General features: G+C 37.0%; 4 protein-coding genes and 1 long non-coding RNA gene across 10 annotated transcripts; 2 read left to right on the top strand and 3 right to left on the bottom strand.

Annotated features, from left to right (window-relative positions):
- Positions 1-8305: 8305 nt before the first annotated feature.
- LOC104119934 (putative recombination initiation defects 3) lies at positions 8306-14171 on the bottom strand. 3 transcript variants are annotated; one of them, XM_070182378.1, is made up of 12 exons: positions 13913-14171; positions 13147-13363; positions 12103-12247; positions 11843-11977; positions 11579-11631; positions 11299-11497; positions 11142-11203; positions 10989-11035; positions 10226-10397; positions 9889-9970; positions 8743-8851; positions 8306-8585 (listed from the first exon to the last, which is right to left on the bottom strand). In XM_070182378.1, the coding sequence occupies exons 1-11, from the start codon at positions 13975-13977 to the stop codon at positions 8745-8747; spliced, it is 1284 nt and encodes a 427-aa protein (XP_070038479.1). In that variant the 5' UTR covers positions 13978-14171; the 3' UTR covers positions 8306-8585; positions 8743-8744. The 3 variants fall into 3 exon arrangements, with proteins under 3 accessions (XP_070038479.1, XP_070038478.1, XP_070038483.1); XM_070182377.1 differs by having other exon boundaries at positions 8582-8851; XM_070182382.1 differs by having other exon boundaries at positions 8582-8851; positions 10226-10370.
- A 17412-nt stretch (positions 14172-31583) lies between these two features.
- On the bottom strand, positions 31584-36131 carry LOC104119935 (uncharacterized). Its single transcript, XM_070195223.1, has 7 exons — positions 35557-36131; positions 35001-35458; positions 34486-34846; positions 33102-33356; positions 32269-32864; positions 32009-32087; positions 31584-31899 (listed from the first exon to the last, which is right to left on the bottom strand). Exons 1-7 carry the CDS (start codon positions 36129-36131, stop codon positions 31584-31586), a joined length of 2640 nt encoding a protein of 879 aa, XP_070051324.1.
- Positions 36132-38337: 2206 nt separating this feature from the next.
- LOC104119932 (U-box domain-containing protein 33) lies at positions 38338-46451 on the top strand. Of its 3 annotated transcripts, none has more exons than XM_009631548.4 (9): positions 38338-38970; positions 40134-40255; positions 40636-40757; positions 41802-41906; positions 42161-42566; positions 42721-42882; positions 43136-43666; positions 44475-45236; positions 46021-46451. In XM_009631548.4, exons 1-9 carry the CDS (start codon positions 38709-38711, stop codon positions 46201-46203), a joined length of 2655 nt encoding a protein of 884 aa, XP_009629843.1. In that variant the 5' UTR covers positions 38338-38708; the 3' UTR covers positions 46204-46451. The 3 variants fall into 3 exon arrangements, with proteins under 3 accessions (XP_009629843.1, XP_009629842.1, XP_018634466.2); XM_009631547.4 differs by having other exon boundaries at positions 42718-42882; XM_018778950.3 differs by lacking the exon at positions 38338-38970 and adding an exon at positions 39016-39311 and having other exon boundaries at positions 42718-42882.
- Positions 46452-50561: 4110 nt separating this feature from the next.
- On the bottom strand, positions 50562-54208 carry LOC138896871 (uncharacterized). Its single transcript, XR_011410365.1, has 2 exons — positions 53278-54208; positions 50562-51226 (listed from the first exon to the last, which is right to left on the bottom strand). It is a non-coding gene; the product is annotated as an uncharacterized lncRNA (long non-coding RNA).
- A 694-nt stretch (positions 54209-54902) lies between these two features.
- Positions 54903-70711, top strand: LOC104119931 (signal peptide peptidase-like 2). 2 transcript variants are annotated; one of them, XM_009631546.4, is made up of 14 exons: positions 54903-55195; positions 56361-56519; positions 56627-56738; positions 57021-57140; positions 57270-57421; positions 57564-57746; positions 58038-58072; positions 59564-59726; positions 60462-60515; positions 67865-67957; positions 68072-68214; positions 68705-68775; positions 69289-69372; positions 70155-70711. In XM_009631546.4, the coding sequence occupies exons 1-14, from the start codon at positions 55061-55063 to the stop codon at positions 70256-70258; spliced, it is 1608 nt and encodes a 535-aa protein (XP_009629841.1). In that variant the 5' UTR covers positions 54903-55060; the 3' UTR covers positions 70259-70711. The 2 variants fall into 2 exon arrangements, with proteins under 2 accessions (XP_009629841.1, XP_070038472.1); XM_070182371.1 differs by having other exon boundaries at positions 55061-55195; positions 56346-56519.
- The last annotated feature ends 631 nt before the right edge of the window (positions 70712-71342 follow it).

Below are 71342 nucleotides of genomic sequence, written 5' to 3'. Positions count from 1 at the left end.
AATACAAATTTCTATTTTTTTAAAAAATAAATATTTATTATCTAGAATAAGGTAAAAATGAAAAAGATAGATATTTTTGGAAAAAAAAAACTTAAATTCATAAACTCAATATCTTCAAACGATACACAAAGGTAAAATCAATACCTTATATTATGCAAACATCCTATTTGTTTGGAAAGTTCAAATTGATTTTCACATTCTATATGAACATATTTTTACTTCTGTCATAGAACCGATCCAATCATTGTGTTCCAGTTATTTTAAATTATTTTTAAACCAGTCATCACGCGTACTACATTAAAAATAATATTCTAAAGTATTTTGCTTTTTAGTTAAATATATATAAATTGATGTAAATCTTGAATTGGAGACAATTCATGGCACATGAGCATCTAATGAAAATAAACCAATCAACGAAAAATTTTGTCAGTCTTCAATATATAGGAGACTTGGACGTACTTGTTCTAGGAAACCTAATCTAACATCCGTCGATTTGTTTTGAGAAATTTGTAAAGGAATCAATTACTCATATTGAAGTACAAATAAATAACAAGTTAAAGAGCACAATCTCATATGTAATTAGAACCACTTTATTATTGTGTAAAAGAAAAATATTTATATAAACTTGCCCCTATATTTTTTTATCCTTTAAAATTAGATTTTATATTTTTAAAAAGTTATTATATAATTATTTTCTTTTTATTTTATATTTTAAAAATTAACTAAAAGTATGAAATTATGTAGTAACTCGTAATATTTAGGAACACAAAATATATCATAAAAGATACTAACTTAATTTAGTTTTAGCTTTATATGAACTAATACAAAGAATTTTTACTTTGTTCAAAATGTTATAAATGTTTTTAGAGCGTAGTACTAAATTTTTCCTTTAGTACGTGCCTTGTTATAAGGAATTGCAATTAGGAACACCAATTCTTTTTGAATGAAAATTATGGACGTACTTTTCTAGTTCAAGCATGATCAATGTTGTAGAGTCGGACATCTGTGTAGTTTAAATCAAAAAAATAATCTATTATATTAGGTAATTTACCATTAGATCCTTAAATTATACAAATATTTAAGGGCATAAAAGTCGATTAATATTTCAAGGATATTTTAGTCGTTCAACATTTAGGATAAATTATTCGTGTTTTTATAATAAATAATATAATAATATAATATAGATAGATATAGATAGATATGTAGTAATATTATATAATGTATATTATCTCGTTAACCAAAAAAAGAAAGAAAGAAAAAGTATATATATATCAACAAGATATTCGGTTGCGAAGACGACAAAATCGAACTCGTTGTATTAAGTGTTCAAACTCAATAACTTCCTCAGCACAACTACTTAGCGGAAGTTTCCTTCTTTACGTGTTCTTTATGTTTAAAGAAGAAACTTTTTTTTTAGAGAATCTGTTAGGAAAAAAGGAAATATGATTATTCTCAGCAGCGGAGATAGTTTTTTTTTTCTTGTTTTTTTTATCAAGCATTCAAAAAAAAAAAAAAAAAACAAGAAGAAGTTAAAGGATTCAACATATAATATGCATACGGAAATTTTTTTTAATCTTATATATACAATATAATTTTTTAATAAAGAGAATTCAGATGACTCGTCATCCGCCCTAACTTTGCCGTGGTTCTCTTGTCTTAGCTAGGGATTAACGTTTTAACTGAAAATTAGCTAATAAATCCTTGCCCGACACCATAGAGGGACCATCGACAAAGTTCAATGTCGACATTTTAAGTTAAATTACAAATTATCAATGAGTCTTTATTAGCATACATGTAGGGAACTAGAGACGGCCTGTGTTATTAATTATTCCATCCCTTTCCCCTTTTTGACTTAATTGTCACATCCCTGGCTAAGAAATTACCACCGATTGCTTGTCGATCTAAACTATAATATATATATTTTTTAAGTCTTTAGATGAATTTAATCCTGATCCTTACTGTTACTTAATTGTTTTTGAGATTCTAATCCATCCTGCCCATTTGACAACTTAAAAGGTGCGGTTAGACTTTAGAGGAGGCACAGGATAAAAACTTACCTGTATCACATATTTACACTCAACGATATTAATTTACTATGGTTATATAATAAACTAAAGCGAGCAGATTAATACTTAAATATACTCCATCCGTTTCAATTTATGTGAATCTATTTTCTTTTTAGTCCGTACGAAAAAGAATGACCCATTTCCTTATTTGTAAACAATTTACCTTTATGTAATGATTTATAGCCCCGCAATATATATATGTACCTCATTTTACATCACAAGTTCAAAAGTCTTCACTCTTTTCTTAAACTCTGTGCTCAATCAAATAAATTCACATAAATTGAAACGGATAAAGTATATGATTTAGGGATACCCATATTCGTGAAGACATATAACATATATAAATATCCCGTGCAAATAAGTATTTGGTTGAGAGTGCCTGGCGCCTGCCATATATGCCAAGATAGAATCAGATGTTGTGTGTTGCTTGGCCTAGAAGAGACTCAAAAATAATTAAAGTTAGGGGCAAATGGTGGAATTGAGAGAGGACCACAACAAAAACCACTCGTTCCTATTGACGTACCCATGTCCAATTCAATCATTCCACACCCAACTTTTTTCACCTACAAGCACACATGTTGAGCATTAGATGCTACATTTAAGTTTTGTGCTCGGATTATGTACTAAATTTATATAAATGACTTGTTCTAAATAATACATTTGACATGATAATCTAGAAAACAGAATAATAACATACTTCAATCAATAAAATTGCACCGACAATTAATGTAGAATTTCGTTATGTGTCAAAATGTACAACTTAAATCTAAGCTACTATTTACTAATAATGTATTTGTTAGTAATATATAGCTTGTTAATCCAAAAGTATATCATTATAACTTTCAAGGCTGAACTACTCTAAGACATTCTTTCAGTTGGTTGAGCAATTTCATCTCTAACCAATGCTTTGTTACAAGAAATGATTAATTTGGTGCAACTTCAATTTACCAAATGGGAGTCTAACAAGCCAGTTTTAATTGACTTAATGGTTTAGCTCACCAACATGTGATTGTAGAGGGATGGATAAGATCCCTCAATCTTTAACTACATGTCTCGGATTCAAGTCCTAGGTATGAAAAAAAATCTTGTTAGGGAACGTTTCCGATCCCTCCATAAATGGGCCTTACGCAACGCAAATTTAGATATAATCGAGCTCCAATGCGGATATCAAACACCCGGTGAGAACAAAAAAATGGTTTTGTTCAAGATGTGTATATCTAGGTTCGGATTTCTTTCGTATATATTTTCCTTACTAATGTTCCACTATCAAATTAAAGATACAAAATATTAGAGATACCGCACACAGGTCAATTCAGTGTACTAGTGTATATTGAAACACTTTATCTAAATGTCAAAAATTCTATTAAGTTTGTTTTGGCCAATATATAAAAAATTTAAGAGTTTGACATTTAGAAATAACGTGCATATGATTTTTGCGGTTATAAGAACTAAGTAATAATATATTTTATTTTAAATCTCAGTCATTCGTTTGAAGCGTCGTTATTAGACGATCACAATACAAGCTCTTTAAAATTTTGATTCCCCGCTTAAATATTTAGTATTGTGATAGCATTAGTTAATGGTTGATTACGAGCTAAATTGTCCCGAGGCTTACCAGATTAGGTGATATATATATTAATGCAGAAATATTTAATAAGAGAGGTACATTGTCAAGATCTGCAATCAACTTTTGGTTAGCTAGTTTCACGTTTTTTGACCTTATTATGATGCACTCTAATAATTTATGTAACCTAATTATTTATTGTGAGTAACGTTGCATCAGATTCTTCGTTGGGAAGCTGTTCAAATGATGTTATCAAGGATTGGCTTTGTGTTATTTCCCAACCAATTTTTTAATGGTTTTCCACGAAAAGAAACCATAATTTATGTTAATGGGAACTATCATAAATAACTTGGTGACGAAACCAAACTAGTGTGGGTGGGTGGGTGGCTAATTCTTCCAAGAGAAATGTTTTGGATTTTTTCATATCTTTAATATTTTGTCGGATATTCTCATTTAGTCGATTTTGTTAAGGTATTGGCCCTATCTGATATCATTGCATTTGGGACATTTTGTTAAAATACTTTTGAGGTGGGGTTGGTCCATGACCATGAACAACATAAGTGACTCCAAATATTTGAGATTAAGTTTTACTTGTCGTTATATGACAATAGTCCAATTAATGTTTACCATAGTTTTATTCTGCTTAAAGACTTGTTTATCAGTGAATAAGTGTGAGATTTAGAACATGAACGGACAGGTTATACATCTAGTGTTAGAGTGGAATAGGCCTTAAAGAATAAGATAAAAAAGATACATGTAATCTGCACGAACTACGTTAGAATTGAGATATAGTTAATCGATTAATTATTTGGAGGACATGGTCGCACTTATCACACTTAGTTGGGAAAAATGAGATTGCTCCGAGTGGTACAACAGTCAAAAATGGATAAAATGAGTACGATTTTTTTTTATTACATTGAGGGAGGAGGAGAGAGAAACGGGAAAGGAATGTTAAACGCTACCGATATGGTTTGATTCCTCCATCTTTATTGTGAAAGATTGAAATTTACAAACTGAGTTAGCCCTCAATCCCACTATTTCAAAAGTGTAATCTTGTTCAAAATAGTTTATGTAGATATTATGGGTTGGAAGTATAAAGATGCAATGGAATGATGATTTGTTATCTTATAAAATAAATCAACTTTGCCTAACAACTGCCACGCACAAAGTGTGGTCTTTGATTTTCGTCTCAAGATCATGAAAGGGCCAATCAGAATTAGATCAATGGGGCTATCCAATAGAAATTCTCTTATATTGTATTTTTACATTTTAGAGGGACTTGATTCCTCAAGGAATAACTTATAATCCATTTTTCTAAGCAACGGAATCCAATGTTAAAGTAGTGATCAAAGTGTGAGTTATTTGATAAATGAAAAAGACACATGGCTAAGGAACGTAATTAAACAATCAACAAAAACAAACATAGAGTTTTGGTTCTTTATCTATATAGGGTTTGATGATAATATTGTCAAATTACATTTTTAAATGACAAAAACTTGTGTGTGCCTAGTATAGTAGGACAGGGTGGTTGACATTCGAGGGAATTAAGGAAAACACCAGAATCAAATTCTTCTAATATAATCATTCATCCCGTAATTTTCATTGATTAAATGATTATAGTATCTACTTGGACTTAGAAATATACGAACTATAGCATTATTGAAAAAATCAAGCATCCATAACATTGAGTCAATAGACAAAATAGTACAAGAACTTAAATTTATTCCGTACATGATGTATTATGATTATTAGGTTTTTTCATTTTTAACTACATGTTGTGAGTTCGACTCTTAAATTATAGAATATCTTGGTGTGGAGTGTTTATCTTCATGCTAGTAAATTCACCGAATACAAATCTGAATTAATTAGGTCATAAGGTGATTTCAAATACAAGTAACAAGAATCCCTAAAGAGGGAAAAAAAAACATTTATCTCTAATTAAATGCCCTAATATACTTAAAGTGAGACATTGCATAACTCATCATTATCAAGATAAGCATAGGACAAACACAGGAACCCTTCACTCTCCAACCCCACATAATGGGCAGATAAATCTCAGAGCCAACAAAGTTATTCTTTTTTTCCACCTTTCTAGACCTAAATGAGTTTTATAGATCTAAAAAGGGTAAGATTAGTGTAATTGTCAAAAAACTTAGGCTTTGGTAAGAAAAAATGAAGATTAAAACGTGAATAGTTTAGACAAACTTATCATTTCACCACGCCACAAAAATTACACATGGGGAGCAAAGCATGTGCAGATTATATGCCAAAGTGCATGATGCAGTAGAACAGATCAAAAGCATTCAATTTAGAAAAGTGAAAGGATCAATCCTTTCTGGACCTAATAACCTTCTTTTGTAAAGGTGCTTCTTTTCTCCTTTTGATCCCTCTTTTTTTCCTCCACTATTATCTAACTCGACAAAAAAAATCATAAGTAGCGTATGGTATTCGAAAACATTTGTATAGAAATCTATAAACTTCAAATTATGAATATATCTTTATATAAATCCATCGCGTTCCAATACTACTAAAAGTCCCCATCTCTTCTACTTTCCCTTCCTCCACTATTTACGAGCTAACTCCAGCTGCTCCAAAATATTATATCAAGTATCAATAACAGTGTACAAAACATTTACGAGGGATTCCTTTTGGGAAAATGGGAAGTTTGTTCCGTGAATTGTTTCCTTTTCTATTACTCAATTATTATATGTCCTTAAGAAAACATTTGTTTAACCACGATAGTTTTAAGGTCCTCCGTCCATCATAAATTTCTTTTAATTTCAGTGCACGTGCAGAATGTAACCACGAGCCCGTGACAGGATGAATGCCCTCTTTTCCGAAACGTTGATGACAAGATATGGCTGATGAAATACCAATCTCCTTTACTCCCCCAAATAGTAAATAAAAAATTCTTAGCCATTTGGACGAAAAGTATAACTTTTTGTTTAATGTAACTATTCCGTTTAGTTTTGGACAGTTTGTTTTAAGAAAATTGTTTTCTGGGTTGAAGATTAAAAAGTCTGGTTTTAATGTGTAACAGATGTAAAACACTATCAAATCCTAGTCGTTCATCGTGCGTCTGCAATGAGAAGATGGATAATTAGGATTGACCAATTGGCAAAAATCCAATATTTCAACCTACAATGATTCAAGTGAAACTGGAGAATAATTAGAGACGGATAAAGGATAAGTTGGCAGGAGTCACGACTCCCCAGTATAACATGGGCTGGCTAACGAGGAAAGAATTCGGTAAGATGATTTAAAAGTCAACATTAATGTCTCGTCCAAAAAGGGAAGTAATCTAACTTAAAGTCCCCTGTTATGCCTAAGTCACAAGTCAGATAAAAGGGAGTAGAGAAAGTAAAATAAATAACCATATTAAAAGTAACTCCACTGTATTATGACACTAATTTTTGTTTTAGCATAGCTACAATTAATTGTGACGCTTAAAAGCTTCAATTGTTTCAATCAAAAAGTGGTGGCTGAGAAAATTTCAAAGCAGAAAGTGACTATTTTGAACGTAAGGAGTTCTCCAGCAATATAAGAAAGCATATAGTAGGTGACTGCAGGAAGGGAAATTCCCTTTGACAGCCTGCGAAACTTACTTCGGCCAATTGGAGTTTTGGATCATTATTCAAAAGGCCCGATGCACAAAGCATCCCGTATTTATGCAGGATCTGGAAAAGGGTCGCACTCCAAGGAGTGTAATGTAGATAGGCTACCCTAATGCAAGCTCGAACCGTGACTTATAGGTCACACGGAGACAACTTTACCTTTGCTCCAAGGCTCACATTCCTGTATCATATTCAAAAAGGAAAAGAAACCCAGCAATCCACGCATCCATCCCTTCTAGAGGATTTGTGCCGAAGAGCGAGCATGCTTCTTAATTCTTTACATAGAAAAATACACGACGAGTGCAATGCAATGTGGCAAGTAGTTGCCTGCTACTTCTACTAAGTTTATTTTTATTTTTAGGTTATTTATTTATTTAGCTAACTCAAACTTTTACCAAGTCAATTAGGAAACTAACAACCAAGAATTAACGGGCAAGGAACATGACGGATGATCTATGGATTTCTTATGAGCAAACTGCACTACATCCACACGTTATTTATGCTATAAAGAAAATGATGTGAATAGATCCACCAGGGGAGAATGGCTTTTTTAATTAGGCTTCAGGATCTTGACGATGGAGTATTGCATGATGTAAACAAGAAAAAAGCTGACCATCCAAGTCCAACAATTAGTTAAAAAAAACTTCTATCTTCCTTATCCTCCCTGCTTCACATGCTTTCATTCTATCCTGAAAGTGATGACTTGATGTTTTTCTAAGTTCTCTACCACGGCTGAGATGGATTAATTAACTTTTCCATATTATTTACTGTTAACATGGTAGAATATCACAGGCTGAAAATTTACCAGCATAATATTTACTCCTATTAGCTAATGAAACATCGTATGCAGAAGATGCAATGATCTAACTAGCCAACTTTAATTCAAAAGTTAAAACATCGTACTCTCTTTGCTAGTAATTATTTAAGTAATCCCAGTGCATTACATATTCTTATGGGTGCTGAGTCTGCTAACATTCCCTTGGAAAATAATACAATCAACTCATGTTTGTGTATTGCAGCAGCAACACAGATTTTGCTTACCTTTTTTTTTGGGGGGGGGGGGGGGGGGTTATAAAGATAACTTTTTATATTATATTAAGGGGGATAAGTACAGGGAGCATGTAAACATAAAGAGAGTGACCTAGGGGGTTGACCACTTAGGGGGTCATTACATAGGGGGGGTTTTGGGGTAACTAAAACTACTACTAGTGGTTCCCGTATCACGGGATAAACAAAAAGATGGTCCAAGAGGACTTTGCAAACTGAGTGATTGTGTAATGCTTGTGTATTGCAGCAACAACACAGATTTTGCTTGCTATGTAATGCTCAGTCCGGAATATCCTAATAATAATAATAATAATAATAATAATGGAAAATTGAATTGCAAACAACACATCCTATATTGGCTAAGGAAAAATAGAAGTAAAAATTATGCATTTATACTGTTTGTCAAATCATAGGACCTTGATTCAGCAGATTATAAATTGTCACTGTGTACCTTCAATCTATAATGATAGTGTTAAGATGCTTTCTCTTTCGCCTCCTTGCTTTCCTTAATATGCGTGCACTCTCTTCCTTTGCATCCTCTATTGGACAAATCCCTGCGCCTTTAAGAGAAAGACAGTTTAAGCACTCAAATCTATAACAACAACCCAGTATAATCCCACTAGTGGGGTCTGGGAAGAGTAGTGTGTACGCAGACTTCCCTCCAAGAACTCCCCACCTTGCTCTTGGGGTGACTCGAACTCACAACCTCTTGGTTGGAAGTGGAGGTTGCTTACCATCAGAGCAACCCCTCTTGTCACCACTCAAATCTATACCAAACGACATTTAAGAAAGACATGAATGATTGTTTGTCTTTCTTTTTTCTTCAAAAACTTCTTGCTGAAGTTATGATGCTCAAAATTTCTTATTTCATGACAGACTCGAAATGTGATGCTTTCAGAGAAAGAGAGAGATCCCTCGGGACACCGCCTGAGAACAGGTTCAATTCCCTTCCTTACCCCAACTGACAAAGGGAAGAGAGGATTATCAGTTTCTCTTTGGTTTGAGAAAAACTTAATAGTGTGGCAGTAACCCTCAGGGGTTGGCCTGGTGGCAATTGACTTGAGCCTTGGGGTTTGCTCCCTTTCAAGGTCTCAAGTTCGAAACCCACTGGGTGCAAACAATTTCTGAGGGCCATCGTTCAGGGTAAAACCTGAATTAACCGTGGTGCACTTGCGGAAACTCCTTGCCGAGGGCCTGTGCACCCCCGGGATTAGTCGGGGCTCAAAAAGACTCGGACACCCGGTGCAAATCAAAAAAAAATAAAAAATAGTGTGGCAGTATAATAAAGATGCTTCAAGCTTTTAGACATGTTCTTTCTTGTTACTTTATTTATTTTCTTTCATATTATAATTCTTAGGTATTTGGCTTGATTAAAAGTACCCAAAGGTCATTCTTGTCTGTGGTGAGTCTTGAGATATAGGATATAATTTGACATACATCTAAATTGATCTGTCTAAATTCGTTAAGTTCAACTGTACAATACAGTTTTAGGTCAATAAACACATTGATTAATTACAGGATGCATAAATCACTCTGCTTATCAAATTGCATTATGGTGAAATCCTCATATGAATGATGAGGCAAGAAGTGCAATTACCTGATCCATTTTCTTCAAGCAAGCAGGAAAAGCCTGTGTCAATATCCTCATCAGATTCAATGGTAACTCCAAATTCCCTTTCCTGAAATGGATAGCCAGTTGTCAGCTCTGAGAATATAGGTGATACAGTTTCAAGTTTTCAAATATGTGATGTGCTAAACAAAGCATTATTGTTAACTTCAACACAAGGCCTCAGAGATGGTGGACTACGACATATCACAAATACAACATTTCAAAACCTATTGTTTCTTTTGGATGTTTTCATGCCACAATGATAACCACTATTGCTCACAAGTCAACAAGCAATTTGTTTGAGTATGGGCAATCAGATAATTACCTGTTGAAATGCTTTATTCTGTTTGTGACTTCTGCTGGAAATTTTCTGCTTCACACAAGTTTGGTCATGTTTCACTGTTTTCCAGCCTCCTGTTTCAGTCTTCGGCAACATAGTTGTTTTCTGATCTTTGATATTCATTGTTGAACTAGAAGTGAAAAGACATGCTTGGTGACTTGCAATTCCCAGCAATAAGGAATATCGCACAATTTTAGAAAGATAAGCAAAACTTTGTAAACAAAATATCTTTAAGATTTCTTTTGAAGCTATAGCAAAGTTCTTAGGAGTTATCTTCATTCATTTAGTTTATCACGAATGCTAGATGGGATTAAAGCTTTTGGGGATGAAGGGGAGTGCTTCCCTTTGATTTCACTTTCTTCTTCGTATAGCTAATGTGAGAAATGGGGATACTTTCAATGGGGATACTTTCTGGTTTTACATGGATTAAAAGACACTATGAGACAAATCTTCACAACTAACTGCCACCTAACTAGTTCTTGATAATAGAGAGTGTATCCGGTATCCCAGCCGCAAGTGTTCTCAAGTAGTCAAGTGTCAATACACACATCTCAAGAAGAATTGTAAAATGATTACTGTTTATGCATATTGCACATAAATGATGCAAATAGTAAGAGAAGCCATCAAATGATTATGAAAATTGTATACTGGAGAGCTACTGACTAGTTGCTACTTAGAGATTTCAAAATTAAGGCTGTAGTGATGCCACTGAGAAGAAAGATAAAAGGAAGAAAGCTTGAAAACTTACTTCTTGAGAAACTTCACTTCAGGGGGAGGGAAACAATCATTGATACCCTACAAATGTTCAAATGCACTAAGATTTGTGATAGTTTTTTATCATTACTCTATATACTCATAAAGGTCTTAAGGAATTCGGAGAATAAAGTTCTTGAAAATGTACTTTCGGTTGAACGGCCAGAGCAGTTTCATGTTTTTGTCCGGGACAATCTGGGCGGAGGGAAGCTGTCTGCAAGCAATAGGAATATATGAAGCAGCATAAACCCAACTACAGATGGTAGCCTAAATATGAACTTAAACAGTCAGTTTCAATATGCAACATGCCTGAATCTCTTTAGCCAAGGTCTTGCTCAAGTCCGTTTGCAGTTGCAAAATGCACGTCTCCAGTTTGTTGGGCATAGCTCTAACCAGTGATGAAAGATCCCGGATGTTCTCTTGATATTTATTCTCCCTCAGCTCTTCAAACATGGATTTGAAGGTCTCTTCCATGCTAGCTTTCAGATCTTCCCTCCCCTTGTTCTGGTTATTGCATGTCACATGGATTATGAAATATTATACAAACAAATCTGGACGTAAGCAGAACAGCTAAGCTATAGTTACCATTAATTGCAACAGTTCATCATGAGCTGCTAACTTCGGCCGTAAGCTTTCCACTGAAAGAAAATTTAGAAGAAAATTAATGCGTGAGAATTTGTTGACATCAACAACAACAACATATGCAGATATATTTGCAAGTAAAAATTTACTAGGGCCAGCAGGCATCTCAAGACAAATTTCCATACTCTTCAACTAATGATATGGGCTCTTTGGAGCTCCTAACTATTCAGCCACATCAGGTAAATTGAAAAGGCAGTGAATACTCACTCTCCATCAATATCTCTTTCGTTCCCCGGTTAACTTGCATAATATCACTCTGAACAGAATCTAAGATCATTCCTAGCCTGCTTAACGAAGTCTCTACCATTCCAATTTTGTGTTCAAGTTCTTCAGTAATCTGGGCTGTTCAGCAAAACATGTTTAGTCCAATGATTCTAGCTGCAAATTAGTCCCCAAACTTACATTTTCCTTAGATCTTAAATGGAAGCTGAGAGCATATATTTAGTGGAGGTGGAATTATGACTTACATTTGTTTTCAGGAACTGACCACTTGCGCATATAATTGCCTGAAGGTTTAGATAGCTGCATTTGACTCTCTTCTCGTGTATAGTTGATTTGAGGCAAACAGCTCATCCTCTTTGCTGAATTTTCTCTTTCTTGAGAACCCAATCTCTGCATTAAAATTATCAATAGTAACACCTTATTGTTCGCTCGGAGATGTAAAATTCCCACAACAGCATTTTGTTTGGTATAAGGTGAGTAAAATTCCAATGCATAAAGTGGAAAGTTTCGTGGAACTCTGTGTCCTGGGCAGAATTGAAACCAAGAAAGCATATGTTCAACATAAAAGACAAGACTCCATCAGTTAACTAGTTGTATACGAACTCTGATAAGCTCTACAACCTAACTGCCGACAACCACTTCATAGTGCAGTGTGACGATCCCCTGTTTTGTCGTGTAGTAATAAGAAACATTCTGACAGACAAGTCGGCTGACATAATTGATGATCCACTGTCCAATACACTAAGGATGGTAAATGATACCTTTATATGACACTCTTTCAATTTAAGGACGTTCCATAATATTGACATCAGTCATTTGTTATGCAACTTTCAGAGCTGTTCAAATTTAAAACTTAACTCTAATGCTTTCTTCACCTATCACTAATATAATAATAAATCAAATAAACATTTTGAATAAAAACGTCAGATAAAGTTAGTATCATGTACTCACACAGCATATAACAAAGTAAATCATAGTCAGAAGCTAAATTCATCTATTTTAAGAATCACAAAGCATAAATGCAAAATACACTCAAAACTAACCTAGGCAACAGTTATCCAGGATAAAATAGATTCAAGTCTTGTGATGCATCAAACCACATTTTAGACAATCTAAAGCATTCTCTAGAAGTTGCATACGATTTTTAAAAGTCAATCATTATCATTTCCGCAATGAATCAGTTCCTTGGTATGTTACCATTAGTTAGCAGCCGAAGTATACCAAAATGACATCTCATTAACAACTATAATTCGTACAACTGAGAGATAGGAACGAGATGGAGGAATTACTTGCTCATTAGGGGCAAATTCATCCAGAGAGCTCTGCGATAGCTGAGAGTACATCGGTTGCTGAGATGAAAATCCCTGTGAGAAGGATTGTTGTGATTGCTGCTGTGACCGAATCTGTGAGAAGGATTGTTGTGATTGCTGCTGTGATCGAACTTGTGACGCTTGGCTTTTCCCGAAGACGGAAGACTCTGCTGCACTTGGTACCGCACTTGGCCTCCTTCTCATATCATCAAACAAGGCTCAATATTATGGTAAAATTCTCTCTCTCACTCTCTCTCTCTAGTACTTATACATATATAGCTATGTGTGTGTGTGTAACATAGAAATATCTGTAACGTATACGGAAAAAACTCTGAAACACGAAGGCGTAGGCCAAAACAGAAATCGGCATCGCAATTGGCATTCTTCTCAATCATCACAGCAAATATCTCAATATTATGGTAAATTCTCGACTTCTCTTTATTCGTACAAACATATAATGCATACGTATTTATATGTTTTTGTGTACACACGAAAACATCGAGATATCTGTAATGTATTCGAAGAAAAAGCAAACACAGAGAGGTATTGCGCTCGATTCCTACTCAAATCTTCACGAAAAAGCTCAATCCATATATAATATATTCATGTGTGCGTTTGTGCGTGTGTGTCGCACACAAAACATTCAAATATTTGTAAAGCATTCGAAGAAAATGCAGAAACACATAGAGTTAGGCAATTTTCCTGCTAAACAATGAAAAGAGATGAAATTGAGATAGAATTGGACCTTGCATGAGGAGGAAGAACAGAGATGGAGCTGAGATCGGAGGCTTTGTTAATCTTCAACTTCATTTTGCCGATACTCACTGGAAAAGTTTTGAAATCTTCGAGAATTTATAGCTTCAATTCGGAAATTTATGGAACCCTAACTGATGAAAATATCGATTGAAATTTGAAAATTAATTTGAATTCTCAGAGCGCTTTGAAGTTACTATTGTGTGATTTTGCTCCAGTTGGAGGAAGTGTGATCTGCGTTGATAATCCAGCGGGAAAGTGTCAAGTTATATAAGGTAATAGATGGGCCTATTCTATGACATCTGAAATCATTTGGGCCCTGTAAACGTGGCCCAATCATTTCACCTGATCATTAGGCCCGTTTAGTTTAGACAATTTTTCAGAAATCTTCTCAAGAAAGCGAAAACAGAAGCTGTTCAAATTTATATATACATGCATATAAATAATTAATTATCAAAAATGCTTTCCAAAATCAAACTCAAAAATTAACTCAAAATTATAGTTTGTGTTCCAAGACCATGTCGAATATCATTTAATTTTTTGAAAAATATAAACTGAACTAAAATAAGTTATAGACGTTGAAGCTATTGTCCATTATTAGTTACACCCAGAGGCGGACTCAGGATTTGAGCGCAGCAGGGGCATCGCTATTTTTGACATAGATATGTCAGCTAATAACGACAAAATTTGGCGCGCTAACTCCTTAAAAACTTAATGTATATGAGTCAGTGAACGAAAGGATGTTCCAAAATATAAAAAACTTAGTCAAATAAGATCAAAATTAAAGGTCTATCAAGCAATCCAAGCAGAGTCTCATTCACTGTCGTTAACGATGAATATTTGCTACTTTGCCGAAGTGATCCTTGAAGGCATAAAGGTTTTTAGAATTTTTTTATTACTGTTTTTGGAAAAAAACTTTGGTGAATTACTTATTTTTATATATGTCAAGAAAATAATAATGCATATAAACATAGATACAAGGATAAAGAAGGTGATCGGCTTCTTGCTAATGGAATATCTTATCCTCTTCTATGTACTGGTACTAAATTATTGTTCTTTAACTAGAAAAAATAAAGAAGAAAAAAGCAAGTTGAACACTAAATATAGGCAGAGGCGGATCCGAAATTTCAGGAGGATGGGTGCACCACTACCCGACCACCATTTAATTTGGTCCTCTAAAATTTTACCATGAGCTCACAACAACTTGACAAGTAAAGAACAATCAATATTGTTATTCAAAAACTTATCATTCCATAGACAAGTATCAATAAATAGTTTTTTTACCTTAGAAAACTATCAATGATAACATCGTTATTTACAGTTACAAATACTAAGCTCGATATATTAAAATTAAATAACTAATCAAAAAGAGAGTGGTAAATGAAAAAAGATGGAACTTGAAATTGAAAAAATTTAAATTAATTTAAATTTTATTTTTTAGAGTTTTTGAAACTCAGTGATTGAACCAAAAAAGAGAATGAAAAAATCACATAAAAGAATCCAATAAAAATAAAATTTTAATTTAAGGATATATCAAAGGGTGAACCCAAAAACAGAAGTATGCATAGAAAAAAAAAAGAAATAGAAAAAAAAGATAGGACATGAGATTTGAACAGAAAAGAAAGAAAAAGAGAAGTAGAAAAACGGTTGAGAGATGAAAGATGAAAAAAAAAATAGAAAAGAAAGATAGGGCATGAGATTTGAATAGAAAAGAAAGAAAAAGAGAAATAGAAAAAGGACGGAGAGATGAAAGATAGGGAACTGAGATTCGAACACTAGACCTAGGGGCCAATGGTGCACAAATATGCCATTACACCAAATGCTCTTTTGACCATGGGTTCCCACATGGCAAATTAAGTAGTTTATCCGAAAAATATTACTGTGATACATAGTTAGAGGGAGGGGAACATGGGTTCACGTGCCCCATGCCCCTCCACGTGGATCCGCCTCTTAATACAGGATGCTACACTATGTTGAATTCAAAGAGGAAAACTAAAATCAAAGAGGACATAAATGCAACATGTTAAACCAACAAAGCAGTATAGTTTGTATGTTTGAGGGAGCACATCAAAACCAACAAAATTGTTTGAGGGAGCACATCAATATATATATATATATATACACGTTTTGCCGAGGCTAGCGAGTTCCTGCGACCCCTCTCATTTCCATCCATGTAGGTCCGACTGTGGTTACATAACTATTAGGTAAGTTAAATATACGCATTAGCGCTGTGGCTTCACAATTTGGGCAAATTCCAAATTCTTATGATATGGCAGTTGGACGTTACCAACTTATGATAAATATTAACATGGGCAAAGATTTATTTATTTATTTACATCGACAGAGATTGTTAGTCCAAAATAAGATGTACTGGTACTTGGTCATTAGTAGTAACCCTGAAATATAAACATAATATCCCTATCGTAATTGTTTGGGCTAAAGCATGATTTGGATAAGGAATTGGATATGCATATTAATGCAATACACTATCATGCAACTATATTTACAGTGCCAGTGGGCCTGGTGATTGATCACGAGCCATTATTTGATTGACTTTGATTGAGAACTAAATATAAGATGTGAAATTTGAGATTATATATTATTACCTTCTTCTTTTTTTATTTTTATTCGGTGTCTGATATTCGATGTTTAGTATATGTAATATGTTTCGGGTTCGACTAATTCGGAATTTGGATTCGTGTCAGAGAATCCCACTTTGACAGGTATAGAACTCCTTACTAAAAACGATTTCATACCCAATGCTCGAACTGACTACTTCTAATTAAAGATGGAAAAATATTTATCACTTCATCATAATCTTTGGTGGTAGACCATATTAGTATACTAGTCAAACTCAAGAACGCGGCAATCAATTAATATCCTAATCCAAGTACACACTCATAAGGTTAGAACTTGTAGTTGATAATTGAATTTTATGGTGGCATTGACGAGACAAGTTAAATAGTTTTATAGCGGGGAGAAAAAGATCATCGAGTATCTCATGGAATATTCCTTATATCCACTCACTTGGTCCTACAATCTCGAGTTTTATAAAATTTCCATGTTTTTATGGCATAGTGCTGAGATTGACAATGAAGGAATTCTTTAACAAAAAAATAAAAGCCTGACGAAACGAAATCGTGGGGTCTAAAAGTTGTGGTATTAATAATAATAATAATAATAATAATAATAATAATAATAATAATAATAATAATAATATCTTAATATCAAATATATTAGAGTCGACTATATAAATACTCATTTCGTTATTTAAACTCAAAACATATCTCTGTGGTATAGAAAATCATTATCATAATTAATTTAAGGTGGGCGCAATAATACTCTGAACACGCCAATGTAAAATCCTATACATTTATGTATAAAAAAAGCATTTTCTTAGCATGAATTTAAAATATCCGCTATAAATTACAAATATAGCAGAAAATTGTAGTTCTTCTTAACTCATTAATATATTATGCACTTATGATTTTGAACAAATACTCCGCGTTTACCTTAACAAAGTCAGCCATTTTTCATGTTGCCCATTGTAGTTGCAACCTCAACTCAGAATTAAAGGTCAAATCATTGCTCGAGGGAAAGAAATTGCCTTGAAATTGTTAGGAATTTGGGGTATAATTTTGTAGTATGAATTATTCGTCACTATATTTTTGACAATCTCGGCCATTCTTCTAGACCGATTTGAATTATATTAAAGAAAAGGTTGGTTTTGAGACTATAATTTTAATAATACGAATAAATGGTCCGTTTAAATATTTATTTGTAATGAAACTATCTCCAGAACATAAGATATGGGAAGTCATATTCTCTATCCTAGTAGTTAAAGTATTCATGACATAAATCATTCAAAACCCCATTAATTTATTATCATCGATATTTTTAAGTATTGGAAGTGGATTATAAGAATCCATAATGTATGAGATATAATTTCTTCTTGTTTTATATATAGTTGTCTTTTTCTTAAGCAATGTCAAAGATCAACGGCTACATTATCAAGAAGGATTTGTATGCTTCTCATTTGTGAAAAGATGAAAATGTGTGATTTTTTATTTTATTTTAGCAATTATACTTCGTCAGTTTCTTGTATTTGAATTTGTAAGTCATATAAAAAAACTTTTATTTTTTTGCTTGAAAAGGAAATTATGTTATATATTAATGAATGTTATATAATTAGGCTTTTTGAGGGCACATCGTCCCAACAAAATCCTTTACATTTTTCTTGTAATCTTCTCTTATCTCTGTTATATTTTCAATCAGTGAGGATTATTTTGGTCGAGGGAAAAAACGAATTGCCTTGAAATTGAAGAGAAAAGTAACAATATAGTGTGTTCCTGGGACTTAAACTTAAAATTGACGGGGTCTTTTATTTGTTGTCTTTAAGTATGTAGGCATACAAAAATTAATGGATTTAAATTCATAAAATAATTTGGGCTATATTTTAAATCCAAGATATATTAGTTCAAATAAATTTATTTGGCTAATATAATTGGATTAGTTATATAAATCCAAATTCATTAGGTTAGCCCATTTAATTGGGCTACAAGTAATGAGCCCACTTTATCAGGCCTAAGTATCATCTTCCTAGAGGCCCAGTTTGGTGTCACGCGTGAAATGACGTGGCACGCCAAGTCAAACGGAAGAGCCAATAGGATCGTGCCATATGTTAAAATGACAAGGCATGCCAAGTCAAATTAAATGGCCAATGAAATTGCGCCATGTGTGCAGGTGACATGTTCTGACCCATCAAATACGGCCTTGCCACACTTCAATTTGATTGGTCGGAAAGAGTTTATTCTTATCATAACTCTTCTCTCTCACAACTATAAATAGGAATCTTCATAACCTAGAAAAGACACCAGAAGTTATAACAAGAAGCAAGATGGAGCTTGTGGATCAAACGTTGCAGATTTCTCTAAAAGCTACAAGCATTCAAGTGTTCTAAGGATTAAAAGATCAAGACGAAGATTTAAGAACAAGTTGCACGCCCTTGGATTAAAAATACGTCAAGATCAAGATTAGGCCTCAAGCACTTGGATTAAAATAAATTAAAATTCAAGATTAAGCTCAAAGGCTCTTTTATTTACTGTTGAAAAGAAAAATTAGAGGATTCATAGAGATTGTACACTCAAATTATTTAAAATAAAATAATACGATTGTTGCAATATTTTTCGGTATCGATTATTTTCTTGACACAATTTATTGTCTACAAATTCTGGCACGCTTAGTGGGACAATCTCTACCTCTCATCTCAACTTTTCAATCATCAAAGTTCAAGAATATTGAAATGGCTTCAAAGAAAATCAACTCCAGTTTAACTTCCACCAAGGCTGCTAATTCCAGGTTCTATGCTGATGTGGAAAGCATCATCGATGTTACCTTTGGAAGCTTTGGACCAGTTACGATGAGCAAAGCAAGCTCGTTAGGATAACAAGCACCCCAAGTAATGTCTGCATCAACCCCTGTTTTCGGATCTTCATCCTCAAAAGGAGCAAGATCTTTCACAAACGCACCCGAGGGAGGAATCGATGTTGTTGAAAAGATCAAGAAAACTCTTGCTCTGCTTGACCTCTCCGGATCCTCCCCACTTACACCACATAGCGTGAGCCAATCAAGGATCAATCTGTGTGAAAATCCATGCTACTCTCCATCGTCCACGACAATCATGCAAGCCATGGTGACAAACACTTCATCTGTGGAGGAGCAGTTGGCAAACTTGACGGAAGCAATCGATGGCTTGACCAAGTGCATGCAAAATCAGGATGCTAGAATCGACAAGCTAACAGATAGGGTGAGAACCTTGATGGAAGAAGAATCCACCAATGCACCTGAAAAACTCCCAGAAGTTCAAGAGATTGATCCTCCCCCACGACAAGTTGCATCCACTAAGGAAATTCCAGTCTCTTCAGAAGGGATGATTCCAATCGATCAACTAAAGGAGTTCATTAAAGGGACTATAAAAAAATAAATATGAAGTTGCTTCCAAGTCCTCCTTTACCTACGCAAAGCCGTACACTTCAAGGATCGATATGTTGAAGATGCCTGCTCGCTATCAACCTCCAAAATTTTAATAGTTCGATGGCAAAGTCAATCCAAAGCAACATGTGGCGCACTTCGTTAATACATGTAACAATGTTGGGACTTATGGAGATTACCTCGTCAAGCAGTTTGTTCGCTCATTAAAAGGAAATGCTTTTGATTGGTACACGGACCTCGAGGCTGGATATGTTAATAGCTATGATCAACTAGAGCAAGAATTCCTCAATCGTTTTTATAGCACGAGACATACTGTGAGTATGATAGAACTTACAAATACTCGTCAACGAAAGGGTGAACCAGTTATCGACTTTATCAATCGTTGGAGGAATGCAAGCCTTAACTGCAAAGACAGGCTTAGTGAAGCTTCTGGCATAGAGATGTGCATCCAAGGCATGCATTGGGGATTGCGCTACATCTTGCAAGGTAACAAGCTTAGCACATTTGAAGAACTTGTAACTCGTGCCCATGACATGGAATTGAGCATGGCCTCTGCTGGAAATGAAAGGCTGCCCATCTATGAACCTCGCAAGGGGAACGACAAGCAAGAAGTCAGGAAGTGGGGCAAGTTCATACCCAAACCTGAAAGCAAAAAAGCTATGAATGTCAACACATCACCTGTAAAGTTCACGAAGAAAGTGAGCAAGAAGCAGGGTATGAAATCCACTTCTTTTCAAGATAAGCCAAGTGGAAAGTTGAGTCTAAAAGAAATGCAAGAGAAAGAGTACCCATTTCTGGATTCTGATGTGCCAGCTATTTTTGAAGAACTCTTCGAGTTAAATCTCATTGAGCTTCCGGAAATGAAACGACCAAATGAAGCTGGGAAAACAAATGACCCAAATTACTGCAAATACCATCGACTTGTGAGCCACCCTCTGGAGAAGTGCTTTGTCTTCAAGGACAAAGTTATGGACTTGGCTCGCAAAAAGAAGATCGAGCTTGAAGATGAGAAAGCAAGCGCAAACCAAGTCTCTATCACCTTTGGCTCATTCAGTACGGACGAATTATGTGGTTTTAAAGAAAGTAAAGATGAAGAATTACTGGAGAACAACAAAGTTGAAGACGATCAACCTGAGGATGATGAAGGTTGGACATTGGTGACTTGTCGTAGGCACAACAGAAGGAGCCCACGAAAAGAATCAGTAGAACAACCAACAAGGAAAATGATGGTAAAAAGACCAAGGAGATGGAATCCAGTTAAGCACTTAAAGAAAGCAAAAGTGGTGGCGCACCACCCTTAAAAGCCACGACATCCAGTGACCTTGGAGGAGTTTTTACCAAGTTGGTTCCGCACGAAGATTTCCCGTGGGGGTATTGATGCCTCTTGTTGCCATGCTGACGAAAGGGGAAGAAAAGAGTGATGACCTACCATTGGCACCATCTTCGTAAAAGCTCATCGAGTCCACTCCTCAAGAAGTTAATGCTTGTAAGGAAAAAGTCACATTCACAAATGACGATCTTCTGCTAGCTGACACTCTTCATAACCGCCCATTGTACCTGGTTGGCTATATGTATGATGAAAGGGTAAATCGAATTTTGGTTGATGGAGGATCCTCAGTGAACATTTTGCCAATTCACATTGTGAAAGAACTTGGTATTCCCATAAACGAACTCTCAGAAAGTCGTGTGATGATCCAAGGATTCAACCAAGGGGGGCAAAGAGCCATAGGTGCGATCAGGTTGTGAAGCACCATTGAAGATATGCAATCAAGTGCATGGTTGCATGTGATCGATGCAAAGACTTCATACAACGTCTTGCTCGAAAGGCCTTGGATACATGAGAATAAAGTAGTTCCATCTACCTACCATCAATGTTTGAAGTACTACGAGGGTGAAGTCGAGAAGAAGATGGTTGCTGATGATGAGCCATTCACCGAGGCTGAGTCACACTTCGCTGATGCAAAGTTTTACTTGAAGAACCGCATTGTGAAGGAGCTAAAAGCTGACGATGGCATGAAAATCAAGAATTACGAGCCCACAACTAAAAGAGCTGAGGTGATTGTTGGTAGAGCCAAAGCTGTTACTGAGGAGGTACAACCCAACGCGAATAAATCTCATAGAGGGGATATTGCATCTTATGGCAAGAAAGTAAGTCCTACATTCCAATATGTCCCTAAAAGAAAGAAAGATGAAGGCGAATCATCTAATCTCCAAACTAACATGCTAAAGGAGTTAACTTTTCCGGTAAAACGAATTGAGGCAGTAAAGTTGTCCTCAAAGCCACTTGCAGGGTTTGTAGCCTAAAATCGTTTACAGAATGTGGCACTCCCTACAAAGCGAACAGATGAAGGTTTTGATCCTAATGCTTACAGGTTATTTGCAAAAGCTGGATACAATCCCAATGAGCCATCAAAGTTAGGGAAACTCCCATCAGAAGATGTGATGAGGCAACCACGTGAAGGTTTGGGATACAAGCAACCGTCACCAGTGTGCATCTCCATAAGAAGGGTGAGCAACAATTATATCACTATAGAAGACGAATCTGTGACTTCTAACAGGCCTTCTGTCTTTGATTGACTTGGAAAATCAACTGTGAGAACTTTTGTATTTGAGAGATTGGGTCCAATAAAGAAGGGGAATAAGTTTCGTAGAAATTATCGAAATATAAAAACAGCCGCTTTGCCAAAAATTCAGAATATCTCTAAAGATTTCCAAAGTTTGGTTCCTTCTAGAATGAAGCGACAAACAAAAGTCATGGTTTCGTGTGATGAGGTAATGAAGGTGAAGCCATACACTGTGGTCTATACTAAAGAACGTGATGAAGACGAAGAAAGTGTGGGTTTTCTTATCATGTTACTGCACAAGGCGAGCATGGTGTTTTATCTCTAATGGAGGATGACGAGAAATTAGACGATGTTTCAGTGTGTTATCACATATCCTTCAACGATGGGGACCCTCAAGAAGATGAAGATGCGGAAGATGCTTCACCTGAACTTGAATAAGGAGTGAAGACTACAGTTGATGCCTTAAAAGAAGTTAACCTTGGCACCGATAAAGAACCAAGACCCGCCTACCTAAGTGTTTTACTAGAAGTTGATGAAGAAAGCACTTATATTGAGTTACTCAAGGAGTTCAGGGATGTCTTTACTTGGAGCTACAAAGAGATGCTTGGCTTGGACCCGAAAGTAGCAGTTCATCACCTTGCCGTCAAGAATGATGCTCGCCATGTTAAACAAGCCCAAAGGCGCTTTAGGCCGGACTTGGTTCCCTTGATTGAAACCGAAGTTAACAAACTCATCGAACCTGGATTTATTTGTGAAGTTAAATACCCAACATGGGTTTCAAGTATTGTCCCTGTAAGAAAAAAAATGACCAGATTCGAGTGTACGTTGACTTCATGGATCTCAACAATGCGTGCCCGAAAGATGAATTCTCGCTTGTTATTCCAGAACTGATGATCGATGCTACTACTGGGTATGAGGCAATGTCGTTTATGGATGGTTCATTAGGCTATAACCAAATTCGCATGGCACTAAAAGATGAAGAACTTACTGCATTCTGCCCCCAAGGGTATTTATTGCTACAGGGTAATACCTTTTGGCTTGAAGAACGCTGGTGCTACTTACCAAAGGGCTATGCAGAATATTTTTGATGGTTTTCTTCACAAGAATGTTGAATGCTATGTTGACGACTTGGTGGTAAAATCAAGAGAGGAGAGCGACCACTTGAAAGACTTGAGAATGGTGTTCGAGTTGCTCTAGAGGTACCAACTTAGGATAAATCCATCGAAATGTGCCTTTGGAGTTACTTCTGGAAAGTTCCTTGGTTTCATTGTCCGACATAGAAGGATCGAAATTGATCAAGCCAAAGTGGATGCCATTTTGAAAATGCCTGAGCCTCAGGATATTCACGAATTGAAAAGTCTGCAAGGAAAGTTAACGTACCTTAGGAGATTCATCTCAAACCTAGCTGGGAGGTGCCAACCATTCAGTCGCCTTATGAAGTAAGGTGTCCCTTTCAAATGGGACCAAGCGTGTAGCAATGCTTTTGAGAGCATTAAATCCTACTTAATGAAGCCTCTAGTTTTGGCAGCCCCTATACTTGGAAAGCCGCTGATATTATACATTTCAGCACAAGAAAGGTCGGTTGGAGCGTTGTTGACCCAAGAAAATAGTGAAGGAAAAGAAAACTCCCTTTACTACTTGAGTAGGATGATGACACCAAATGAGCTGAATTATTCACCAATTAAAAAGTTATGTTTGGAGCTAGTCTTCTCAATCCAAAAGTTGAAGCACTATTTTCAAGCTCATGTCGTTCGTTTGGTTTCTAAAGCAAATCCCATCAAGTTCGTGATGTCAAAACCTGTCCTTAGTGATCGACTAGCAAGGTGGTACCTCCAGTTTCAACAATTTGAAATCGTGTACATCCCTCAAAAGGCTATAAAAGGACAAGCGTTAGCGGACTTCTTGGAAGATCACCCTATACATGATGATTGGGAGCTAACTAAAGAACTACCTGATGAGGACGCAATGGTTATTGAAGTTCAGCCTCCATAGAAGATGTACTTTAATGGTGCTGCATATCGTGGAGAAGCTGGTGCTGGTGTATTACTTGTCACTTCTCAAGATGAAGTTCTGCCCTACTCTTTTACGTTAACGCAACTCTGCTCTAACAACGTTGCTAAGTATCAAGCACTAATACTTGGGCTTGAAATGGGTGTCGAAATGAAGCGGTTGCAATTGCAAGTCTTTGGTGACTCTCAGCTAGTGGTCAATCAGCTTCTAGGTAGTTACGAGGTCAAGAAGACTGAACTACGCCCATGTCATGATTACGCTAAAAATTAATGGGATGGATCGGTGATGTGACTATTCAGCATGTGCCAAGGAAAAAAAATAAGAAGGCTGATGCTTTAGTTGCCCTAGCTTCGTCGTTAACCCTGCCTGATCAAGCGCAAGTTACTATCTGCCAAAAATGGGTAGCACTGCCGCCAAATGAGGCTGAAGGTGAAGAAAATGAACTCAAGCATCTTGTCGTTGTTTCTGAAGTTGAGAAAGAAAAATGGCGATAACCCATTATCGACTACTTATGTTATGCGATACTTCCAGAAAATCCGAGGAGAAGGACTGAAATCCATCGCCGTGCACCTCACTTCCTTTACTACAAAGATACTCTATACAGAAGGCCATTCGAGGGAGTACTCTTGTGATGCTTAGGGGAAGAAGAAGCACTCCAAGCTTTGCAAGAGGCACATTCTGGGGTATGTGGGTCACACCAGTCTGGACCAAAGCTCCACTTTCATATAAAATGATGGGATATTATTGGACAACAATGGTAAAAGATTGCTTGGATTATGCTCGAAGATGCAAGGCTTGTCAATTCCATGCAAATTTTATTCATCAACCTCCTAAAATGTTTCACCCGACTATGGCATCCTAGCCGTTTGACGCTTGGGGATTGGATGTTGTTGGACCACTGTCAAAGTCCTCTAGTGGGCACCTATACATCTTGGCTGCAACTGACTACTTCTCAAAATGGGCTGAAGTTGTTACTCTTAATGAGGTAAAGAAGCAAAATGTTACAAGTTTCATCCGAGTAAACATAATCTATCGCTTTGGCATTCCTCGTTACATAATAACGGATAATGGAAAGCCATTTGATAATAGGTTGATGAACAAGATTTGTGATCTCTTTGGCTTCAAGCAACGTAACTCTTCGATGTACAATGCTGCCGCCAATGGTCTAGTTGAGGCATTCAACAAAACTCTATGCAACTTGTTAAAGAAAGTCGTCTCCAAATCCAAACGAGATTGGAATGACCGTATGGAAGAAGCTCTATGGGCTTATAGGACGACTCACCACACGCCAACAAAAGTGACTCATTATTTACTCGTTTATGGAGTCGAGGCCGTCTTGCCACTCGAGCGTCAAATACCTTCGTTATGATTGGCTATTCAAGAAGGGATCACTGATGAAGAAAATGCTCGACTTCTATTAGCAGAGTTGGAGGCTCTTGATGAGAAGAGGTTGGAAGCTCAACAGAGTCTTTAATGTTATCAAGCTCGATTGTCTCGCGCCTTCAATAAAAGAGTTCGCACGAGATCCTTTCAAGTAGGAGATCAAGTCCTTGTCGTACGAAGACCCATAATTACTTCCCATAAACCTATAGGGAAGTTTGCTTCAAAATGGGGCTTCTTTATCCTTGAAGGTGCAACGCTCTTTGACGCATGAGTCTAAACTGCATGTTCCTACACTCCTGGCCCGCATAAGTCTAAACTGTGTACAACCCACTACCAAAAAAAGGTCTGCTAGGTGGAAAACCTCAAAAGAGGCGGCCTAGGCAAAAGTTATGATATCAAAAAAAAAAAAAAATTACCCATTCTGAACTATGGTATGACTTGATCCTCTTCACCGAGGTACGTTGGCAGCTTAGCGTTTCATTATGAGTTCAGTAGCATAAGTTCAAAAGATACATATTGCCCTAGTCGTTGTCCAAATGAAGTATGATGGAAGTAATTCATTCAAACAACACTTGAAAATTAGGCTGAAATTTCATTCTTCTTTTGAACTTTGGATCTCATATGACTTAGATGGGGCAAAGCGTTCATGATAAACCAGTGTCTTCAATAAGGCGATTATAGTATTTTAGAAGGCTACCAAGTATTTGCACTGAAGTTCAGGGATTTACTATGTCTTCATGTTCACCAAATCTTTAAGTCCTCCGGTCTTGAAGTTTGCTGCTCTTCAAGTTAAAATGTTTAAACCCTCCAAGTCTCCAAGTTGAAGTCTTCAAGTCCATCGGCCTTCAAGTTGAAATCTTCAAGTTTGTCGGTCTTCAAGTTGAAGTCTTCACGTTCGCCACTCTTCAAGTTGAAGGCTGCAAAGTCCGCCAAATCTTCAAAGTTTCCAAATATTCAAGTCAATGTCGTCAAGTCCACGCAGTCTTCGAGTTGAAGCTTTATAACTTTACAATCTTAAGGTGGACATATAAGTCCCTTTGCACCTTAAGTTGGCCTCTTCGTGGGTTTGTCCTTAAAAGGAAACTATAACTTTCCAATCTTAAGGTGGACATATAAGTCCTTTTGCACCTTAAGTTGGCCTCTTCATGGGTTTGTCCTTAAAAGGAAACTATAACTTTCCAATCTTAAGGTGAACATATAAGTTCCTTTGCACCTTAAGTTGGCATCTCTGTGGGTTTGTCCTTAAAAGAAACTATATTTTTCAATCTCTCCGATAGTCGGGGCACATTAAGAGTAATCTCTCCGATAGTCGAGGCACATTGAGAGTAATCTCTCTGATAGTCGGGGCACATTAAAAGTAATCTCTCTGATAATCGAGTCGTTTTGAGAGTAATCTCTCCGATAGTCGAGGCACATTGAGAGTAAATCTCTCTGATAGTCGAGGCACATTGAGAGTAATCTCTCCGATAATCGAGACACATTGAGAGTAATCTCTCCGATAGTCGGGGCACATTAAGAGTAATCTCTCTGATAGTCGGGTTGTTTTGAGAGTAATCTCTCCGATAGTCGGGTCGTTTTGAGAATAAATCTCTCCGATAGTCGGGGCACATTGAGAGTAATCTCTCTGATAGTTGGGTCATTTTGAGAGTAATCTCTCCGATAATCAAGCCACATTGAGAGTAATCTCTCTGATATACGAGGCACTTTGAAAGTAATCTCTCCGATATTCGGAAAGGAATAAGTATCCATCCCCTCACTATGATTGTCTTTTTCATGCATGGATCATCTTGTTAAACAAGAATAAATTTTTCTTATTTGACCTAAAAAAAAAAAGAGACAACAAAGAAAGAAAAGCACAAGTAAAGAAGAGGAGATTACCTTCAAGTCAATGTTTCTGAATCCACAAAACTAGACTCAAATAACTTGCAAATAATGCGAATTGATGCTCAATGAATAAGAGTGCATGAGTTTATATAGATCTCCATAGACAGATTGCAATGGTATATTACCGATGTGGGAGTCAGCTAATTCAATTTCTCCTAGAAGAACATAGTTAGCGGCGGCACATACATTATTTTACTCCAAGAAGGAATCTTATTTGCAGTGTCCAATTTAAAGTTTACTGACTTCCTAAAGCAGTTAAGTTCCGTCAAATTTGGAGTTTTAGCGACTTGAATTATCTATGTGCCACGTCCAAAAATGTGTGGATTTTCCTGAGTTCTGGTTGTCTCGTATATGCAAAAGACAACTATGAGAAATAATTCATGCACCCAATAGCATTTGAAATAAAAGGTGAATCATGGCCAGGAAAAAAAAAATGCAAATGCATAAGAAGGCATTATGATGTGGTATCCGTTTGTGCCATGAGAAATAAAGCACTAAGATTTTGACAACAATTCCTATTTACAGTGATGGCAATTAATCTTGACATTATCCTACTGTATATAAACTCTTTAAAAAGGAATTTTTTGGAAAGTTTAAAGTCAGGTAGCGTTAATACATTTAATAAGCAAATTGTAATTTGCTGGAATTATCAAAGTATAATTGTCGTACTTCAAGCTATGTCTTTAATATTCATAGGTTTATATTTTGACAAATCTTGAAGTTGGGGCATTTGTAGGCATATAAAAATTATTGGATTTAAATTCATAAAATAATTTGGGCTATATTTTAAATCCAAGATATATTAGTTCAAATAAATTTATTGGGTTAATATAATTGGATTAGTTATATAAGTCCAATATATACGCATTAATAAATAAATCCAAATTCATTAGGTTAGCCCATTTAATTGGGCTATAAGTAATGAGCCCACTTCATCAGGCCTAAGATATCATCTTCCTAGAGGCCCAGTTTGTTGTCACGCGTGAAATGACGTGGCACGCCAAGTCAAACGGAAGAGCCAATAGGATCGTGCCATATGTTAAAATGACAAGGCATGCCAAGTCAAATTAAATGGCCAATGAAACTGCGCCACGTGTGCAAGTGAGATGTTCTGGCCAATCAAATGCAGCCTTGTCACACTTCAATTTGATTGGTCGAAAAGAGTTTGTTCTTATCATAACTCTTCCCTCTCACAACTATAAATATGGGTCTTCATAACCCAGAAAAGACACCAGAAATTATAACAAGAAGCAAGAAGGAGCTCGTGGATCAAACGCTGCAGACTTCTCTAAAAGCTACAAGCATTCAAGTGTTATAAGGATTAAAAGATCAAGACGAAGATTCAAGAACAAGCTGCAAGCCCTTGGATTAAAAATACGTCAAGATCAAGATCAGGCCTCAAGCACTTGGATTAAAATAAATTAAAATTCAAAATTAAACTCAAAGACTCTTTTATTTACTGTTGAAAAGAAGAATCAGATGATTCATGGAGATTGTACACTCAAACTATTTAAAATAAAATACTACGATTGTTGCAATATTTTTCGGTGTCGATTATTTTCTCGACGCAATTTATTATCTACAAAGTCTAATTACATTAACATACAATCTACTTTGATTCAATTTACAGTATATTCCCTCTACCATTTTCGAAATTTTGCATACTATATTAATTTTAGCAAATGAAAGACATTTCAAATATTCATATTGTTTCAACTCCCTGCTAATTACGCAAACCAAATATGGAATGATGTTAAAACTTGATTCAACCACAAACTATTGAGATTTTGTTGTAAGAAAGTTGAGAGAAAAAATAGAATGTTATAAGTTTTCATTATGTTCTGTATTGTAAAAATACCCGATGGAGTTTATATCTAATATTGATTGTTCTCTCTCTTCTGCAGATGGGCCGGCCAAATATATCTATACACACTACCTAAGATAAATAGATGGTTACATAATGGGCTCCTGGGCCCAATAATAATAATAATAACAACAATCTAGTGAAATCTCACTAGTGGGGTCTGGGGAGGGTAGTGTGTACGCAGACCTTACCCCTATCCCGAAGAGATAGAGAGATTGTTTCCGAAAGACCCTCGGCTCAAGAGGACAAAAAGATAAAAGGAGACAATATCAATATCACCACAGAAATTATAGGAAAAATAGGAACAATATGAATTCTAGAAGAAAGATGCAAAGCAAAAACGATAGCTAGTAAATAGGTCCAGCACTGAAACGCATAATAGTAAGACACGACATTGCCACTAGCTAGCTTAGATAAAAACCCTACCAGACTAGTCTCACAACGGTACGAATTAAGGCAAGACTCAACTACCTCCTAACCTACAACCCTAATACTCGACCTCCACATCTTCCTATCAAGTGCCATGTCCTCGAAAATCTTAAGCCTCGCCATGTACTACCTGATCACCTCTCCCCAATACTTCTTCACCCGCCCTCTACCTCTTCTCGTGCCCTCCACAACCAGCCGCTCACACCTCCTTACTGGGGCATCTGGGCTCCTCCCTTGTACATGCCCGAACTATCTGAGTCTCGCTTCCCGCATCTTGTCATCAATGTGAGTCACGCGCACCTTCTCCCGAATATCATCATTCCTGATCTTATCCATCCTAGTGTGCCCGCCCATCCACCTCAACATCCTCATTTCTATTACTTTCATCTTCTGGATATGTGAGTTCTTAACAGCCCAACACTCAGCCTCGTACATCATGGCCGGTCTAACCACCTTTTTATAGAATTTACCTTTGAGTATCGGTGGCACTCTCTTGTCACACAGGACTCCAGATGCTAACCTCCACTTCATCCATCCTACCCCAATACGACGTGTGACATCCTCGTTGATCTCCTCTCCCCCCTGGATAACCGACCCAAGGTACTTGAAGCTACCTCTACTTGGGATGACCTGTGAGTCAAGCCTCATGACCACGACCACTTCCCCAGGCTCAGCGCTGAACTTACACTCAAAGTATTCCGTCTTCGTCCTGCTCAACTTGAAACCCTTAGACTCAAGAGCCTGTCTCCAAACCTCCAGCCTCTCATTAACACTGGCTCGCGTTTTATCAATCAGAACTATGTCATCCGCGAATAACGTGCACCATGGCACCTCCCCTTGAATATGATGTGTTAACGTGTCCAACACCAGGGCGAATAGGAACGGACTGAGTGCAGAACCTTGGTGTAGCCCCATAACAATAGAAAAATACTCAGAGTCACCTCCTACTGTCCTTACCCGTGTCTTAGCCCCATCATACATGTCCTTAATCGCCATAATGTAAGGAACCGACACACCTTTTTCCTCCAAGCATCTCGAGAGAACTTCTTTAGGAACCTTGTCATATGCTTTCTCTAGGTCAATAAAAACCATGTGCAGGTCCTTCTTCCTATCTCTGTACTGTTCCACCAACCTCCTAACAAGGTGTATAGCTTCTGTAGTAGAACGACCTGGCATAAACCCGAACTGGTTGTCGGAAACAGACACTGACATCCTCACCCTCGCTTCAACCACCCTCTCCCACACTTTCATGGTATGACTCAGTAATTTGATACCCCTATAATTGTTGCAACTCTGGATATCACCTTTGTTCTTATACAATGGAACCACTTTACTCCACCTCCACTCATCTGGCATCCTCTTCGCCTTAAAAATAACATTGAACAACCCAGTCAACCACTCCAAACTTGCTCTCCCCACACACTTCTAAAATTCTACCGGAATCTCGTCAGGCCCTATCGCTCTGCTCCTACTCATCTTACTCATAGCTCCTACGACCTCCTAAATAACAAGAGAAAGAAAAGAAGAACTCCAAGTAGCTAATCTGCATTTGCTTGTATCTCAACACCCCCCGACAAGTTGAAGGGTGAGATTACCCCCAACTTGCGAAGATGTAGATGATGTACAACTCCCCCCAAAGGTTTAGTGAACATATCGGCGAGTTGATTAGCACTGGAAGTGTGAAGCAGCTGAAGCAGACCTTCAATCAACTTGGTGCGAACAAAATGGCAGTCCAATTCAATGTGCTTGGTGCGCTCGTGGAAGACATGATTCTTAGCAATGTGGATAGCTGCATGGTTATCACAAAATAGACTCATAGAAGAAGAGAAAACAACACCAAAATCAGAAAGAAGCCTGCAAACCCAAGTAATTTCAGTAGTGGCTTTACTCATAGACCTATATTCAGCTTCAGGAGAGGACAAGGATACCACAAATTGTTTCTTTGACTTTCAGCCTATTAGACATTCCCCTATAAAAGGCAAAACCCACTGATGGACTTCCTACTATCCGGGCAAGATACCCAATCACTATCACAATAGACACTGAGAGAAAGATCAGAAGAATTATTATAGAAGATTCCAAAATCAATAGTTCCCTTGAGATACCTGAGCAAACGTAAAGCAGCCTGCATGTGAGGAAGGCATGGCTTCTCCATAAACTAGCTTAAATATTGCACTGCAAAATAAATGCCAGGCCTGGTGTGGGTTAAGAAATTGAGCTTACCCACTAAACACCTATAAGTCTCACGATTGGGCAGGGGATCACCATGATCAGTCTGCAATTTATCATGCATCTCAAGAAGGGATATCACTGAAGAACAATCATAGGAATGGAACTCTTTGAGAAGATCATACAAAAACTTTTTCTGGTGCAGCAACACCCCACCCTTAAAATACAACATTTCAATACCGAAAAAATAGCTAAGATGGCCTAAATCTTTAATTTTAAATTGATCATGGAGGAAGATTTTCACAGCAGCAATCTCATACAAATCTGTCCCAGTGATGATAATGCCATCAACATACACCACTAAGATTACCAAAGCATCACCAGAACCTTTGGTGAAAAGGGAATAGTCATTAAAATAGTGCCCATAGCCTCTAGAAGACAAAGATTGAGACAACTTGGCATACCATTGTCTCGAAGCTTGTCTCAATCCATACAAAGATTTTTTGAGTTTACAGACCAAAGGAGTGGAAGCAGAATCACGGGGCACATTACATACTGACAGACCAGGTGGAAGCTTCATAAAAACTTCTTCATCTAAATCCCCATGCAAGAAAGCATTATTAACATCTAGTTGGAATAGTGACCAATTTCTTTTAACATTTACAACAATTAAAGTTTTAATAGTAGATATTTTAACTACAGGTAAAAAGGTTTCATGAAAATATATGCCTTCAACATGTGTATCACCCCTTACCACAAGTCTAGCTTTATATCTTTTTATGCTCCCATCAGCTTTATACTTAATTTTGTATACCCATTTGCAACCAATTGGACTTCTTGCCCTTGGGTAACTCAACTATGTCCCAAGTATCATTAGTCTCCTATGCCTCAAAATCTTTTTTGTCATAGCATTCTGCCACTCAGGGATAACTGTTGTCTGAGAATAAGTAGTAGGCTCAAATGCATGATGCTCACTAGAAGTAGACATAACAGTTGAATTGGCAGAACTGGATCTATGATTAGGTAGAGTGCATACATAATTCTGCATGTAAGAAGAAGGGTTGTGAGGTCTAGATGATCTCCTTAAAGGAGGGAATTCGGATTCAGAGAAAGAATAAGAGGGATTATGAGAAGTAGGAGAACTGTTCAGAGGACTTCAGAGTCATAAGGAGCAGAGTTGGATGGAGGAGGTGAAACAAGAGATGTAGCTGATGGGGCAAGGTAAAAGAAATCATGGAACAATGAGGAATTATGCTTAACAGAGTGATTAAAACAAGCAGAAAAATGGTAAATTTGACATAGTAGGGGAAGTAGATCTAGATTGAATAAAAGGGAATACATGTTCATGAAATACAACATCTCTGGAGATAAAACAGACTTTATACTGCAAGCCATAAGGTTTATAGGCTTTCTTCCCAAAAGGATAACCAATAAACACATAAGGGATGGCCCTAGGTTGCAGTTTGTCCCTATGAGGTTTTGGGACAGTAGAGTAACATAGACATCCAAAAGCTTTAAGATTTGAGTATGTGGGGAGTTTGTTATATAAGATTTCATAGGGACTCTTGTCCTTTAATACATGAGAAGGGAACCTATTTATCAAGTAGGTGGATGTGAGTATGCAGTCACCCCAAAATCTAAGAGGAAGACCAGATTGGAAAAAGAGGGCTCTAGCAGTTTCCAAAAGATGTCTGTGCTTCCTTTCCGCAACTTCATTTATTATGAAGTATGAGGGCATGTTGTTTGATGCAATATCCCTTTCTCAGAGAAAAACTTTGATCCAACAGTACTGGATCCCAACTTTAAGGCATTGTCACTTCTCACATTTTGGACTTTTAATTGGAATTGAGTTTCAGCCATGGCAATGAAAGCTTTTAAGAGGTCAAAAGTATTGCTTTTGGCTCCCATTGGGTGGGTCCAAGTGGCTCTTAAAAAATCATCAACAATAGTCATAAAATATTTGGAGCCAGTATAGGTAGGGGAGTGATATGGACCCCAGGTATCAATATGAATCAATTGAAAAGGCTTTGTGGTTTGTATACTACTGTCATGAAATAGCAATCTTGTTTGTGTGGCTAGTGGACATATTGGGCAGGAAAAAGATTGTTTGGAAGATAAATGTGACCCAAGTATGGAGATGTGTTTCATTATGGAAAAAGGAATATGCCAAAGCCTATAATGCCAAACCACTTCTATTTTATTGATATTATTCAGGGTGAAATAAGTATTTACATGTGTTTCATCAGCATCAACAACATTAACATTCTTTACATTTGCTTGTATTTAAGAAAAACATATACATGAGAAATAACAGGGGGAATAACAGGGGAAGTAACACTAGAAGAGTAACAAGATGTGGTACTGGGAGAAGCAACATGAGGAAGTAAAAGCTTGTAGAGATTGTGGTCCAGTTTACCAAGAACCAGAGGCATCTTCAGAGAAGGGGCCTGTATAGCACAGGGAGTTCTGGTAAACAGGACAATCCTATTATATTGTTCCAATAGCTTATGAACAGAAATAAGATTGTATTGAAAAGAGGGAACATAGAGAACATGATGAATTGTGAAGTTTGGAAACAAAGTCAAAGATCCAACTAAATGAACTTTGACTTTGTACCCATTTGGCAGAGAAACTAGACAAGGTACAGGTAGTGTTTTGCAGATTAAAAAGTAAATCATTATGAGAGGTCATGTGATCAGAAGCTCTAGAGTCTATGATCCAAATAAAACTATCTACTTGTGAAAGCATACGTGATTTGAGCAGAATACTTTCTGATAACAGCTTACCAGCAAAGTTAGCAGAAGCCATTAGAGTGAGAGTAGAGGAGGAATCAGCAGACACATGGGACTGTTGCAGTAACATCATCAGTTGGGAGAATTGATCTTGTGTCAAACCAAGGACCATGGAAACATTACCAAACTCAGATGAATTGGCAGAATCACCAATATTAGAATTCACATTAGCAGAAGGACCAGGAGATTTCACTTCAACATGAGCTATAGTTTTCCTATTGCCAGGCCCTTTTGTGAACTTGAAGTTTGGAGGATACCCATATAGTTTATAGCATTTGTCAATGGTGTGACCTGATTTCTTACAATATTTGAATGTAAGAGGTCTTTGAGTATCAAATTTAACTTTAGAAGGGAAACCTTGTTTAGACACACCAGCATTGAAAGAGGCAGATGTAGGGAGAAACTGAGGAGAGGTAGAGACCTGCCTCTGCTTCCCATCTGACAACAGTATACTGTATACAGTGCTCACAGATGGAAATGTTTTAATCATGAATATATTGCTTCTAGTTTGTACATATACATTATTGAGACCCATCAAAAATTGATACACCTTTTGAACATCATCATCTTTCTGATAGTCAGATTTGAAACCACAGTTGCTGCAAGACCTGACTTTACTGATTGACAAGGCATCAATTCCAACCCACAATTGTTTGATTTTGTTGAAATATGAGGCAATATCAAGTGACCTAACTCTTTCTTAAGCTCAAATACCTTTTCAGCATTTGCCTGATCATATCTTTTCTCAAACTCACTCCAAATATCTTTGGCAAGTTCAGAGTACTCAACACTACGGGCGATGTCTTTGGATATAGAGTTGGTTAACCAAGAGATGATCAAATCATTACACCTTTGCCATTGTCCCGCCAAGGGAGAACTGTCAGGAGGCTTGACTGAGGATCCATTAATGAAATCCAGTTTATTTCTAACAGACAAAGCCACAAGGATGGTTCGTCTCCAACTACCATCAAAAGGTACAAAAACTAATGAAGACCCTAAAACATCAGACGGATGCACATAAAATGGATGACATGGATGCGTATAATCATCCTCATGAAAAACAGAATGAGAGATAGCAGGACGAGCAATTGGTAGCGCAGATGAAGAAACATCATCGTTCAACATTTCTTTTGTGCACAATTAATCAGAAACAAAATATACACACAATCAAACAAGGAGAAGAGATGACTAGGGTTACCAAACTTCCTTTCGCGACCGGAAGGAATAACGGCCTTGAAGAAATCAGTAACGAAGACAAGCGAACCCTAGCTGAATGTGCAGTCGCAGAGAATCACCAAACCCTAGGTTGATGAAGATACTCCTCAGAAAACTCTAAAAACTCCACATATATTCGATAAATCACCAGAAACATTCAAACGATAGTAGAAGATCACTGATTTCATCGTCAATTTCAGAAAATCTCAGCAGAGAAAAAAACTCAAAACACGAAAGAACAGCGGAAACTAAAAACTCCGATGAAAAAATGCGAGAGTAACATCAGACGAGAGGTAATCACCCGATCTATCCAGATCTGGGCTCTGATACCATGTTAAAACTTGATTCAACCACAAACTATTGATATTTTGTTGTAAGAAAGTTGAGAGAAAAAATAGAATGTTCTAGGTTTTCATTATGTTCTGTATCGTAAAAGAACCCGATGGAGTCTATATCTAATATTGATTGTTCTCTCTCTCTCTTTTGTAGATGGGCCGGCCCAGTATATTTATACACACCTCCTAAGATAAATAGATGGTTATATAATGGGCTTCTGGGCCCAATAACAAGAGAAAGAAAAGAAGAAACCCAAGTAGCTAATCTGCATTTGCTTGTATCTCAACAAATGAAAGTATGAAACAAACAAAATTATGTTGAAAATATTGCAATCCAACAAGCATATCAATCGTTAATTTTTCTGAAAAATTTGTCTAGCTATCTCGAGCTTTTATTAGAAAGATTATTATATAATTCAAGCAAGAGAGTACGTAATGGTCTATGTCATGGACCCTGGAAAACGTCATATTAAGCTTCAAACGAGCAATGTTATATACGTATACTTCCACCAAAATAATAACCAAATGATATGTCGCAATAACTGTAGACCGTAACTATATAAAACAACCGCTACAAGGAAAATTCGAATATCTATAAAATTATAAAATAGTATAATCGTATAATTAGATGAATTTATAATACGATATTATTCAATATTTCAATTTTTTCGATAATCTTTTAATAGAAAAACAAAAAATTGAACTTCGTTTTGGTATTATGACTATGAACGATAAAAAGTGTTTGGACAACAAAAAATTAATTGATATTATAATTGAGCCTACAACATTAAATTGAGCTGTAACTAGATTATCTGATTACGAAGAATCTACCAATTTTTTATCTCATAATAAATGTTACTTCTTCCTTCTCTTTTTGACCATTTGGGTTTTGTTTGAGTGAGTTATTACACAGGTCTTTCATAATTTAGAGGTAGATATTTATAGAATTAAAATATAGTATTAAAAGAGTATCAAGAATTTTCTTGCCCTAACTCGAGTTCATGTAAGTGTTTTCATATTCCCTAAATTTACTTGACGAGGAATTCTTTCTTGCTGATAAATATAATTGTTATATGCACACAACACATTATAAAACTAGGTAACGTGCCCCTTGTTTTTTTTAAATGGAGGGCTTTATTAATGCCCAGACTAACAAATATATTTTGGTACAAAAATAAAAATAAATCAATTAAACTAGGTCTTTTAGTACTAAACGGGAAATTTCTTATTACTATTTATTACTCCTTAATTATTACTATTAGATCCCGAACACATTGAAGTTTGTTTTCAAACATTTACCTTTTTTATTTTGTTGTACTAAAAAAAGGAGAAGAAAATTAGTATTACTAATTATTCTTTTTATGATTTCGCTCAGTAAACAAACAAACATATAAACTATATAGAAGCAGAAATACTTTATTTTTTTTTTAGAACGAGCGCCTTTCATTAAACAAAGATACTACACAAACCAAACCATAATAAAAACATACAAGAAAAATAAAAACTCCGAGCAAATATAGGAGAGACCTTCTCTAAATCTATGCTCCTTTTCTATTCGCAAACTTAAAACAACCAAAAAAGAAAAGAAAAAAAAGCAAATGTCTATTCTTTCATTCTTTGGACTTTGAGGACCTCCAACCAATGAGGTGATGACAAATTAACAGTGCACACATTATTAATTAATTAATTAAATCAGTTCGAAATAAAATAAAATTGTTCAACAAAATGCATAGGGAAGCTTCGGTTTTAAGGAAGAAGAGTGGATACAGACAAAGAGTACGATAAGCAACTGTACAAAAATGGAGAGAGAGAGAGAAAAGTTGACCAATGATCATAATAAGTTGGTAAATTAGTTGTAAAAATTAATTATCAGCTTAATTTTAACACCGTAGTCCATATACTGGTAAATACTCCAGACAAGCAACCTCTTTTCACTATAATCTCAAGTCCGTAGACTTTCATTGCTACTCCATTTTGTGTCCTCCTCAATTTCATCGCCTCTTTAGAGCAAATGGCCAATCCAACTCCTCTATAATTCCAGGAAAAACAAGGGTTTTTTCATTCATTACATTAACTCAAAACCGTTTTGTGTTGTACGAGTAATTGTGTGTATACAGAGAGAATTAGATTGTTATACAATTGAATTGCCCCCATGGCATTGGAGAGTCCAGTACCCGAAATCCGACAGAGTCCGGTAAGGTACCCGGAAGTTGATTTGTCGGGTCTGAATTTGAATGAGGAAATTGAAAGTCCATTAACGCCGCCGGCGAGAGTGGCCGACGATATGATATATGTCGCCGTCGGGAAAGACTTGAAGGAGAGCGAACCTACTCTGAAGTGGGCTTTGCACAAATCCGGTGGAAGGAGAATTTGCATTCTTCATGTTCATACTCCAGCTCAGAAGATACCCATGAGTAATTAACTCTTTTTTTGTTGTGTCCATTTTATTTTTTCCAAATTGATATGATTCTTGGTGCACAAGTTTTGATTTTTTTAATCTTGGCTTGCTATAAGGTGTTTTGGAAAAGGTGGTGTTGAGTTAGTTTGATTTGTTGAACTGTCTTGGTTATTCTTTTCTGACTTTCTGATGTTTTACCCTTATAAAGTCAGACGGTGGTTCATTTCATTATTGGTATTTTACTGATTGTTGGGGCATAAATTAATTGGACTTGTATACCTGATTAGCATCAGCTGCTAGTTATGCTGGAGAAAGTTGGTTGTTATTCTCTGGTTTGACTCTTGAGTTTTATGATAGGTCTGTTTTTTCATTCTTTAGTGAATATACCTACCTAATGAACTACTTTTGAAAAATTTTTATGCCCAAAATTCAGCTAAGGTCAGTTCTTAATCTACAATTCTTTCAAGCTTTCAAACTCGAGGATGCTACAATTTCTTCTGCAGCTGTTCGTGGACTTAAGCTTATCAATCCCTTCTATTTCCCTAATATGAGGCTCAAGACTAATGATGTGGTGTTGAATAATCTCAGTCACAGACTTCTTTTTTATTTTCATTAGGGCGGGGCGAGGAGGTGGGGTGGGGGTTTGGGTAGAGGGGGTGGAAGTTAGTTTCTTGTTTGCTTATTTTAAAGAGAAGTAAGAGGCAATGGGATATTTGGTCACAACTTATCAAAAGTTTTTATTCCTCTTGGTAGTTAATGCGCTTTCACTTATAGCTCCATGAAACCAATCCCACCCCACCTCTCAAAGAAACAGAAAAGAATAAAACAAAATTACTTTTGCAATTACAGCTTTCGTTAACTTTTCTCACTCATTCATTTGGAGTTTTCGAAAATGCTATTAGTGTTGAGTTTTCAGACAAATGGTTCATGAATGGGAATTAATTCTTTACTTAACTATGAGATGTTTTTTCTGCTTCCATAATGATTCCCAGAATTTAAGTACCGGCACCCCAATTTCTGTACAAAAGAAATAGAAGGAAAACTTTTCTTCACTGTGCTGCTTGAGATGTCATTTTTCTCCGTAACTTCATCAAACTTCTTTTAAACAGTAATGATGGTTAGTCTTATCAAAATTATCGTTTAAAAGTGTGTCCATTTTCTCTTGGATGGTTTTTGCAGTGGGTACAAAGTTTAACATAGATCAGTTGGATGTGCATCAAGTCAGAGCATACCATGAGAAGGAAAGGCAAGACATGCACAAGATTTTGGAAAAATACATTCTGATCTGTGGACGAGCTGGGGTATGGTTTTTGTCTTTTGCAGAACGTGATATTGGTGATTATGCAAGCTGAAAACTTTTTGTTTGCATGTAATTTGAGAGCTTCATTGGAAGAATATTAAATACATTAAATATCTTTTTGGCTGGCAAGTGGCAATCATTATGGAAGTTCTCCCTTACCCCATGTTCTCCATATTGTGCGTGGATGAGTATTAAGTAGAAGTTATAATCTAGATTACCTTTTTCAGATATAATAATAAATGCATCAGATGTTCAACTCAGAGCTTCATTCTGCACACCGTTAATTATCATAAGAAAGTCTACACTTCCATATTCCTTTATTACACTCTCGATTGAACTGATGCTTTGTAATTCCTCTATTATGTCTCTATCTTATTTCAGGTTCGAGCTGATAAACTAGTTGTTGAAATGGATTCAATTGAGACGGGCATAGTCGAGCTTGTATCGCAGCGTGGTATAGGGAAGCTTGTTATGGGAGCTGCCGCAAACAAGTGCTATTCAAAGTAAAAACAAGATATACTTTTTCCGTTACTTGAATGTCACTAACAATAAATATTGGGTGGGCAACTGGATATCTTGGTAGTCTTGTTTGGGTTAAGTCTTCAAGCAACAAAAGAAACAAGAAGTGACTTGATGGATCCGTCTCCCATCTCCTCCCCTCCTCCATCATGTGTGTCTAGTCCATTAATTGACTCCTTAGTTCATCCTACAACTTCTAATTCTCACTTCAAATACAGAAGTACTAGCCTTAATAAAGTTGATGTCGGTTGAATATTTGGAAAAAGGTCACTTAAGTCACTCACATCAAGGAAAATACTGATCTCTTTCTTCTTTGACAAACTTCATTTGATGGCTGTATTATCTAAGAAAGATCTGTGAAACATGATGGTAACATACTTGGTGGTCAACCTAAGGTTTCTGGTAGTTCTCTGTGTTTAAGTTTTTCAGTGCATGGGGGTTAATGGACCGCTGGAATGATTTAGTGCAAGAAAGTTGAAACAGGAAATATTCTTCTCATGCATACCAAACGTGTCATAATGTAGCCTCTTCCGCTAGAGTCTTATGGTCTGCGGTGCCATAGTTCATTTAATTTGTTTACCATGCTGATCTTTTGCTTGTTTTTTCCCTTCATCTTTTTTCAATTACTTTCCTATTCTTGAGCAACGGCAAATAGAATTGACTTTCATTTACTTCTTGGCCCATCATTAGTGTAAGTCAGACTTCCTCTGTGCATCTAAACAGCACTGCTGTTTTCAGGAAAAATAGGATAATGTCCTTCTGCCCCGTTTCCTCCCACCTCTATCACCCAAACACATAAATCCCAAAGGAAAAAGGAGAACTTAAAACCACTGAAGCAAGGAAAAGGAGTCCTAGCAGCACAACTCAATGTTTTTACGTTATCAAATAAATAAAGTCTGGGAATTTAGTGCCTCTTTCTTTTTTCTTTTTTTTCCTGGGGAGGGGGTGGGTTGGGGTGGGGGGAATCTACGTCAATTTATTGCGTAACACACCAAGCTGGGAATTGAGCTCTTATGATGAAATTTCAGGAAAATGACTGACCTTAGGTCGAAGAAAGCCATCTATGTGCGGTTACAAGCACCCACATTCTGTTGCATCTGGTTTGTATGCAAAGGGAACCTCATTTATACAAGGTATGCATCCTGTCATTCCTGTTACTGTCTTGAAGCTTTGTTTTGGATGAAATGTGGTGTGCACATGCGGATTAATTCTGTGTTTTCTTATAAAGATCATTTTGCTATGGATTTTTGTTTCTACCGTTTCTTCCCTAAGGTTGACTTTCCTTGGGATTGGGATGCGTGAGACGTGGGGGTAGGGTAGAGTTCATCTCTTATGTCACTTAAAAAACATGTGGAACTCTAAATGGTAACTATATTATGTCATGCAGAGAAAGTGAGTCAGAGAGACCTAATACGGACAGTGTGTCACCGCCAATTCCAGTAAGTCCCGAAAATGATACTGTTCTAAGATCAAGATCTGTTACAGAGGGTTACAACGAACAAGTAGGGCTCAGGGGCCCTTTCAACGAATATCGGAGAGTTGCTTCTGACAATCACAGGATAATCTTCTCTGGACCTCTCTCTGGTGGGACTTTACGGGCTAATTTTCCAAGCATGAGTTCAGATAGAAGTCCCTCAGTGGCTTCACGGTTTTCATCAAGTTCATATGGTGAAATGGTTGGTGATTCACCTACAATTTCCCTTGCAAGAACTGAAGGGAATGAGACTGCAATTGACTCATCCACACTGCACCACTTCATTCTTGGTCATCATCAGCCATCTTCTCCAAGTATGGTAAGTAAATCATGTTATTTCTCGTCTCTTTAAATTACTTAATTATAAGCAATACCTTCATTTTTTGTTTCCTAATGTAATGCGAATGTTTCTGTTTGAAGAATTAGATCTAATATGCTTCTTAAATCTTTTGATGATTGGGGGAAAATAGCAGGCAGAGAGTTTAAATGATGAGCCAGCTGGAAGCATGAATGATGAACTATTGGATAGACTTGATCAGTATGTCGCGGAGGCAGAAGATGCAAGGCGAGAAGCTTTTGAAGAATCAATCAAGCGTAGGAAAGCAGAGAAGGATGCAATCGAGGCTAGACGAAGGGTAAATTTGTTCATTTAAATTTTACTTTGGATGGTTGAATGTTATGGAACTACAGTTTGGCTTTCTCTTGGTTGTTTGCGACGATTACTCATTTGCGCCAAATTTCCCATCTGTTGATTGATGAGAAGCTTAAGTTTGATTGAGATTTAAGACAGTAAGACCTACACTGCCACTTTTTGAAAAGGAGATTGTTTTTGTAAGTATCTGCACTACTATTAAGGGGGAGATTCTTATTGCAATAGTTTCATTTCAGGCAAAAGCATCAGAAACAGTCTATGCCGATGAGTTGAGGCAGAGAAGAGACATAGAGGAAGCACTTGCAAAAAGCAAGGAAGAAGCTAATCAAATGAAATCAAAGCTAAATAAAATGTTGGCAGATCTGCAGGCAGCTCAAGCACAGACATCTTCGCTGGAGCGCCAACTCTTAAATTCTGACACAACGGTGCAAGAGTTGGAACAGAAAATGTTTTCTGCTGTCGACCTTTTGCAGAAGTACAGGAAGGAGAGAGATGAACTGCAGGTGGAGCGTGACGATGCACTCAATATAGCTGAGGCGCTGAGGGAACAGCACTCAAACGGGTCCTCGACTACATCTGCATCTGTATTATTTGCTGAATTTTATTTTCATGAAATCGAAGAAGCAACTCGGCGTTTTGACCCAGCCTTGAAAATTGGAGAAGGCGGTTATGGAAGCATTTACCGAGGCCTCCTTCGCCACACTCATGTAGCAATAAAGATGCTGCACCCTCATAGCTCGCAAGGGCCCTCAGAGTTCCAACAGGAGGTTAGATTCGTTATGTTTTGCTGAATTTCTGCCTCTGTGCATAGAAGAACCTAAATTGTGTCTACTCTCCTAAATTATTGTGTAATTTCTATTTCTTTGTTGTCTTGGTATTTGTCCTCTCAATCGTGCCCCTTGTTTTGGCCAGATTCTACTTTATAGCCCTGTTTTGGGCGGCCAAGCCCCAAGGCAAGAAGTTAAAATAGGAAAATAAAAGAACTAAAGACCAGCAGTGCTCAATGGCTTGATATCTATTGATGGTGGTAGCGCAGATGGATATAGTGGGAAGTAAAAATACTTTCTTGTTTATTTTGTGTCCAACATATTGAAGCTACACTTAGATCATGAGCATTTACCACTCACCAGATGAGAACTATCCTTTTATGGTTTGATTAGGCCATTTAGCTCTTTCCCACATCTTCTTTAAGATGGTTGATTATCTGCTAAAAATGGTTGTATATTTATTAGGCCAATAGGTTTATCTCGGAAGGGTTAGTGCTCTTCTAGATGTTGAAATATCAAAATACCAGTTATCTTGTTTGTTTCGCTAGATTTATTACCATGTAAGACTCGGTTTACTCATAAACCTCCAATAGGGTCACTTCACCTGATATCTTCCTGCTCACTGGTTTACACGCCTATCAAATTTTATGTGTTCTAGTGTGTTGTTTCATCAGTTTTCTGCTCTACTTACCTTGTTATATTGCTTTTTCATGCTATGCTTATCTCTCAATCAATATCCCACGAAGTTTTAATTCATTAACAGATAGCTTTTTGGCAATTCATGATATGGTTTGTTGGTCTCATATAGGTCAATATTTTAAGCAAGTTGAGGCATCCAAATATTGTCACACTTATAGGAGCGTGTCCAGAAGCATGGGCTCTTGTATACGAGTATCTTCCCAACGGAAGCCTGGAAGATCGTCTTACCTGCAAGGATAACACGCCTCCACTGTCGTGGCAAACTAGAATTCGTGTTGCATCAGAGCTTTGCTCTGCTCTCATCTTCCTCCATTCCTGCACCGCTCGGGGCATAATTCATGGTGATCTAAAACCAGCAAATATCTTGCTTGATGCAAACTTTGTGAGCAAGCTTAGTGACTTTGGAATTTGTCGAGTTCTCCCAGAAGACGAATTTTCGGAAAAAAGTACTTCACTTTGTTACAGAACTGACCCAAAAGGGACATTTGCATATTTGGACCCTGAATTCCTCGATACAGGAGAGCTTACTCCAAAGTCTGATGTTTATTCATTTGGGATTATATTACTTAGGCTGTTGACTGGGAGGCCTGCATTGGGAATAAACAATGAAGTCCAATATGCATTAGATAAAGGAAATTTGAAAGATCTGCTGGATCCAACTGCTGGAGACTGGCCGTTTGTGCAAGCCAAGCAGTTGGCTCACTTAGCTATGAATTGTTGTGAGAAGAACAGGAGGCTTCGCCCTGAACTTTCTTCAGAGGTGTGGAAGGTGCTTGAACCAATGAGAGCTTCATGTGGAGCATCATCTTTTAGGATGGGTTCTGAAGAGCGTTGTGAAATTCCATCCTATTTTATTTGTCCAATATTTCAGGTTAGTATACTGCTTGTTTTAAATCTAGCATCATACGGCATTATAAGTCCCGTATAGTTTGAATTGAGCAGTCATCATACATGATTAAATGAGGTAGGTGTTCCAGTTATATAACAAATTATCATCTGAAGCATGTTGACAAATTCTTCTATTTTACGTCGAGGGTCTATCAGAAACAATCTCTCTACCTTCCCAAGGTTAGGGGTAAGGTCTGCGTACACAATACCCTCCCCATACCCCACTTGTGGGATTACACTGGGTTTGTTGTTAGCACATTGAGAAATTAGCATACCCTCACTCTCACTCTCCCGAACCCAAACCCCCTCTTTTGACTAGAAATCAGCATCCTTTTCTGTTGTTTCTCAGTTCTGCAAAAAAGGGCAGCCCGGTGCGCACTAAGCTCCCGCTATGCGCGGAGTCCGGGGAAGGGCCGGACCACAAGTGGTCTATTGTACACAGCCTTACCCTGCATTTCTGCAAGAGGTTGTTTCCACGGCTCGAACCCGTGACCTCCTGGTTACATGGCAGCAACTTTATCGGTTAGGCCAAGGCTCCCCTTCGTTTCTCAGTTCTGCAAAATTATAGTAATTTTTAAGTTTCCATGCAAGTTTGTGTTTTGATACTCCAGTCAATGAGGTTGTTGTCATCCAACTGAATGAAGTTTGGAAAGTTAAGATAGTCTCTTTGTTTTCATTGTTCTTCCCTTCAGAAAGCATAATGAGTTAAATTCTAGCCATTTATTGATGTTATTATGTGTTTCATTTCTGGCTGTGAAAACCAACAGGAAACTATGCAAGATCCAGTAGTAGCAGCGGATGGCTTCACATACGAAGCAGAAGCGTTAAGAGGATGGTTGGACAGTGGACATGACACCTCGCCCATGACAAACCTTGCACTGTCGAATACGAATCTTGTTCCCAACCATGCTCTCCGTTCTGCAATTCAGGAGTGGCTGCAACAGCATTGACAAAAGTGTTCAAGCTTTGTGAAATTGTCTATAGAAGTCATTACACCCCCTATTTTATATGCTTTTCATGGATGCTAAGCTCTAGTTTTACTGTATAGCAGCACTACAAAAAAAATACTTCTATACAGGTTTTGTGTACATAATGGCATAAACTGGAAGTTGAAAGTCTAGTATGGACTGAGTGGTTTTATATAAACATATATGAAATGGAACAGATCGACTTGTTTCCATGCTGAATTTGGAACTCAGCTACTTGTGTCTCTATCTCTCCTGTTGATTCAAAGGATTGAGCAATAACTTAAAAATATCACTAACTAGAAGAATACATACTAGTAAAAATCTCAATTATGCATTGTAATATGTTGGTGTATTAATTTGTACATTTCCATATGTCTTTCTACTTCAAATTTATTTACAAGTATATAGATTGTACTAAATGAAAGTTTGAAGAGAAGGAAGGTATGATAAAATAGGTAAAATATCTTAGCTCAAAATCATGTTCATATTTGCCTTTCTTGACAAATTAGATCAAAACTTAGAACTTTGAAATAGTGTCACGCGATATTGAAACCTCTATAAGTTTGTTGTTCTAAAGAACCATGCGTGGAATTACTGATGTTCTTTTTTATTGCTAGATATGCATAACAAATTGTATATTAAATGTATGTTAAGTAGTTGCATATCGTAGAAAAACCTTAACAAGCTAACGACATTTGTTGTATTCTTGTATTTACTGAATTGCATTTTTTAATTATAGTGGTAAAATACCAAGTGCAAACTGTTATTGAATTTCAACTCGTAAAACCTGTGAAATGTTTTGTCAATTTTTACTAATTCAATTATTTAAAGATTAAAAGTTAGATAATCAATCTAGAAGGAAAAATGATAAAGATAGTCAAAAGCCTTTTAGTCTAGAGTTGATTAAACAACATGCAATGTACGAGAAACAGAACATTACAAGAAAAGTTTCTAAAAAATATTTAATCAACTCGAAATGATAACTGAGAAGTATATGATCATCTTTCTTTACTGAGACTTATTGATATTTTCTGGACTTATTTACAATAAATAATAGATTACCTCTTGTAAAAGAGGAAAGGTCGTTAAGATAAGAATACTAGTCAAAAGTTAAAAAATACGTTACAAATTATAGATAGGCTTTACCTAGCAAGATCTTTGCTGAAGCTTGACTATCTTTGTATTTTCTTTTTCAATTTGACTTCCAAACAATTAATTAGCTCATCATTGTCTTATATTCTTGGAGTTTAATTTCCTTTTCCTGTTTTTCCAATGGGTAAGTTTCTAGCTTATCCAGACTAAAATGTGTAAATGTAATTTTCCTCATTTAATATGGTTGGATTTGACCCATAATTATTATAATTATAGTAGAGAGAAGAAGATATGTATCTCAAACTTTTTGTTGGTATATTTTATAATGTATCTCTATGATAATAAGAGGAAATTTGTCTTAATCTCATTTTATGCGAGGTATCACTTAAATGAAAATTGATAGTCACAGTTATTATTGAGAAATTGAGACCGTGAAAGATTATTATCAATATCATGAGTGTTGCATGTCAATTAGTTAGGTGCTAGGAAAGAAACACTTTTCAATTTCATAGTCATTTTTTTTGGGTATTTTTGTGCAGTTTTGAAACACAAAATTAATTCTTTGTTACTTTGTTCGGACAAAGGAATTGTGCCTTCTTTATTTGCATTCATACTAACTATAGATGTAAATATCTTTCCAATAAGTAAGCATTATTAAGAGTTCGGCTTAAATATCATATGCATATGACATTTGCACTTATGGGTAAAATATAAAAACCAAATTATTAAGAAGATAAAAATCGATTAATCTTTCTAGTTACCTTTTATGTAAAGCATAAAGAATAGTGAAATTTAACTCTTTCTATATGTACTTTTTAACTGTCACATATAGATATAGACAATAACATAGAAGTTAAAAAATAGAAACAAATACTCATAGAAGAGAAAATAAAAATTCAGCTTATTTATCTATGAAGAAGCAATTTTTAGTAGCATTTGCAAGTAATAACAAAAGAATTACCTATAAGCAATGGACGGGGGATTTGCGACCATACCCTATATTTGTGCCACCTTTTAACCTGTACCCTATTTTTAAAAATTATTGATCTGGTGGCCAGTTGACAAAAAATCCATAATAATATGACAATTACACCCATGATAGTATTAGCATTAGCATGCTACTTTGGAGATGACCTCATTCGCATTAGCATACTGTAAAACAAGCCCTGATCAACGTAGCAGCATGCTAACGTTTGGAGATGACGTTGTTTTACAGTACCATGGGTTATTCATTAGCATGCGAGATGGTGTAAAACTTCAGCCAATTACAGTAGCAGCTGAAGTTGTTTTACATTGAAGCTAAAACTTCATGCTAATGCATGCTGAAGTTATTTATCCTGCAGTCAACAGTTTTGTCATGAGTTTTATCCAAAATTTCAGTCTAAACATGCTGAAGTTATTTATTTCATTTGCTAAAATTTCAGACTAAACATGCTGAAGTTATTTAGTTCATTTACTAAAACTTCAGTTTAAACATGCTGAAGTTATTTAGTTCATTTGCGAAAATTTCAGACTAAACATGCTTAAATTTTTGTCTTGCAATATGTAATTTTCTAATGAGTTTTTGCTAATGCATGCTGAAGTTATTTAGTTCATTTGCTAAAATTTCAGACTAAACATGCTTAATTTATTTAGTTCATTTGCTAAAATTTCAGACTAAATATGCTTAAGTTATTTAGTTCATTTGCTAAAACTTCAGACTAAACATGCTGAAGTTATTTAGTTCATTTGCTAAAATTTCAGACTAAGCATGCTGAAGTTATTTAGTTCATTTGCGAAAACTTCAGACTAAACATGCTTAAGTTTTTGTCTTGCAATATGTAATTTTCTAATGAGTTTTTGCTAATGCATGCTGAAGTTATTTAGTTCATTTGCTAAAACTTCAGACTAAACATGCTTAAGTTATTTAGTTCATTTGCTAAAATTTCATGCCAAAATATGCTGAAGTGTTGTCCTGGAGTGTACAGTTTTGTCAATAGTCCTGAAGGGCAAAATCGTCTTTTTAAAATGCTTTTAACAAAGAAATAAGTATGGATACAAACGAAAAAATAAAACGGATATAAGTTAAAAGGGGGCGACCAAATAGGGCGCCCATGCAATTTTTACGCAACGGACTTACATTTGATATAGCCATTCAACTTAGGTGACACAAAAACCGTTACGTGACTTTCAACTTCTTCAAATCCTACAAAAAATTGATTCCTTCTTTATATTATATATTATAATAATAATACAATAAAATATCATTCAGGTAACTTTTTTCAGGAAAATAAAAATTCAGGTAACTTTCATTGAAGTTGACTAAGATAATGAACCAATAAGGGAGCAAGGAATAAGGTGAGCCACGTGAGGTTGAGCACAGGTGATTAAGACCGGGTACCTGAATCTAATCGCCAAAACCCAGACCCATTACTTTATGGCGCTGTTCTTATCGTACGGTCTATACGGAAATTTTAATTTACCGGTTCCATTCGTAGCCGGTAACCCTAATTTCTTATATACGCGCTTTCAACTTTTTCCCGTTTTCCTTATACTACACGTCTCTGAGCTATCCGAGATAAAGTGAGAAGTTTTTTTTCATAAAACGAAAAGGAAAAGAAGCTTTAATGACTTATTGCTAAATTTTTAGTTCCAATATTAGAAAAGGATAGAATAATTCTGTTGAAAAGTTTGTCACAACAAAAATGTGATAGCGACAGTTTTGCTATTTAGACACAGGGTTTCTATGCGTACGTAATAGAAAGACTGAATTTTAAAATTATTGAAAATGTTTTCCTAAAAATTGAAGTATTTGAAAGATAAAAAATGTTTTTCCGTAAAACTAAAATAATATAATAAATATGTTTTGACAAATAAATTTTCATAAAAGAAGCATTTTCTTAAGGGTAATTCAATCTAACAACCTTTTTTTTTTCTTTTTCCAAAAGTGTATATCTTACAAAACTTTTTGAAAAGCTAATTATTAATTGTCAGGAAATAAACGATCATTTAAACGTCACTTTACTCAGTTTTCTAATTTATTTTTTTGGTAACTAACTACTACTATTTTATATTACCACTCGAAATTATGACGTTGCAGTTTGGACATTTTGGTCTCAAACTTGCTGGCCAACAAACCAAAAATCTACTTACTCCTCAAACAGCTTCTAAGGATAGAAATTAAGTAGCTGCATATGTCTATCTTGCTAAACGTGATACACTCCTCCAGCCAGGGTAATTTTATAGATCTCCTGATTGGAAGTTTTCCCTTTTGCATGACCAATTGCCCATGTCACTCACACTTCTATTGATACCTTGCCACTTCAGCAACTTTGACCATACTTATTTTGCATAGTCACACTTAAACAAGAGATGGTCAATATCCTTATTTTCATTAAGAAATACATGTCTTCTAAAGTGGCGCAGCATGCAATTCTTTCCTTTGTTTGGAGTCTTCTGTGTAGTGCTAGAAATAGGATGAACGGCCATTTGAGTGGTGTTCGGCTTGTGTGGCTAGGTTGAATCCCTGCTTGCGCAGCGACGTCCTAGCCCGCATGTAATCTCAGTCATGGCACAAGTGCAAATTAGGCTTGTCTGGCGTCGGTTTTCGGTGTTGCATATCTAATGCCCATGCATTATCAAGTACAATCAGTTGCCTTTTGCCCTTCGCATTCCACGTGCGGGGTGAACCAAAAGCTGCAGTTGTGTCCTACGTCATCCTTGCTTCGTCGTGCATTGTCTTGGTCCATGACTAGTATGCTCGAACTCTTGAATTCGGTAAATACAATGGGCATGGGGTCTTCATTGGCTCCTATCTGCCCAAAGAATACTCCTTACGAATGACGATCGTGCTCGTCTTGGACTTGGACGTGCCTTTTGGGTCGGCCATGCTAATGCGACGCCGACGTCAATGAGGAATGCTACCTAGTTGATCCTGTCCGTAGTCATATGCTTGTCTCAATGATTAAGCCATGCATGCGTAAGTATGAACAAATTCAGATTGTGAAACTACGAATGATTTTCTAATTTATTTGTTGTATTTTGTGAGATTTTATTTCATTGCAATTTTTCATATGATTTGCCAATCTAAAATAGAAAAGAAAACTATGGTATCTTGTTTGATGTAGGATTAAACATAATTACCAAAGATATACACACGTATAAGATGATACAGAAGTTGTTCAGAAATTATTAATGCAATAATTGAGTAATTTTTTTATGCTAGTACTAGTAGTAGTTAGGTCATGTAAGTATTTGTAACTTGATTGTCATCACCCAGTTGTTTAAAGTATGGGAATATCAAAATATTAATTAGGTTATTTCTTGGGGTAACTCGGATTGTGAAGCGAATACCCTTTGTTTTTGTTAGTTCTTTGACATGGGAAATGAAATAAATTATTTTCAAAAATTTATTGGTTGTTTAATCTTGACATTAAAAAATAAAAATAGATAAATAACACATAAATAGAAGATTATGTTATTTATATCTCTATTTGCAATTCGCTTACTTGTCCTATATGCCTTTTCATCTTCCTAAGAATCTAATGGATTTGCTTAAACATTCCACTAAATAGTCTGTTCTTGTCGTTTTTATGTCGCATTTATTCTCATTCTACTTTTGGAATCATATCCCGTCACACCTCCTTTTTCCCGGGGGAATGGTGTCAAAGGAGTTTTTCCAATTTAAATGACATTAATCGAAATGAGATTATTTATTAAATTCAGAGTCGCCACTTGGGATAATTTATGGTGTCCCAAGTCACCGGTTTATTTTAAATCCCAAATCGAGAAAATTTGACTCTGTTTTACGGTCCGTGAACACAAAAGACCGGGTAAGGAATTCTGTTAACCCGAGAGAAGGTGTGAGGCACTCTCGGATTCCGTGATTTTAGCACGGTCGCTTTAATCATACCTGGCTTAATTAAATAGTTTAATTACTCCTTTTAGAACCTATGTACATTTACCTTTTTACTGCTTTTAATTGCTTTATTATTTGTAATTAATGAAATTATTTTGAAACGAATCACGCGTACGTGTATTCGTTTTATTTGGTGTGTCATGAATCATGTCACGTATACGTGTACACAATTAATAAATATTATTATTTTTAATATAGGTTTGTCCAAAGTTGCGCGAACGCATACTTTGGTTTTAATTTTAAAAATCGTAACTATGTCACGCGAACGTGTACATAATCACGACAATTGATTGGTTAACACGCGCCTAAAGCATACTAGCGTATTTAGAGTATTCCATTTATTTATCTTTTTTATCCGAAACATTTAGTTATATATTGTTTAATATGTTTTATTTATTTATTGCAACGAGTCATGAATTAGTTTGTGACATATCTCACTCACTCACAATTATTTTTATTACCAATCAATCGGCCTTGACTTTCACCTAAGCTCAGTTTATTAATAACTTTCCCCTAATACAGTTTCAATATTAATGTAAGAATAATACTTAAACTAATCAAAATAATATACAAAAGTAACAATAATAATTATTTAATGCAAATTATGAGCTAAACCTTTAAGAGAAGCTACTGAAAGTTCCATTAAGTTAGTTTTAAAAACAAATCAAAATATATGGGCATGAACTACATGGCACCATATCAAGTAATGCCGTATCTTTATGGATTGGAGAGTGTCATAGAATGGAAAACTTAACGTGTACTTCTCATAGGTTAATTAAATAATTTATTATATCATAACCATAGTAATACTAATTCTTTAGTTAATACGCTTTAAAGCTGACTATTCAGAAACTTGTTTAAACCATACCTACTAAATACTTGAAACAGATATTAAACATATTCTCGATAATCAAAGAAGTTATATATTGTCATTACGAAATATTTTATTTTTAATAATTAATTTTAATTTAAGATATGCATCCCAACGAACAAATTCACAATAGAACTAAATTTCTCCACAACTTATTAAACACAGAAAGTAACTATAACAAGAGAAGAATAAGAACCTGTGCGGTGAAGATCTTTACTATATATATCGAGAAAACACCAACAAATAGATATCCAATGTCGAACTTGAAATAGCAACGAATAACAGTGAACCATATACCGAAAACTCAACGAGAACTTTTAAAACTTGGATCTTGAACGAAAATTCCCAACTTTATGTGCTTTGTGAGAATGGAACTTGAGATTTTGTTAGTCCTCCTCTTTGATACCAATTAATATTTGTGTTCTCTTTTCCGTGGGAATATGTATTTTTTTTATTTTTTCTCCCAATGTGTTGGGTGCCCCCTTTTTTCATTTGTCCAGTCCTCCCTTATGCAGTGATCGGAAACTAGTATTTTTGTGAAGTGGGGGGAAGATCATGTGTAAGTTAGTAGGGGACGTGAGGGGAGTGGCAATATGGGATGGATCTGTGGTGAGATATATTAGGGGAAAATGTGGAGATAATGATGGAGTTGGAGAAATGGGGCTTTGGGAGGACGGAATTATTGGTGTAGAGTGACGTGAGAGTTGGGGGGAGTTAGGATTGATAGATCAGATAGGAGTTAGCTAAGATCTCTTCTTCTTCTTCTTTTTTTTAAAATTAAAAATATGTTATTTTATTTACTTCTTTTATTTAAAGAAAAGGTAAGGTAAAATACATAAATAAAAATATGAACCCACTTCTTTTAGACTAAGAAAAATATATGGAAATTAAATATTTACATATAATTTAAATAATACTAAGAAAAGATACCATAGCATACTTATTTGAATTCAAATTAAAAGAATCCAACTATTTTTTGTAAATTTTCCTTTCTCTTGTAAATAGAAATAAACTTATACCCTAAGAATGTGAATATTTTTTTGTAGTTTTTTTTTTAATATATATTTTTTTTTAATAAAACCTATTAAGAGTAAGATAAAAGTTTAAAATATTAAGATTAAACCTAAAAAAAAATATTTTACACTAAAATAGTATCGAATTTGAGTGCGGTCAAAAATTAGATGTTCACATATCCAGTTAAGAATCGCTTAACGAATAAGTTAAACAGAATAATGTCTTTATATGTTACTTCAATTCAAAGAAGTTTGTCGTATCGGCTTTTTTGTCTCTCTCTGATGATCTGAAGAAATTGCTTAAACATTCCATTATATAGTCCGATCTTGTCTTAACATGTCGCATTTATTCTTACTCGATTTTTGGAATCTAATCCAACGGTAAGTTATTGATCGAAAAAGTTAGAATGAACGTTAAATTTATTTACAAAAGATTCTACTCAAAAGAAAAAAGAGAGCAAACTTTGACACTTCTAAAACAAATAGTTGATGGAACTTGAAGGTGTTGGAAATCTCAAAAGCAAAGTCACCTTTCATCAAGAAATGACGACACCATATAAATATACCATTAGCGACAGAGAACCTGAAAGGTTCCATTCCACTACAAAATTGAGGTGTCTTAAATTGGTCAACAACTTTCAAGAACGTACTATCCACGCGTCATTGGCGAGAGTAGGGAAACCCACAAAAGACAGAAAGCTAAAAGAATAGATTAACGGTTACAAAGCAAAAAGCAACAACTCATTACTTAATAATACAAAAAAGAAAAAGAAAAAAACCAAACAGTACTTTAATTGAATAGTATATCTTTCTTTTTCTCATTTCTTGTTTTCCCATGTCTCTTCCCATCTTCCACCAAAAAAAAACAAAGTACAAAGGGAATAATAAAAAAGAACAACACCCATTTCACCCTTTACCAAATTTGATCTCCAAGATTTGTACAATTTCTTAGGGTTCTTGAATTTCATGGAGTTCAACTGTTCTATTTGTGTTGTTATTGTTGTACTTTTGGTGTGTACTTCTTTAGTCAGTGGAGGTGATATAGTTCACCAGGATAGTGTTGCTCCAAGTCGCCCTGGTTGTAACAACAATTTTGTTCTGGTAACTTCTCGTTCTTTCTTTTAGCTGTTTTTTACTTTTCAAAGATTGAGTTTTTTAATTTATTTTTTGGCTAAAAGTTCATTTTTTGGTTTTCTCCATTTGTTTGGAATATGCCCTCTCGAGTGCTTGCATTATTTAGTACTGACATGAAATTGACCTAATAGAGTAAAATAGGTATAGAAATTTCAATTAGCTGAGCCCATTGAAGCATAGTTGATTGGTTGTGTATCTATGTCTGATGATTTGTCAGTGTATAACTCATTGTTTTATTCATGTCTTAGGTCAAGTTAGCTTTTTTAATATTTTAGAGCTTGAATTTTGTCCTATGTCATTAATTATTGAATGACATAATTGCTATTAGCCAATTTAACTCTCTATTTTACTCTGTTTAGGCAAAGGAACTATCCTTCTGCTATATGTGTTTAATTGTATTAGAATCTATACAATTAAAGTGAACTATGATGTTAGCACCCAAGGGGTGGCCTAACTAACGGATAAGTTGGATTGAAGACTATGATGGATCAGTAGAGGTAAAAAAGTTAAAATGATTGTTGCCGTTTCCTTAATATTTAGTCAGTTTTCCAAGCAAACGAGGCATCTTTACCATCATCAGTTCGCCTGTGGCATGCTCTCTAGTATCAGTTTATCACCAGATCCAATGAAAAACACTTTCAAAAGGATTGAACTGAGAGAGTACACCTTAATTGAATCCAGCGAGTTGTGCAGAATTCTGGTGGAGTAGAACACGTGGGAATTTACATATTCTTATATAGCATGACCGTAATTTATTTTCCTTCATCATTATACGAACTGTCATGAATAACCCAGATGTCATAGTAAAAAGTACACCGTAGCGTGCTAGTTGTTTTACTTACAGTGGTCGGGGGCTCGAACCATATCTTGGACATTTTCCTTATCAAAAGAAAAAAAAAAAGCCCGGATGTCATAGTGTTGTTCCATACACTTGTTTGACCCTCTTAGTGAAACTTGTTTGACCAACTCCGTAGCATAACAGGAGTTAGTGTTATGGTTGGTTTTGTCAGTATCACGTGGAAGCAGAATGCAGTTTAGATATTAATGTAATTATCGTTTTGGAGTCTCTTTGTTACATGGTAGTAATTGGACATATTATCTAAAATTATCTGAATAGTGTTTCCTCAAATAGGTAAAAATTCCGATTTGGGTTGATGGTATAGAGGTAACAGAGTTTGTTGGTGTTGGGGCTCGATTTGGCCCAACATTGGAATCAAAGGAGAAGCGTGCCAATCAGACAAGGCTGGCCTTTGCAGATCCTCCGGATTGTTGTAGCAAACCTAGGAATAAGGTTGGTTCACATTTATTTCTCTTGTTCAAAGCATATTTGGTTGGAAACCTCAAGACAATTGTCATTTGTATAGCGAACTCAACATTTAGGTTTCTAATATGTGATAGCTCACTGGTGAGGCCATCCTAGTGCACCGAGGTAATTGCAGTTTCACTACCAAAACAAACGTTGCAGAAGATGCCGGTGCTTCAGCTATCCTCATAATAAACAACCAAACAGGTTCAAGTGCTCTTCCTAAGTATTATCCTGTACTGTTTTCCATGTTCCAATATGAATTGGCTCATTCTTGATGGTCTTGTGCAAACTGCAACTAGCCAACCAACAGTCACAATTTATTTGTTGAACTGCAGTCACTTTATAATTTTTTTTACAGTCAACACTATTTCCTTACTATCAAATTTCTGTAATCGTTTCTGGTGTTGACCTGGAACATCATTACAGTGTGTTGATATGCACATGCAGAGGGCTCCATATAACTTTGGTTCTCTCATTGCTCTGTAGAGCTCTTCAAGATGGTTTGTGAACCCGATGAACCTGACCTGGACATTGGTATTCCTGCTGTTATGCTCCCACAACATGCTGGCACAAGCCTGATACAGTTTCTTGGAAACAGCTCTTCTGGTGGGTCTTGTTGCATTTTATTCTTTTGTAGGTCCGACTGCATTATGTGGCTTCTGCATTGTTTGACACGATCTCTATTATTGTTGATTTGTTTCCGAAACAGTGACTAAAATATTTCCCATCTTTCAGTTTCTGTGCAGCTTTACTCTCCAAAGCGCCCAACAGTGGATGTAGCTGAAGTATTTTTATGGCTTATGGCTGTTGCTACCATATTGTGTGCTTCTTATTGGTCTGCATGGCGTGCCAGAGAAGCTGCAATTGAGCAGGACAAGCTCTTTAAAGTAAAGTCACAAACCTCTCTCTCTCTGTCCTTTTTTTTCCTGCTCATTTTGCAGTGTTCTGTGCATTTTGCAATTTTGAAGCAATCAAGTCACTGCATCTTTCCTTAACAGTTTGGTTGAAATATGTATCTTGATCTCGCAGGATGGCTCAAATGAATGCAATGGCACAGAGGTGTCTCGTTCCGGTGTTGTGCTGGAAATCAGCATTATATCAGCAGTTCTGTTCGTGGTGGTTGCATCCTGCTTCTTGATTATGCTTTACAAATTGATGTCCTCCTGGTTTATAGAGGTTCTAGTGGTTCTGTTCTCCATTGGGGGTGTTGAGGTATGTCAAACCAAAAGAAAGAGGGTTCAGGGATAGCATTCAAAGATTTTATGCAAAGTGGCAAATCAGAACATTTTCATTTTTATCTCTCAATATCTTTCATATTTGTCTCCAATACAATTCCATCCTCAGGTGATCCCTTTCATTAATCCAGCTGAGTTAGGAACTTTCTGGCACATTAGTCATATGTAGAGAAGACGTGAATAGATTGAATGAAGTTATGATCATTCTATCTCCATGTGGACAACTTTTGAAGTGCATACTAACACTTTTTTTGCATTGTGCTTACAGGGTCTACAAACTTGTTTGATCGCTTTGCTATCATGGTAGGTATCTTATTGGTGTTGTTCGTCTGTTATCTTCATAGCTACAGTGCATCAAATGCTCTACTAAGCAAAACCACGTTTGCACTGTTTCTAGGAGTAGTTTTTTTCAAGAAGTTTTGCAGAAAAAGTTTCTGAAAGAACTAAAGTCTAAAGATGTTTGGATAATTTTACCTATCAACTCAAAAAAGAAAAAAGATGTTTGGGTAATTGTTTTATAGAACTTTTGCTGCCTATTGGATTTAATTAAAAGAATAAATTTCAAACGCATTTTTGACAAACTGTCCAAGCAAACACCACACAAACTAGAAAAGTTTGCAAAGCTTTCCAGAAACGTTTGCATGGTCAAATGGACCTGAGGGTGAAGAGGAATAGATTAGAATATGTAGTTTCAAATGTTTGCTTAGAGGGGTAAAATATGGAGCAAACATAAACATCTCCCCTTTTGTATTATGTGAAGGTTTGAGTGGGTTGGCTGATTTCATAACTAACCGCATATTTTCGTACTGAGCATCATCCATAGTCCAACTGAAAACAAAGGAAAACATCTCTTGCTTGATGCAAATGCTCACTAATCTTACTTTTCCTACTGGCACTCTGCACTCTTCTTTTTGGCTTCAGAAATTCAGCGAGACACTTTTACTCCAAGTAAGACCAAGAATCAATATCGATCTATAACTAGGTAGGTGTGTGTGGAAAAACCAATACAAGTTTCATCAACTTATACCATAGCATTTTAGGTCTCTTTAAAATAATATCTAGGATTCAGGGCCTTAAGCGTAATTAGTTAGAGTGATCTCAAATCTTTTTTAATAGTGGATATGAAGCCCCAACATTACACGTTACTGCCCAATCCCTGTATTTTTTTTGTTTTACGCCCCGTAACTCATCCTCAACCCAGCATGGGCAGGCGATAAATCAACAATTCAAAGTGCTCTTCTTTCGTATTCTTGATAAACCAACGTTTATATATAGATGTAGGAGGATCTGTTTGAGAAGTAAGAAGCCCCTTTGACATCTCTTCATCTGCAAATAATTCTTGATGTGAAAACACATAGCTTAGGGGGCTGATCTTTTCATAGGAAAAAGAGTTGATCTGCAGGGTCCCAAAGGAATTGATTTATTTGAAAAAGACCAGAGTAATAGTTAGTAAGGCTCCAGTTTTGCATGCTTTGGTGAAAGTAACTGTGGCTTAGACCTTCACTGTACACTATAAAATACAGAGCAATACCAAACATGCTGTTTATCCTTCTTTTCTTCTTTTATCATTCGCTGTAGAGTACAGATCACCATGCACTCTTTCAGATAACCTAGGGTGTGCTCTTTCATTGTGGTGCGTTATGATCTCCTTGTCATCAATTTTGTTTTTTGTTAGTCATTGCTACTAAATTTTTATTTTTATTTTCTTGAAATACGGTATAAGTTCATTTTACGTACCATGACTTTGGTTGCTAGTTGGTTCTTAGAAGTGTAGCTAACATTCATTTTATATAGTTTCAGATGGTTTGAGCGTTTTGGAGAGTCCTTCATTAAAATTCCTTTTCTTGGGCCTGTTTCATATCTGACGCTGGCGATTTCTCCATTCTGCATAGTCTTTGCAGTTCTGTGGGCAGTTTACCGTCATATCTCCTTTGCTTGGATAGGTCAAGATATACTCGTAAGCATTACTACAATATTGTAATTTTTCTTCGTCTAATATCATCTCAGTTGCTTGTCTCTCTTTTGTTTCCTTCTTTTTCTCTCAGTTTCAACCCTGACCTGTTGCCTTAAGGATGACATGATATGCTTAAAAAGAGTTGACATGTACTTTTGTCGATTAAGTCAGTAGGTATGTTTTTACAGACGTGGTTGTGAGGGAAAAATGGGAAGTCTGCTTGCTCTATTGTCAGAATATTGGTACATCTTTGCTCTTGAATTGACCTACCTATGAGCTTGGACTCTTTTCATCTTTGATTTTCAAGAGCAATATTGGTTTGTGGGTCTTTTTTTGGGTGACCTTTCCTTGAGTTGTCAGGTTCTGTTCTCTTTTTGTTCTTTTGGAACTACTGTACAGCTGAAATTTCCTGTTTTCCATAAAAACTTTAACGAATTAAATCTCTAAACATTTTATTCTTTTCTAGACACTTGGAAATATGTTTTTTGTTCATCCTGCGACATAGGGGTGTGTAAGGCATATGTTTGTGTTGGGATATCAACTTTTATTCTTTGGTTACCATTCCTTTCAATATGTATAATTATATATCTAGACACTAGAGAAAGCTCTCAACCCCCCATCCCCATCCCCAACCTGAAAGAGAAAAGAAAAGGAGAGTAACTTGAAAATTGGGAAGCTCTATTTTTGTTCATATTAGTATTGACCCAAGTTAACAGATTGACAATCTCTCTTTACTAGGGTATTGCATTGATCATCACCGTTCTCCAGATTGTGCAAGTTCCCAACCTCAAGGTAAAACAATTCATGCTGCTGGTTTTTTATTGCGTTATAGCTGGACAGTTTTATGTACTGTTTTGGCTTTAGGAAAATGGTATATTCCTCAACCTTCTCCCATAACTGCTTGAAATTTTATTGTTGATGCGCAAATTCTTCCATAATGTGGTAAACCTGTTCGTTTTATATTAACTGTAAGTAGATAAGAGCTCCTCACAAACCTAAACACTGTAGAAGTCAACCTTGGACTTTGGTGGAAAATCAATTTTTTCTTTGTAATAGTCATTAACTGATAAGAAAGGAGGAGAGAGCGCGGAGAAAGTTGCCGATCACCTTTGACTGACTTTTTTATTTATACAATAAGAAATACGTAGGATTACCACTAAGGAATCACAAATTACCCTTCTTCACTTAAATCTTCCCTCAACCTCAAGAAGCTTACCAAATATGTAGAGTTCCCGGATGGTTATGAATGTAACTCATTTTAGAGTTTAGTGTGATGACCTGCCACGTCACCATGCCACATAGGCACAATTTGGCATATATTAATACCATGTGGAAGCTTACATAGGAGGAAAACTAGTATTTGTGAGAAGATTCTAAAGAAGTATGGACATTTCCTTTGGAAGATCCTAGATGCCTATGGATTTGCTAGGAAAGTCCTTGGAATCTTCTAGGCTTGTAGATAATTCTAGAGAAAGCCCTTATCTTGTAAATATTAAGGACTTGTGTAACAATTAATATTTACACTCTAGCCCCAAGGAGACTAACATATAAAGGGGGCCATCCATTTGTAATTCACCAAGCAAACAATTCAAGTTCTCTTTAATACAAAGCTTCCTTTAACAATTCTTTTGTGTTCTTTCTACCATTCTCTTAACGATCTTGAGTGTGGTAAGGCTGACTTGACATAGCAAGAACGTGAGCAAGTTGTGCAAGATCGTGAGCGAGTTGTCAAGTGCCGCACGTGTACTTAGTTAATAACTAAGGTTGTGACAAACGTAGTATCAGAGCAAAGGTTGCAACTAAGGGAATGGCGAACAACGGAGAAATTAACGGTGCCAACACCCAAGCCAACGTCATCCAAGATGCTGCTGGCAAGAGTGGCCGTAACAAAAAGAGGAATGCCACCAACAAGAGCCAGTAGGTGCCACCCGAGATTGTGTCAAACGAAGGGCTTACATCCCAAGAGCCATCTGCCACTGAGGCGAGCGAGGATGAAGTGGAGGTCCTGCCCGAGGACGTCTCGCTCAGTAAAGAGTGGGTGATGAAAATGAACGCGGGGATGGACGCCGTGGAGATCTTTGTCCAATGCTTGGAGAAGGTGGAAGGCACCCTTAGCGTTCTTGAGGGGCACACTCTTGAAGAGATTGAGAGTATCCGAAATGACTTGGAGGGACGTACACAGACCGAGATGGAATTAAGGCAAGCCATCACTGCCTTAGAGTGCAGACTCATGGAGGCTTTGAGTACTATCAATGCTATGAAGACAAAGATAGAGTTACTCGAGGAGCATGCTAGTGCTGGCGTGACCGAGGGAGCCAACAATGTTGTGGTGACGAGGGAGGCCAAGATCGAGGCTCCCAAACCCCCGGTATTCAAAGGTGGTCGTGATGCACAAGAAGTGGAAAACTTCCTTTGGCACTTGGAGAACTACTTCAGGCACGGCAAAGTGAGGGACGACGAGGTCATGATCAACACTGCAGTGTTGTACCTCTCAAAGACTGCCATGTTATGGTGGAGAAGGAAGATGGCCGACGTGGATAAAGGTCTGTGTACTATTAGCACGTGGGATCAGTTCAAAGTCGAGTTCAAGCGACAGTTCTTCCAAACAATGTCTTGTACGAGGCAAGGCGTAAGCTTAGGGAGTTGAAGCAAACAGGGAGCATACATGTCTATGTCAAGGAGTTCACTATCCTTATGCTTCAAATCCCCAACCTGACCAATGATGACTTGTTGTTCCACTTCATGGACGGGTTGCAAAATTGGGCTAAGCAGGAGTTGCAACGCCGGCAAGTCGCAGATATAGACCAAGCCATAGTGGAGGCCGAATCATTGATGGATTTCAGGCATGACAAGCACGACAAAGTCAAAGGCAAAGAATCAAAGTTTAACAATGTTAAAGGTGGGGGAGACCGTGGCAAAGACAAGGAGATACAACGATAATACTAAAGACTCAAAATTCCAAAAAGTCGAGTGGCCGTCAGGGCTACGCCGAGAAGAAGGGATGTTACATATGTAGAGGGCCCCACAACTTCAGGAATTGTCCCGACCTAAAGAGACTCAGCGCCATGGTCCGTGAACGGAAGGAGCAGCCGCAAGGAGAGAGTTCGGGAACCGCATAGTTGGGTATGATCGGATTATGCGTGCCGTCACGAAGCAATCTATCCAACCTACCGAGAGTGGCAATCAGTACGTGGATCTCACCATCAACAACAAGCCTGCTCGTGCAATGGTGGATACTGGAGCAACTCATAATTTCGTGACTGAGGCTGCCGCAAAGAGACTAGAATTGAAGCTTGCTCCAACCAACTCTCGCGTCAAGACCGTGAATGCCGAGGTACAGAATGCTCATGGGGTAGCTAATGGAGTTGGTGTCAAATTGGGAACTTGGAAAGGTATGACAAACTTTACCGTAACCGCTATGGATATCTTTGACATCATACTGGGGCAAGAGTTCTTTAGACATTGTCATACTTTGATCGACCCCTACCTCCAACATCTCTTGGTTATGGAGCGAGAAGGATCTTGCATGGTACCTACAGTGACTATGCCACACGGACAGAGCCAAGCACAACTTTTAGCTATGCAGGTTGTCAAGGGGATCAAGAAGGGGGAGTCGACGTTCGTGGCAACCATCGCAAGTCTGGAGGAAGACGAGAGTTTTCAAGAGATACTGTCGCCTTGCATAGAGAAGTTGCTTGAGGAAAACAAAGATGTCATGCCCGAGAAGTTATCTAAGCACTTGCCGCCTAGGCGAGAGGTGGATCACAAGATTGAGTCGGAGCCAGGGGCTAAGCCACCCGCATTTGCCCCATATCGTATGGCACCGCCCGAGCTAGAGGAGCTCAGGAAACAATTGAAAGAGTCGCTAGATGCTGGTCACATTCGCCCATCAAAGGTACTTTTCGGCGTACCGAGCACTTAATAAGGTCACAGTGAAGAATAAGTATCCGATCCCGCTCATTGCTGACTTGTTCGATAGACTTGGGCAAGCCAAGTACTTTTCCAAGGTGGATCTTCGCAGGGGCTACTACCAGGTTCGCATTGCAGAAGGGGATGAGCCGAATACAACATGTGTGACGAGATATGGAGCCTTTGAGTGGTTGGTGATGCCCTTCGGCTTAACCAATGCATCGGCCACATTTTGCACCCTTATGAACAAGATTTTTCATCCCTACCTTGATCAATTTGTGGTAGTCTACCTAGACGACATAGTCATCTATAGCAACACCTTGGAGGAGCATATGGAGCACTTAAGGAAGGTTTTCCAAGTCTTGCGGGAGAACGAGCTATACATCAAGAGGGAGAAATGCGAGTTTGCACAATCAAAGGTGCACGTCTTAGGCCATGTTATTAGCAATGGCGAGTTACGCATGGACAAGGCTAAGGTACGTGCTATCCAGGAGTGGGAGGCACTTATAAAGGTAACTGAGTTGAGATCCTTCCTTGGCCTTGTTAACTACTATCGTCGGTTCATCAGTGGCTACTAAACAAAAGCCACACCATTGACTGAGTTTCTAAAGAAGAACAAGCCATGGGTTTGGACGGAGCATTGTCAAAAGGCGTTTGAAGGCCTTAAGGCAGCTGTAACAGAGGAGCCAGTCTTGGCGCTACCTGACTTTGCCAAGACATTTGAGGTGCACACAGATGCCTCAGACTTTGCCATTGAGGGTGTCCTGATGCAGGATAAGCATCCCATAGCGTTTGAGAGCCGTAAGTTAAATGAGACGGAGCGGCGTTACACGGTGCAAGAGAAGGAAATGACTGCCATTGTGCATTGCCTTTGTACATGGCGACATTATTTGCTCGGGTCGAGGTTCGTGGTCAAGACTGACAATGTGGCTACTAGCTACTTTCAGACGCAGAAGAAGCTCACACCAAAACAGGCTAGGTGGCAGGATTTCTTGGCCGAGTTTGATTATGTGCTGAAGTACAAGCCGGGCAAAGGTAGCGTTGTAGCCGATGCCTTGAGCCGGAAAGCCGAGCTTGCTGCCATCACTTTAGCAAGTTGGGACATTCGTGAGGCTATAAAAGAAGGCATGTATCATGATCCAGTAGCCAAACAGCTTATCGAGGTAGCCAACCAGGGCAATACGAGACGTTTTTGGGTAGAAGACGGCATATTGCTTACCACGGGTCGGCGGGTCTTCGTGCCTAAGTTTGGAGACATTATACGGCGGATCATAAGGAGAGTCATGACACAATGTGGGCTGGTCATCCAGGCCAACGTCGCACTAGGACCTTGGTTGAGTCAGTCTACTATTGGCCACGCATGCGAGATGACATAGAATGTTATGTGCAGACTTGTCTTGTCTGTCAGCCAGACAAGGTTGATCAATAACAACTCGGAGGACTTTTGGAACCGCTACCAGTCGCAGAGCGTGACTATGGACTTTATCACTTGTCTACCGAAGTCCGATGGTTATGGTACTATTATGGTGGTCGTGGATAGATTTTCTAAATATGCCACCTTCATGCCCGCCTCACCAGGTTGCACTGCCAAGGAAGCTGCCAAGTTATTTTTTAAGAACGTGGTGAAGTATTGGGTCAGTGATCGAGACCCCCGTTTTACTGAGAACTTTTGGAAAGAGTTATTCGACATACTTGGCACGAAACTACACTTTTCCACTAGTTTCCACCCACGGACGGATGGACAGACGGAACGGGTCAATGTCTTACTGGAATGCTACTTAAGGCATTATATAAGCGCGCATCAGAAAGATTGGGCAAGGCTCCTGGACATCACCAATTCTCTTATAACTTGCGGAGTGAGTCCACGGGGCGGACACCATTTGAGCTAGTCACAGGCCAACAACCACAAACTCCACATTCATTACCAGTTGCATTTGAGGGAAAGAGTTTGGGGGCTTATCATATGGCCAGAGGATGGGAGGAGCAGCTTGACACTGCTAAGTCCTACTTGGATAAGACAACTAAGAAGATGAAGAAGTTTGCGGACCGTAAGCGGTGTCCCACGGACTATAGATTTGGGGACATGGTAATGGTGAAGTTTAACCCAAGACAATTCAAGGCACTACATGGCATGCATCAGAATTTGATTCGCAAGTATGAGGGGCCATTTAAGATCTTCTCCAAGGTAGGCAAGATCTCATACAAGCTTGACATGCCATCGTATCTTAAGATCTATTTTGTCTTCCATGCCAGCATCCTTAAGCCATATCATGAAGACAAGGATGATCCGAGTAGGAGCCAATCAAGTCGAGCGCCTATTACTATCACCGCCTCACATGACCGGGAGATTGAGGCTATTATTGATTATCAGGCCAGGCGAAAACAAGGGCAGAAAGCCACCACAATGTTCCTCGTCCATTGGAAGGGGCAATCTCCGGAGGAGGCCACGTGGGAACGATATGAAGACTTATGGCAATTCAAAGATAAGATCCGAGAGTTTATGCAGCAATATTGCACCGCGGTCGTCGCAACATTAGGTGGGGGAGAGTGTGATGACCCGCCACGTCACCATGCCATATAGGCACCATTTGGCATATATTAATACCATGTGGAAGCTTACGTAGGAGGAAAGCTAGTATTTGTGAGAAAATTCTAGAGAAGTATGGACATTTCCTTCGGAAGACCCTAGATGCCTATGGATTTGCTAAGAAAGTCCTTGAAATCTTCTAGGCTTGTAGAGAATTCTAGAGAAAGCCGGATCTTGTAAATATTAAGGACTTGTGTAACAATTTATATTTACACTCTAGCTCCTAGGAGACTAGTATATAAAGAGGACCATCCATTTATAATTCACCAAGCAAACAATTCAAGTTCTCTTTAATACAAAGCTTCCTTTAACTAGGGGTGGGCGTTCGGTACTTCGGTACGGTATTTAAGAATTTCGGTTAGGTAATTCGGTATATCAATTGTGCATACCAAATACCGTACCAAAGTAGTTCGGTATGGTTTCGGTACGGTTCGGTATTTAAAGAAAAAATAGTTTCTCCACTGGCTCGATGTCCCTCACTTGTAATTATGATTTTATGGCTTCACATATATGTTCCAATCACATTATCCATTGCTAGAAGCTAAATGGTCAAAGTGCAGAATCTAGTTCATTTTAGCACCAGGTTATTCTAATAACTATAGAAAAGTTTCTGCACCAAAGACATGATCTTAAATTAACCAAACAGTGGAACCGATCCTTATTTTTTTATAGGCGAGAACAAAAAAACTTTACAGCTAGCTCTTTAGGGAAGAATCAGTTTGCCCTTTTCTTTCTTCGACCATAGCAGAAGTTTAAAGCAGTTAGAAACAACTATATGTTTCAAGCAGCAGAAGCAAAGCGCAAGTAAAATAAAAAAGTTAATCACTGTAAGAAAGAAGAAAAAACCAACAATTAACTCAAAAAATAATAAAAGTTTCAGAAAATAATACTTAAGAAGAGCTGAAGATTGCCGGAATTACATGTCCAAAGAAGGCAAAATACATCAACTGACAGAAATATTTCGGTATTTCGGTTAACCGAAGTATCGAAATTTCAATACCGAGAACCGTACCGAAGTACCGAACTTTTAAAAAAATTATACCGAATTAGTACCGAAGAACCGATACCGAAATACCGAATTAATTTGGTCCGGTCCGGTTTTTCGTTTTTTCGGATATTATGCCCACCCCTACCTTTAACAATTCTCTTGTGTTCTTTCTACCCTTCTCTTAGCGATCTTGAGTGTGGTAAGGCTGACTTGACATAGCAAGAACGTGAGCAAGTTGTGCAAAATCGTGAGAGAGTTGTCAAGTGCCGCACGTGTACTTAGTTAACAACTAAGGACATGACTGAGCCCCTAAAAGGGTGATAAACATATCAGCAACCTGCTCCATTGATTTTGCAGAGGATGTTTAGAAAGCTGAGATAGTGGGTTATAGAATTCGTCATTTGTAGTTGCCCTCTTTTTCCTCCTCTTAACGGAACAACGGTTTATTGCTGGTTTCTCTGCAGTTTATCATGTATATCTTTTGTCCTGCAGTCAAACAACTACAATAAACAAGCAACAGTAAGAGCTAATAGTTTGGTTCAGGAATAAGAGTCTGATGATTTATTAGTCCTTGACTTGAGTTCTTGCTGAAAAGTCCAAAGATTATCACAAGTACTGGCATTCTGACATTATCCCTTATTTCCTTGACTTTATCAGGTGGGAACAGTTCTTCTAAGCTGTGCTTTATTGTATGACCTTTTTTGGGTGTTTCTTTCCAAACCGTTGTTCCATAAGAGTGTGATGATAGTGGTAAGCTCTTTATTTGTTTGTTTGTATTCTTCTTTATGTTCGTTTGCGTACTTTTTACCCTGCTAACTACAAAGGACTATTGCTCCGGAAATATGATCCTTTTCTCTTGTATAGGTTGCACGCGGTGATAAAAGTGGAGAAGATGGCATTCCTATGCTACTGAAAATTCCACGGATGTTTGATCCTTGGGGTGGCTACAGTATCATCGGGTTTGGTGACATAATTTTACCAGGTTTACTGGTAGCATTTTCCTTAAGGTTTGACCATGGAGCTGAATGAAACTTGTATTTGCTCTCCATTAATATGGTTCCATCAAGTCCTATATTTCTTGAAGACTTCAATTTTTTTCAGTATACTATTATTCCATTCTCCAAAATGAGCCTGTTCAAAGCATTGGCTCTAACACATTTGACGGAAGGAATTGACCCCCCTATTGATGCCTCTGTGAGACTCATTGTTGCATAATTAAATGCTTCCATGTCGGACACTTCTGCTTCTTCAGATGAGCAATTTAAGTAAATTTTAAGATTAACCTGGTGATATAATCTAGGTGCGCTCAATTTGGCCTGGACACTACCATTAACAGAAAAAAGAAAGAAAGTTAATCTTAAGATTAAAAGGAAAGGTTGAATGTTAGGTTATCATTTAAATGGTGAATGCTTGCAAGTTCTAACAATTATAGCAGTCAAAAGCTTTGTACCTCTTTTTTAGATTTTTTTCCCCCATAGTTTTTGTGCTTTGTCGCAGGTATGACTGGCTGTGTAATAAGAAACTTCGAGAAGGCTACTTCCTTTGGGCTATGTTTGCTTACGGCTTAGGTATGATGAGTTCTTCAGAAAATGGGAATAAGCTTATTTACTTGACATGTTATTTTGATTGTGACCAAGTGAATACCGTGTTCTTGTTGTTGATAGAATTGCACTGCTGTTGGTGTTTTTGTATGTTTCATCTCTCTCCCTCTCCCTTCATCTGTTCAGTCAGAAATAGCCTGGACTGTTCCACATAATTGTGCAACTTGATCCTGGTTAAGTGATGAACTGCAGTAATGATGCTTAGTTCTGCCCTTATTCCTACTAATAATGAATAATTCGAGAACAAATAATATGTCAGAGTGTAGGAAAATTTGAGGGGTGCTATTCTTGTTAGTGTTTGAGCTAGATATGTATCTCTTTCACCATGTCAAGGGAAGTTGCTATATTTTATGCAAACAGCCGAAATATCGTATATAATGTATTAGAAGCATCCGGTTGGTACTGTTGGTCAGTGTTTTTGAAGGTGTGGAACTAGCGCAAGCTTCTGTTTGACTGTTAATTCTTTTTTTTTTTTTACAGGTTTGCTCACGACATATGTGGCTCTAAATTTGATGGATGGTCATGGTCAACCTGCTTTGCTTTACATTGTTCCATTTACACTAGGTATGCTACAAGAAGCATAAAAGAAGCTTTTGTAATGAAGCAGCCAAACCTATAACATCTTATTGTAACGATAGATTCTACCACCGCACACTAGAATCTACCACCACTAACACACATAGGGTGATTCTCATGGAAAAGAAGTAAGAATTAAATGTTGAGTCTGAGAACCTTAGTTTTCAATTTTCTGCAAATTGGATTCTGATTTCCCTTTTACCTTTTTTTTTAAAATTAAAAGTTTATGAATGAAAAGAAGAGGCATTAAGAGAGAAGAATGAGGAATTCAGGGGAGAGACTACAACTTTGGTTTTGGCTCTAATACCATATAAAGAAAGAGGACATTGGTCCTAATTCAACCCCAAAAGTTAGCTGATGAGATGATTGCCCAAAATCAGATGAAACGGGACAATAGTTTGCACTAACATTCTGGGAAAAAAGGAAATTTGAGAGAGGTAGTTAAAGATGATACAGATGGCTTTCCTCTCCAATCTTCAAAGACAAGTAGATGCGCCAAAGTGCAATATGTGTAACTGTAGCAGGCAAATAAGGAAGAACCTAAAGTATAAGAAGATAATTTCACGGTTGTCTCACCTACTATTCATAAGTTCTCCATGCAGCCTTGCCTTTCTTCCTTGCACTCCTTGTGGGCATTTCTTCAGAACTTAACCGAAAATTTCCCATATTGTTCCCTTTCCTCTTTCAATATTTTAGGTAAACAAGAAAAAGCTTTTCATTTTATACGTCGAGTGCTTATCATTTTTAACATCTGTTATTGCTCATGTTAGGCACATTTTTGACGGTGGGAAAGCAAAGAGGTGATCTCAAGCACCTATGGACAAGAGGAGAACCAGATAGGCCTTGCCCGCATGTCCGGCTTCAACCAGAGTAACTAGATAGTAACGAGGCATCGATCCATAATCACCTATAACTCTGATATCTCCAAATACAAGTTGGCGTATACAAGAGTAAAATTTGTACCAGAGGGTGGAGTTCTGAAGATTGCAGGATACTTAAGTAGGCTGCCCTTCAAGTAGAGACTCTGAGATGTAGAGCCTGTAGATTAAGTAGAGTTTGGCAAGACATGTGTACTGCCTGTGCACCTCACCTTGTAGTTTGACAAGCAAATCCGTCACCATCAGGCAGTAGCTGTAATAGAATAGTTTCTTTGGAGGGAAACCAGTGTGCAGTAGTTTCATCTATAGTAGGAAAGACACAACTTTTGTATGATAGAACTTGCTTTAGCTGACATTATGCAACTTCAAAATATTGGATTGGATGTACCAACTCTGTGAACAGCTGGTGTTATTTACTCATATTATGGTTTTGTTTCTTTGAGCAGAAATCAGTTTATTTGGACCACTATTTCTTACAAGACTATCATTTGGTAAGTGTTGCCAAAGTTTACACTAGTGTTCAGTCTAATATGTTACTGATAATCAATGCATTAATTAAAGCTGACACTACATAGCAAATATACAGGAGAAACGAACCCATGTTAGATGTACAGAAGAAACAAACCCATTATTAAAAAGAAGAAGAGACGTCACAATTTAGATATTCTTCTTGTTGCTACGTCAAGCGGTGGTATTTATTTATATTTAATATCAAGACTTAAGAGGTGGTCAACCACTTGATACACACACGTTCTCTCTATTTTCTTTTCTTTTATTGTCCTCTTCTGTAATTGACTAACACATGTCCGAGCGAAAACCACACATATTTATACTACAATAATGTTAGTATTGTTTACAGTAATCCACTGCGGGGTACACTAAAAAATGATATTTGAAAAATCAAGAATATACGTACTTGAAAATTTTCTCAAAACTATTTATTGTAATGAAGGAGTTATATGCAAAGTAAACAACGAGGGGGAGAATTGAACCAAATTAGACATTTAAAAGTTGTTACCATACAAATTGTAATCAACGGCAAGATAACCAATCATCACCAATGAGTTGCCAAAGGCCCCA

This window comes from Nicotiana tomentosiformis, chromosome 1 (assembly GCF_000390325.3).
Source record: "Nicotiana tomentosiformis chromosome 1, ASM39032v3, whole genome shotgun sequence".
NCBI lineage: Eukaryota > Viridiplantae > Streptophyta > Magnoliopsida > Solanales > Solanaceae > Nicotiana > Nicotiana tomentosiformis.
Note: the sequence above shows the minus strand (reverse complement) of the source record. Positions and strands in the feature narration are given on the sequence as shown.

Bases quoted from the DNA above. Each gene is read 5' to 3' on its own strand.
- LOC104119935 (XM_070195223.1), bottom strand. From the start codon at position 36,131: ATGTTGAACGATGATGTTTCTTCATCTGCGCTACCAATTGCTCGTCCT. The intron at 34,847-35,000 runs GTAAGCTGTTAT...TACCTTGTCTAG, and splicing joins GGCTTCTGCTAACTTTGCTG to TTTCTCTGCCAAATGGGTAC. The intron at 32,865-33,101 runs GCATAGGAGACT...AAATGTTAAAAG, and splicing joins ATGACAAAAAAGATTTTGAG to AAATTGGTCACTATTCCAAC.
- LOC104119934 (XM_070182378.1), bottom strand. From the start codon at position 13,977: ATGAAGTTGAAGATTAACAAAGCCTCCGATCTCAGCTCCATCTCTGTT. The intron at 12,248-13,146 runs GTAATTCCTCCA...ATTTTAATGCAG, and splicing joins AATTTGCCCCTAATGAGCAA to AGATTGGGTTCTCAAGAAAG. The intron at 11,632-11,842 runs GTGAGTATTCAC...ATTTTCTTTCAG, and splicing joins GAAAGAGATATTGATGGAGA to TGGAAAGCTTACGGCCGAAG.
- LOC104119931 (XM_009631546.4), top strand. From the start codon at position 55,061: ATGGAGTTCAACTGTTCTATTTGTGTTGTTATTGTTGTACTTTTGGTG. The intron at 56,739-57,020 runs GTTCAAGTGCTC...ATTGCTCTGTAG, and splicing joins CATAATAAACAACCAAACAG to AGCTCTTCAAGATGGTTTGT. The intron at 68,215-68,704 runs GTTTGACCATGG...GCTTTGTCGCAG, and splicing joins CTGGTAGCATTTTCCTTAAG to GTATGACTGGCTGTGTAATA.
- LOC104119932 (XM_009631547.4), top strand. From the start codon at position 38,709: ATGGCATTGGAGAGTCCAGTACCCGAAATCCGACAGAGTCCGGTAAGG. The intron at 40,256-40,635 runs GTATGGTTTTTG...ATCTTATTTCAG, and splicing joins TGATCTGTGGACGAGCTGGG to GTTCGAGCTGATAAACTAGT. The intron at 42,883-43,135 runs GTAAATTTGTTC...GTTTCATTTCAG, and splicing joins CAATCGAGGCTAGACGAAGG to GCAAAAGCATCAGAAACAGT.